This window comes from Spinacia oleracea, chromosome 2 (genome assembly GCF_020520425.1).
Source record: "Spinacia oleracea cultivar Varoflay chromosome 2, BTI_SOV_V1, whole genome shotgun sequence".
NCBI classification, from domain to species: Eukaryota; Viridiplantae; Streptophyta; class Magnoliopsida; order Caryophyllales; family Amaranthaceae; genus Spinacia; species Spinacia oleracea.
Genome location: NC_079488.1, coordinates 43,580,997 through 43,653,085, shown reverse-complemented (window position 1 = coordinate 43,653,085; position 72,089 = coordinate 43,580,997). Strand labels below are relative to the sequence as shown.

The 72,089-nt window shown below is 35.0% G+C and overlaps 5 protein-coding genes and 1 long non-coding RNA gene across 7 annotated transcripts; 1 reads left to right on the top strand and 5 right to left on the bottom strand.

The window, feature by feature from the left end:
• Positions 1–4,810: 4,810 nt before the first annotated feature.
• LOC110798770 (NADPH--cytochrome P450 reductase) lies at positions 4,811–12,093 on the bottom strand. Its single transcript, XM_022003966.2, has 18 exons — positions 11,466–12,093; positions 11,183–11,242; positions 10,937–11,013; positions 10,789–10,846; positions 10,292–10,375; positions 9,893–9,929; positions 9,029–9,098; positions 8,756–8,947; positions 8,575–8,667; positions 8,191–8,416; positions 8,021–8,104; positions 7,780–7,931; positions 7,398–7,494; positions 6,672–6,821; positions 6,501–6,578; positions 6,293–6,415; positions 6,065–6,178; positions 4,811–5,305 (listed from the first exon to the last, which is right to left on the bottom strand). Exons 1-18 carry the CDS (start codon positions 11,811–11,813, stop codon positions 5,225–5,227), a joined length of 2,124 nt encoding a protein of 707 aa, XP_021859658.1. The 5' UTR covers positions 11,814–12,093; the 3' UTR covers positions 4,811–5,224.
• A 9,859-nt stretch (positions 12,094–21,952) lies between these two features.
• LOC110798764 (leucine-rich repeat receptor protein kinase MSP1-like) lies at positions 21,953–26,616 on the bottom strand. The gene is made up of 2 exons (XM_022003962.2): positions 26,552–26,616; positions 21,953–25,932 (listed from the first exon to the last, which is right to left on the bottom strand). Exon 2 carries the CDS (start codon positions 25,904–25,906, stop codon positions 22,124–22,126), a length of 3,783 nt encoding a protein of 1,260 aa, XP_021859654.2. The 5' UTR covers positions 25,907–25,932; positions 26,552–26,616; the 3' UTR covers positions 21,953–22,123.
• Positions 26,617–29,486: 2,870 nt separating this feature from the next.
• On the top strand, positions 29,487–35,024 carry LOC110798769 (uncharacterized). The gene is made up of 12 exons (XM_022003965.2): positions 29,487–29,647; positions 30,135–30,209; positions 30,787–30,915; positions 31,160–31,460; positions 31,551–31,669; positions 31,853–31,985; positions 32,221–32,297; positions 32,919–33,116; positions 33,680–33,869; positions 34,003–34,178; positions 34,420–34,520; positions 34,629–35,024. The coding sequence occupies exons 1-12, from the start codon at positions 29,621–29,623 to the stop codon at positions 34,777–34,779; spliced, it is 1,677 nt and encodes a 558-aa protein (XP_021859657.2). The 5' UTR covers positions 29,487–29,620; the 3' UTR covers positions 34,780–35,024.
• A 9,011-nt stretch (positions 35,025–44,035) lies between these two features.
• On the bottom strand, positions 44,036–46,441 carry LOC110798767 (AAA-ATPase At4g25835). The gene has a single exon (XM_022003964.2). The coding sequence runs from the start codon at positions 45,931–45,933 to the stop codon at positions 44,344–44,346; it is 1,590 nt and encodes a 529-aa protein (XP_021859656.2). The 5' UTR covers positions 45,934–46,441; the 3' UTR covers positions 44,036–44,343.
• A 1,489-nt stretch (positions 46,442–47,930) lies between these two features.
• On the bottom strand, positions 47,931–49,796 carry LOC110798768 (uncharacterized). Its single transcript, XR_002536209.2, has 2 exons — positions 48,985–49,796; positions 47,931–48,391 (listed from the first exon to the last, which is right to left on the bottom strand). It is a non-coding gene; the product is annotated as an uncharacterized lncRNA (long non-coding RNA).
• Positions 49,797–55,568: 5,772 nt separating this feature from the next.
• Positions 55,569–68,733, bottom strand: LOC110798762 (mitochondrial outer membrane protein porin 4). 2 transcript variants are annotated; one of them, XM_022003960.2, is made up of 7 exons: positions 68,543–68,733; positions 68,222–68,299; positions 65,916–65,983; positions 59,936–60,046; positions 59,661–59,747; positions 57,837–58,045; positions 55,569–56,297 (listed from the first exon to the last, which is right to left on the bottom strand). In XM_022003960.2, exons 2-7 carry the CDS (start codon positions 68,262–68,264, stop codon positions 55,997–55,999), a joined length of 819 nt encoding a protein of 272 aa, XP_021859652.2. In that variant the 5' UTR covers positions 68,265–68,299; positions 68,543–68,733; the 3' UTR covers positions 55,569–55,996. The 2 variants fall into 2 exon arrangements, with proteins under 2 accessions (XP_021859652.2, XP_021859651.2); XM_022003959.2 differs by having other exon boundaries at positions 68,539–68,732.
• Between the last annotated feature and the right edge of the window lie 3,356 nt (positions 68,734–72,089).

Below are 72,089 nucleotides of genomic sequence, written 5' to 3'. Positions count from 1 at the left end.
AGATGGAGTATTTAATTCCATTAAGTACTTGATCCGTTTACGTACTATTTGTGTGACCCTACGGGTTTATTCAAGAGTAAGCTGTGGATTAATATAATTAATTCCACTTGAACTGAAGCGGCCTCTAGCTAGGCATTCAGCTCACTTGATCTTACTGAATTATTAACTTGTTAATTAATACTGAACCGCATTTATTAGACTTAACATTAAATGCATACTTGGACCCAGGGCATTATTTTCTTCACTTGAAAGGTTCAATATGGCAGACTCCAAGCGAGGCTACCTACCCATGTCTCATGGAATGACTCTAAGCAAGACTTAGTGCCCAAAAACACTAGATGAGCGTAGACGAATGAGTGGGATTCCATATGCATCATTGATTGGTTCAATAGTGTATGCCTTGATATGTACACGCCCGGATGTTTCGTACGCACTCAGTGCTACGAGCATATACCATTCAGACCCAGGAGAGGCACATAGGACTGCTAAGAATATTCTGAAGTACCTGAAAAGGCACAAAGATGATTTCCTGTTCTGTGGTGGAGATGATGAATTAATTGTTAAAGGCTATACGAACGCAAGTTTCTAAACCGACAAGGATGATTTCAGATCACAGTCTGGGTTTGTCTTCTGCCTCAACGGAGGTGCAGTAAGCTGGAAAAGTGCTAAACAGAGCACCATTGCGGATTCTACAACTGAAGCGGAGTACATTGCTGCACATGAAACAGCAAAGGAAGCTATTTGGCTAATGAAGTTCACAGGAGAACTTGGTGTAGTCCCCTCCATTAAAGGACCAATAGCTCTACATTGTGACAATAACGGAGCTATTGCACAAGCAAAGGAGCCTAGACACCACCAGAGAGTCAAGCATGTACTTCGTAGATTTCACCTTCTACGAGAGTTCGTTGAAAGAAAAGAAGTCGAGATAAGCAAGATTGGAACTGACGACAACATCTCAGATCCATTAACTAAACCTCTGCCGCAAGCGAAGCACAACTCGCACACTGCAGATATGGGAATCAAGCATGTTGGAGAATGGCTTTGTTGTCCTTAATTAATGTTTTAAAGTTTTAGAGTTTAATACTTTGTAAAACATTTTGGTTAACCATTCATATAAATGAATAGAATTCATTTTCCATTTAATTTGTGGTTTATTAAATGATGAGTCCCTTCAATTTGACAATATATTCAAGATAGACTGTCAGGACCAGTCCTGTGACTAAGAAATGACTATCAAGTGAACTTGAATATCAAAAGTTGAAAATGATCCCTGGTCGGAAGTTTTCTATAAAGGTGGACGCATAGAAAACGCTAGACGACTAGAATGCAAGATGACCAGTAGTTCTGTTTTTTGAACTATGTGGACATGGCAATGTCGCAATCATTTGCATAGATACTTACTTTGAGAAGACTAGTATCGGACAGACCTATGAAACTTTACTGTGAGAGATGAAAATCTGTCATAATAAATTTCATTACATTATTAGACACTAATCCTCAATACCTGAGTGATTAGAGATTACTTGTTTGAGAACTGGTTACTTTGACGTTGTCAACCGTCGCACCGTAAAAGGAGGCTATAACGGCAACGCTCAGGTAATCACCTATCAAACGAAGTCTAACCTCAAGATCACAAGATTGGGATTGTCCTCCCATAAATCGGGATGAGATGCTGAAAGTTGTACAAGGCCACTCGGAGAGCTAGAAACTGAAAAATGCATGGCCGTGCTCAGATGAATCATAGGCTATGATTATCTGTTTATTTGATCAGTTGAACTTTGAACCCGAGAAATACCTCTGGACATAATAAGGATGACTACACTTACCTTATGTTCATGAGCAAGCATCAAGCGACAAAGGAATTAGGCAATGCACACTTGTCCCTAGGATAAGTGGGAGACTGAAGGAAATAATGCCCTTGGTCCAAGTATGCATTCAATGCTAAATCTAATAAATGTGGTTCAGTATTAATTAATTATGCAAGTTAATAATTCAGTGAGATCAAGTGAGTTGTATGCCTAGCTAGAGGGCGCTTCAGTTCGAGTGGAATTAATAATATTAATCCACAGCTTACTCTTGACTGAACCCGTAGGGTCACACAAATAGTACGTGAACGGATCAAGTATTTAAGTGAATTAAATATTCAAATTATGAATATTCGGAATCAACGGATCTCGGGTCCAGTGGGAGCTGAAATCGTCAAAAGGCAAAATATGAATACTCCGGAAATGATGATATTGTCGGAAACGGAAATATAAATATTATCCAAGTCGTAGATGTTGCCGGAAACGGAAACATTGTACGTATCGGAAATTATTATTGGAAATAGAAATATTTTCTGAATCGGAAATATTGCCGGTATCGGAAATATTGTCGGAATGGGAAATAAATTCCGGAATCGGAAATATTAAATATTTGTTCGAATCGGAAATATTAAATATTGTTTGAATCGGAAATGAATTCCGAAATCGGAAAACGAATCGGAAGCGCGACGTACGAAACGATCGTCCGATGAGCTTGCTAGACGCAAGGCCAGCACGAAGCCAGGCCCGCGCCTAGCGAAGCCCGCGCAGCGAGCAGCAAGGCCAGCAAGGCCCGCGAGCAGCGAGCAAGGCAAAGCCAATTAATCCCGCAGCAAGCGAGCCAAGCAAAGGCCCAGCAGCAGCGCCCACGGATGGACCGCGTGCTGCCAGCACCTGCTTGGGTCGAGCCGCGCACAACGCCCCTCGTGGGTTGCGTGTGTGTGTTTGTGTGCAATGCTACGTACGACCGAATCCTTGGTCGTTTAGGATTGCTCGATTAATCGTTTTCCTAATTCCACAAGAATTAAATGTTTTTGTGTTTAACTAAACATTAAAATCTAATGGATTGATTTAACTAGAATTCTGATAGAATTAGTTATTTGAATCCTAGTGGATATCTAAGTCCGATATTTCCTCCCTATAAATAGGTGATTCCTAATCACAATTTATACACCACAATCAATAAGTATTCATATAGTTTAAGTTTAAGAACGAATTTAATAATTTGCCTAAAACTAATAATTATGCTTTCGAATAAACATATACCTTAGATAATATTCTAGTTAATTGAATCTAAGGAGGATCCGAACGTGATGTGGACTATCTACGGAGGGGCGACATTTGGAGTCCTAAACTTGTTCTTGTTCGGTTCGAGAGCAGCTAGGGAAGGCACGCATCACATGTATGTATCCTAAATTATGCTAATTGACTATGTGGCAATTAATTAGGATTATTGGCTTTATGGTTTTTCCGCATGAAATATATGTTTTATATTTGTCATAACCTAACAATTTGCACCTACTAAAAGAGAAAAAACAAAATATTCTACTCCCACTACTATATTATTTTGGATCTGCCACTGTAAACAACTATACCAGACAGCACGCGGACACGGATCCAATCTGAATTCAAAGAGAGTATGATTACCAAAAGCTACCGGTGGACAACACCAAAAGCAAACATCGATGAATCACTCTTTGAATTAGTGAAGATACCTTGTGGATGAAATAGAAGATGGTGGTGACTGGTGACCATAGTGGCATGCAAGTACACTTCAATTTAGTCGATCAAATAACAAAAGTATGTTCATAGTGGCAATATATTGCTCTTGTCTTGAATGTAGTCCGATCATATTAAAAAAGCATGGTTATAGTGGGCATGTACGCACTCTTCAATTTAACTACTTTATTTCAATCAATAAGATAAGAGATTTTACCTAACAATCAATTGTTTTTTGTTCTTTAGGTATGCAAGATGAAGCCACACACATTAAGGGTGATTAAGGGGAAATCGTCTTTAGTAGAATCGACCTCGTGCCACACGTACACGTTTGGAAGTCGAGAAGATTGGCCAACTACCTCGAGTCCGTTACTTACTTGACAAGTAGAATCAACCCTGGTCGTAATTACTTTAGTTCGGAGCAAGTATTAATACCATTTTCCCAAAATATATACATATGCATAAGGAAAACCAACCAAGATTTCTCGAATATGAAAAAGAGTAAGAAGAAATGGTTCAATCATTTTATTTTTCTTTCTGGAACCAGAGATTCATAATCGAGATCCTGGTGCATATAGATACAAATGGTTAAATGGGAGCAAGAATTTCCAGAAAACATTTGGTTTCTGTTCCGAAAAGTCGCTTTCCAGTAGTGTAGAAATTAGTTCTTGGACACCCGTTTATCGAATAGGATGAGTCTTGACTCGGACTGTTTTAAAATGATGATGAAGGATTAAGAAAATTTTCCCTCATGAGGCTAATATTCCCTTCTCTCTTCCTTCGAAGTTACACCACCATCCTCCACGACTCCATTTATCACCCGACTCCACCCTAGTCGCGCAACCACCCTCAACCCAATTGTCACCGAAGACCACATTAGACCTGATCATCTATAGTCCGACCAGAAAAAATACGGGTTTAGACAACCTCAAATATACTTTTTTAGACCAAAGCGCGAACTTGGCCCGAAAAGCCCGCACCAAATTTATGGATTTGGACATGAATTTTTTTTATTTTAACGCCAAGACCGAACCGAATTTTGATCACCTCTTATCCATGTACTACGTACATCCCAAGATAGCACAATAGCACGCTTGGCTACAATTTGAAGTCCTCCACTCTGTCTCGGTCACTAGTTAAGATTAGATGCAATTTCGTGCAAAGTTCGTTGTGATACCAATTCGACAAAAAAAAAAAAAAAAAAAAATCATGAATACCAAGCCTGATTTATGAGTTTGTCCTTTGAGAGTGCACCATTCAATCCTTCAAATTTGTGGATGAAAGTAAAATTTGATGCATAAATTTCATCTGTTGTATAATAAAGAACGTCTGTTGTCGTACAAATCGCTACTTTCTGTCTGGCAAAATTACAATTAATACAAATTACATTTCCTTCAATAATTCCTGGCTGACTAAAAATATACTTATAAATAGCAATTTATTATTATGGTACAAAATATGAATAATCACCACCCTCACTAGTCACTCCCCCGAGATAAAAGAAAAGAGAAAACAAAAAAGAATCATAATACAGATAAAGAATTCATTAATATAATTAATTAAGCTACAATAAGACATCCTTATCAATTTCAAGGGTGCTAATTGCAACAAATGTACGTTCCTTCCATTCTTTCATTTGGTAATAACAACTTTGTGTCTTTCTGCTGCTGTTTCTGAATGACTGAATGTTGGAAGTTGTGTCATTACCAAACATCGCGCAAGTATCTATTACTAGTTTGCAAGTTTTTCACCATTGCTTCTGCTTCTGTACTACCCATACCGCCCTGTAAACCAACGAATCAATCAGGAATTATTTTACCAACACAAATATATACTGGTTGTTTGCCTGTAGTTAACAGCATGGTCCATTGACGTTAACTAGTATGTACGCACTTTTGCAAGGAAAGAAATACCACGTCGAAGTTCAAGGTGTAATACGATTCATAATTTACAAGTGTTTTTTTCTTCATAAACTTTCTTTCTTACTCAACACCGCATCAAAGCTGGTAACAAGTGATAATGGAAAGAAGAATAACAGAAATTTGAGATTAGAATTGCATTAACATGGACATTCGTATGGGATTTGTCACACAAAATAAAAACAACCAGTTCCTGAACCGAAAACTTTCTTTTTTGGAATTTCGCAGTTTTACCTTTGGCAGTTTAAAATTGACGATTTTACTTAACAAATACCTTAAATATAATTAGCGTATCCCCAATCCGTTTACAGGTTCAATGGCAGAATGATCAGCTTAAGAGGGCCAACAGTCCAACAGTAGTAAATTTTAAGATAACGATTGTGAAAGGGTAGTTTGCTAAAAAGCAGATTAATCAAAAGTTGCTTGGGGGAGGGGAAAAAATATTTTTGACAGTAAATCATGAAAAACTCAAAATAGACAAATCGAGGCTGGAAAATTTGAACCATTTAGGAAATGCAAAGGACTATGAGAGAGGGGCCCTAAAAGAAAGCAACATGTATGTATATGAAGTACTATATGTGAAGAAAATCCTAGCCTCAAGTATTAATGCATGTGGACATATACCTGCTCCTGTACAATTGTGTGAAGGGCTCGGTGGACATCTCGTGCCATGCCTTTGGCATCCCCACATACATAAATGTACCCTCCTTGTGAGATTACGCTCCACGCATCTGAGGCCTAGATTTAGCAAAAAGAAAGAAAAAAAACGGGTTAAATTTTAATGTTTCACATTCTGCTGAGTATTCAACAAAACTTCTACACCGATGAAGAAGATTGAAGACGAAGTCATACCCTTTCCATCATTTTGTGCTGTACATATTCTTTCGTGGGGCCCTCTCGTGAGAAAGCAACTACTAGCTCCGTAAGTACGCCAGTTTCAACAAAACTCCGGAGCTCATCTTGGTAGATATAATCCTTCACAAAGAAAGTTCTTCCGTCAATAATTATTGAAAAAGATGCATAAATGTAGCAATGGGTGGAAAGCTAGAACATATCTCACCAGTTCACGGTTTCTGCATCCGAAAAACAAAATCGCTTGCCCGAGTTCCACTCCGTCTTCTTTCAGAGCAGATCTTTCCTGAAGTTGAGAACCAGATGATATATGGTGATTAACATATTCGATAAAAAAAAGGATGTTTGACAAAGAGAAATATTGGGTTATAAATTGAACCTGCAAGAATCCCCTGAAAGGTGCCAATCCAGTTCCTGGACCAATCATTATAATTGGGACAGATGTATCGGCTGGGAGTTTGAAGTTAGACTGCCTCACAAAAATTGGTGCCCAACTACAATTATGGTTCTCCTCTTCAGCCACGGAACTCTGAAAAGACAAATCTACTGTCAAAATGGTGGCTTACCATCATACTTATGTAGTTATGTCTTTCCCATATGCAGAACAAGTTTTCTAGCCAACATCAAAACCGAAACTTCATTTTTTATATCAGGAAATTTCGAACGCCACGTATCTTCCCCTTTTATTTCCATTTGCTTTTTTTTTATTCGGAAAAAATCATTCTTCTCCATCACCCCACCAAATTTTCAAAATCAAGAAAAAAAACTCATTTGTCTCACGGAATATAAAAAAATAATCTAGTTTTGGTATATATATGAAGTATCAAGTGTTAATGCAGATGGCTCATTTAGCTATTGTCCAAAGACATACGATAGGCAGGTATAAATGGATAATTTGTATTGCCATTGAATTATGAACTTCAGTATTTCACTATAAACCACCAGCAAAAACCCTCAATTGGTCGACTCACTAGCTGATATGGAGATGCAAAACTACCCGCTCTCACTCCCCCGAATTAAAAACTAGGCTCCGGAATCAAAGGCATAAACCTATTTTGACAAGAAATTGAATTAAAAAAACAAGAAATATTCAGCTATAACAAACCTTCATCCAAGTTGAACACACTCCTTTATGAATCCTTCCAGTGGGCATTTTGTCAAGAACTAATGCACTCGTAACATGAATCCTTGATGGGGCCACTCTGCATACAAAAGATATACAAAAAGGCAATGGTTAATACAGAGTATATATCACATCATCATCTGAGAGCCAATCACATTCGATAATACGGCAAACTTGTAAACAAACAAAGACCAAACAGGATTGCTTTTGAAAGAACTAGGAACAAATATATCCACACAATTTCACAGCATTCATTTCAACAAATTAGCACTATGCTTAAATGAGCTGGTTTAATGCAAACATGACAAGAATTTAACTTAATGTCAATAATAACATTCACCAAGAAAGGGGGAGATTATATTACCTTGGGGAGGATGAGATGGAGTAGAATCTTGGCTGCAAACGTGGTGCAACTGCTGCAAAGAAAACTCCGACTGATGGTTTTGCTGAAGGGAACTCGGCCATAACCTCAAGGAGACTCCTCTGACTCGCAACTACCCATTGCGAATATTCATCCTGCAGAACATAACTTATAATTTATTTACCAGTCACGAGATAAAGCTACAGGCATAACATTAATCAAATTGCATGAAAAGCTTTTTCACCTTTCCAGCAGGAGATGCAAGATATCTCAGCCGTTCAGCTTCATTTTCATCAGAAGCATGAGCCGCTAATGCTAGCAAAGCAGACTGGAAAAAAAAACCATTTGTCATAATAAAGTCATAAGAAAGATACGACTGATAAAGGTCTGACAAGTTGATAGGAAATGACATACCTTTTTAGGGGAGCTCAATAGATCTGCATAACGAGTGAGAGCTGCTCTTAAAGTACAAGGTGGGAATGGCGGTGGTAGAGAGGTTCCAGCAACAGGAGTGCCATCTTCATTATCAGTATGGATAGAGATGTAAGTATCAGGTTTCCAACCCAGTAACCTTTCAGCTTCCTCCACAGTCTCAACAAGATTTTCACAGTAGACACCAACATGATCCCCTGTCTCATACCTGGAAATGAAACAAACGCACATTAAAAATCAGAGAACGAGAACTAGATACCAAGACTTACGAAAAAGTCAAATGAAGAACAGAACATGTACAAAACTGAACTGAAGTGGGGAAGCATAACTGATGTTTGAGTCACACATACAAGGAGTAAAACTTACTTAAGTCCTGTGCCAGAAATGTCAAATTCCAAATGGGTGCAAGAACGATCTGAAGCAGGAGTATGTAGCTCCCTCCTCACGGCAACATTTGATCTTCACACACAGAGCAGACAAGTCAGATAGAAGAAAAAGATACAAGATTTTAAGGTCTTTACCCATGAAATTAATCTCTGCGCTATACCTGCATGGATGTTGGGCATCAAAAACAGCATGACCATTAGCATTAGCCCAGCTCTTGTCTTGCTGAGCTGCATTAGCTGCCTCGTGAATTACTACACGGTATTCCGGTATTGTAGCAGTATAAGGAGTAGAAACAGCTACATCATCCTCATCCCGAAGCAGCTGGTCTAATTCTGGCCAGACTAGTTCCTTCCTGAAATCAATTTGTTTTTAGCAAATATTCACCAAATTACAACCTCATTTATGCCAAAGAGAAATCAAATTCAGTATGTACCAAGCTGAAAAATCATCTTCAATGCACTGGTCATCATCACCGAGACCAACTGGAACAAGACGCTTTGCACCTGCAGTTAACATAAAATGCATTTCTTGCAAGTGAAAAAACCTCCCAAAATGTTATAACTACAAACCAACAACAGGTAGCACCACCCGTCCAAAAAAACAAGAAACCAAAAAGAAAACAGCACTGTTATAAACTCAATATCTTCATTCAGGTCATCCATAATCATCAAACTTACAACTCGTGCTCCTACAAGAGTATACATTAAACTTGATGGACCTTAAACATGGACATTGAGAATTAAGAATCTCTCCCCAAACAATCCCCACATATAATTACTAAATCTTCACTAAGCACTACATGATCATAACTTTTAACAACTATATCAAACACCAATGTTATTAGTATAATATTGACCAGACAAGTATATCATCTGCCTGAATTTGTCCTGACTAAAAGATCCATATGTTTGACAATTATCAGTTTCAAATAGATGTTTATGCTATACATGCAAATATATTCTTAATTCCTCCTGAAAGTAGCTTGAAAAGGCACGGCTTTAATTAGTTCAACTACTGCATTAATAAATGACCCAAGAAAGTTCCCAAATACTACAAAAGGCCAAAAGAAGCAAGTTAACTGCCTAACAGCAAAGAACCGGAACCACTAAAAGAATTCTCACGGACATTCTAACAGGTTCCCAACAAGGAACTCCTATCATCATAATTTAAGCCTAACAAGGAACATTTAAACAATTAAGCACTCATTAAAAATTAGAAGGGAACTGTCACTGACAGCTCAACAATCAGGTTGATGCAGACACCAAACTAGCAGAAAACTAATAGAAGTAAAGGGTACCTTGTTCAGCGAGGAGCTCGTCAATCTCGTTGCCAACCTGGAATTGAAATAACAATACCATTAACATCAAGAACAGATAAGAATTGCCAATTAATACTCACTTTATCCAGAATTAATAGTCATACATATTGTTTTAGAAAGTTCAAAGAAGTTGTCACTTTTCCTATTATAGTTATGGTTAAAAAATATTCCAATATGGCAATGTTTAAATCAAGTGATGAGCAGAGGTAAACATGGCTCAAGCCGCTCAACTATTACAAAGGGCCTTTCCGTAAAATCCTGTCATATTTTAACGAGGAGTTTGGACGATGTGATAATTGATTTCGGACAGAATGAGTACCATTTTTCGGAAACAACAATCCAGGGGGGAATAGAGATTTAGATAAACAAAGATAATACCTTGTTGAAATGCTCATACTGCCTATTGCCAAGCCCAAACACTCCATACTGGAGGTTTTGAAGCCACTCACCCCTGTCCTTGCCCTACAAAACAGAAGACAGAACATCCACCTTCAATAAACAAGTAATTTAGACTTATTACGCAATTTTAGGATCCAAAGTATCTTTCTATGACAACATCACAACTCATATAAAAACATGTTAAGTTTCAATCAATGATTTGCTGACAGTTTATTATTTAATTTTCTTTCTTCCATCATGCAATCAACTCATAAGATTTATAAATTCAAGTCAAACTTCAAAGTCATACAAGAAAAGAAACCAGATGATGCAATGAAAACAAAAAATAAAGCGAAATGATCATAACAATTAACAAACAACAAGGATTCACTAGACAGGGTTCAATTCAACCCCAAGACTTTACCAACTAAGTTAACCGGCATCAACACAAGCCTTGGGAACTTATAATGCATAAAAATGTACACTTAATTAAATACCTCCAAGAACCACTTATAAAACCTTGCTGCATTGTCTGTTGGCTCGCCGTCTCCATACCTGAATCAAGCATTTCATTCATCCTTTAAATCACATATCATCATCAACTGAAAAAAGGGAAATGAGCAAAAAGAGGAAGAAGATACATACGTAGCTAAAAAGAAGAAAGCCAACGATTCCTTCTTTAGTTTTCTTTCATATTCTTCATCATCAGCAGCATAATCATCCTACTCACAATTCAAAGAATCAGAATAAATTCCAAAACCCCAAATTTAAATTCAAACTTTTCCCTCTTATTGCATATCATTCAAACTTGGAAAATTAAAAGGCAAAAGAAGAAAAAATCATCATAAAATTTCAGGACAAAAAAATAAGTGAAAAAAAGGGTAAACTTACCAAATCAACAATTTTAAAAGTCGCTTTCTCATATCGTGCCTTGGCCTCCTCCACTAACGCCTACCAACCACAAAAATCAGCAAAATTATTAATCAATCAAACCAAAAATAAAATGAAATAAAATAAAATTCATACATTTGCAATAAATCCCATAAAGAAAAATCACTAAATTTATCAAATATTTTAGACACCAATAAAATTTAGTTGTTAGAGGCCTAGGCTATAAAATCAAGCGTTGATTAGTGTAATTCGATAAGTTATTGAATAAGGGGTTAAAAGAAACCTTAGCGAATCCTTCGGCAGTTCCAGTTTGAGTACCAAAAAAGACTGTAACTTTTTTCTTGCCATCATCAACATCAATATCATCTTCCTCCTTAAGAATCAACGGCTTAGGAGCATCAGAAACAACTCTAGAAGATTTCCCACCGTTTGATTTCCTCCAAATGAGCAAGAAAGCAACACCAATTAGCACAGCAATGGATGTTGTAACAAACATGACAATTTCACGGTTCTCAACTATGATCGCAGCTGCAGAAGAGTCTTCAAACGACGCGTTTAGCTGCTCGAAATTACCCTTTATTATAGCACTCATTAGATCTAATGGGGACACTTTGATTGGGTTGGAATCCATTTTTTTATTGAAAACCCAGATCAATTTTTTGATGAAAAGAAGATGGGATTTTTTTTTTTACAGAAATTGGAAGGGTTTTAAAATTTTAATTGGTACCCAGAAATTTAAATTGGAAGCAAAATGGTGGGTACAGATTATTATAAAAGGAAAAGAATGGAGTCTCTCGATGTATGAGTTTCTCTCTCTTCTGGTATGTGGTTGGAAGTGAGGTGGGGGTAGGAGAGACTCCTGGGGAAGAAGAGAGAGTTAGAGAAGAGGAGATGGAGGTTGGGGAGGGGTATTAATAATGTATGACTTTTTTGTTTGGTTATTTTAATCATTAATCGGAAATAACCGCGATTAGTCTCGTACACAACGGGTGTATTTTAGGAAATACTAATACAAGTCGTTGTGTATTTTAGGAAATACTAATACAAGTATACAACTACTCTTTTGTAAGGTACGGAGTATCACCCTAAGTTTTCAGTTTTTTACTTTTAAATTTATACGGAGTATGATTTATATTGAATCATGAAACAAAAAAATTAGTTATATCTATAGTAACCATGTTAATATTGAAAGCTGACAACAAAAAACTGTGAACTATTTTTTGTTTTATTTTTCGTATTTTTGTTTTATTTTTCATATTTTGATTTTAATTTGGTAAAAAACAAAAAAACTAGAAGAAAAAATGATATTAAACGGGCCCTATTAACTGAGGTCATATCGTACTTGAAATAAAGATCATTAGTCCTGTGATTTTTGTTTCTCTGAATTTTATTATATTTTATATACGTGTATGAAGTAAGTCTGTACACCTGGTGTATACAATATATATATTCAGATAGAATATTTACGAGTATATTTGGTGATGCTAGGACTTTGTAGGTTTTTAATTAGTTTAAAATGCTACCAATAAGGTGATGGTCTAATGGGAAAGACTGATGGTTTGTGCAATTGATTATAGGTCTGAATTCCATCATCCTTCGTAATTTGTAATGCGTATGTAATTCAATAGGAAAAAAAAGGTTCAAATTGTTTCTTAACTTGTCTTATACTACGAAGTACTCTATATGACATGTCCATGTGTATTTTAAACGATTTAATCAACTAAAGTTATATCTTGTCCTAATTAAGAATCCCTAGTTTACTACTTCAATTTTTATTTTATATTTTTGTCATTTGTCGTGATTAATAAAAAAATTATGTTACTCCGTACATGCTAGGGGTATACGATACGTGTAGCCGTGTACACCCCTCAATTTTGATACATTAAAATTTAAAAGAAATGTAAAATAAATTGTGAAGTTAATAAATTGTGAAGTTAATAAATTGTGAAGTTAGATTGTGCCTTTGTCGGCTTTGTAGGGTAGGTTTTGACATTTTTGGTGTTGTAAAGAAGGTGAAGGGGAAGGAAGAAGGAAGAGTGAAATAGGGCGCCAACGTTCACCAACCCCCCACCACAAATCTTTAGAAGAAAAAAAAAAGTGACAAGTCAACCTACCTAACACAATCTATATAATAATATACTAAAAGAGAGGAAATCAATGTGGTGATGACATTTGTCACTCATTGATTGGCCTCTCTTTTAATATAAATAATTAAGTTTTAAAAAAATTAACCAACAAATAATACAAAATCTACTAATATCACGTCAAATATGTTCCAACTTCCAAAAAATAATCACCATATAACGCATAATATCACCGTGTTGCGCCTATATGTCAGCTTTTTAGGAAAACAAGTTTAAAATCCTCTCCTAATATCACACAATATCACATAATTTATGCACAACTTCCAAAAAAAGTTGGACTGAGCAAATATCCTTCTTTTACCATGTATTTGGTTTTATATTCACTATAATAAAATATATCACTCCTCTAAAATAATCATTGAGATTGAAGGTGAGGATTGTGAAGTTTTGGGAATAACTGGATTTCAATTGTAATCGACACTCATGAATTAATTTTGGTGGACGAGAAGGTAAATAATTATGAATTACGATTTTGTTTGTTTTCTTATTGTTGTCGATTTTTTTTTTTTTTTGTAAGTGCACGTAGTCTAATATAAGATTATCTTTTTATAAATCTAAGCAATATAAGATTATCTTTTTATAAAAAATTAATCCATTATAAAAATTTAAGTGCATGTAGTCTAATAATTTGTACTTACATAAGTAAAATACAAATAACTTAGAAAATCGATCAAACATGATAGTGTATAATTTTTTTTTTTACAATAACTCTATACTAATTTAACAACTAAACTAGTGTGTGGCCCGGGCGTTGCTCCGAGTTTTACTTTTAGTCGGGTTTACGTTTTCAAAAAATGTGCCCAATTTTAAAACATTGTATTTTACATTTATATGTGAAACTATGACAAACATTGTAGCTAGTTGAGATGGTAGGAAGTGAAACTTTTAATCCATGAGGTTTGATGTTCGATCCTTGCTACATGCTTTTTTGGTTGTCAATAACGTACCATGATGCTTATTAGTGGTGACATGGCGTAATACGGAGGGAGTCTACGTGACACATATACATTTTCACAAACGCCTTTTAATATATTAGTATAGATTCGATAATTATAACAACCATTAATTGTACTATTTTATGTGTAGTATATTTAGAAACTGAATGTGATAATTATCACCGTCATTGAAAGTAATATTTTACCTTTTATCTATAATCTATCTATCTAATCTTCTATCTATCTATATCTATTACTATATACTAAAAGAGACACCAGGAATGACACGTGTCATTTCCTGGTGAAAAATTTTCCCGCCAAAAACTCTTTCCTAAAAAGACATATTTATTTTATTCTTTTTTTATTTTCTCTCCTTTTGTATAAATGTTTATATATGGAAAAAAATATAGGATTATGGAATATGCCATTATTAAAATTTTGGTAAAATTTTAGTCAAAATGTCATATCAATAATAGAAAAATATTCTTACTCGATATTTTGGTCAAATTAGCATATTAAATATATATATCAAATATTTTAGTCAGATCATCATATTAAACATATAAAATATAAAATACGTAATAAGTTAGAATATGATAAAATGAATACATTCGAGATTATTAATTACACAATAGATTTAGGAAAATTTGGTAATATTAATCCAACCTTTGGCCGATTTTCTTTTATTAATCCCACCTACGACATATTTTTTAATAATCCCACCTTTACTACCCGACGACTTTTATTGGGCTTAAGTGGCCGGTAATCGGTGAAAAAGTCAACGAGATGGTGATGAATTGATGATGATGACTGAATATATCGAGAGAGAGTACTGCCATGTAGAGAAATAATGCCGCTTACAATAGTTTTATGACCTGTTGGGCCCAATAAAAGTTGTTGGGTAATAAAGGTGGGATTATTAAAAAATATGTCTTAGGCGGGCTTAATAAAAGAAAATCGGTCAAAGGTTGGATTAATATTACCAAATTTTCCATAGATTTAAGGGATAAATAGTTCAATTAAAATTTTTATAAAAAACTTGGTCAAATAATAATTTTTAAATATCCGTGCGTGCACGGGACCTAATCTAGTATTATACTAAAAGAGAGGGTACCTCGATGTGGTGCTAACACGTGGCAATTTTTTTACTCTATTTTTAATGTCTAAATGCATATCATTTCTATTACTTGCTAAGTATACACAATCTATAATATTGAATATATGGTATAACATATTCTCTATTTACTAAATTAAAGAAACTATTTATTTTAAAGATACTATTGAATTCTATTTTTATCACAAATATATTATGGATAATATTTTTGACATAATATATGTACAATACCAGAATAATATACTCATATGACATCTTTTATACGGTAACTAACAAGATATTTAACAAAAACTTATGACTAAATTAATTTATGAAATACATATGATCTATATAAATGAGGGTGTATGTTTATTTGATTGTTCAAAAATTATATTCTTTTTTTTTCTTAACACAAAGTTATGACCAAAATAAATATACTAGAATGTATGTTTATTCCAAATGGGTGTGCATGCGTACTACGGGGTATATACAATGCGTAGTAAATTTTATCTCTTTTTGCTAATATATAATTAGAGATATAAATGATACAAAATGTGCATTGGAAAATATGAAAACTAAAAATTGAAATCATTATGGTATGGAGGGAGTATAATATAAGAATTTCAACTATTATTTACAAAAATGTATAAAATAGAAATTTATCTGTTTCTTTTTATTTGCAATAGTTCCCTAAAACAGAAAAATCACAATACTTGCAACACTATAAATAGAAAACTAATTTGTATGATTTGACATTTCACCCTCATTTTACTTTTCTTTATTATCTACTAACCTCTCATACACTAAATAAAATAATATAACCACTTTCCATTTTCACTCTTGTACATATTTAAGAATATTGATTCATTTTTTCTTAAAGCGTGAAAAAAGAGTGTGTTTCAACTATATAGAAAAGGAGGAAGTATATCTCCAAAAAAATCACTTCAGCACAAGGTCTTGAAAATACATTCCTACTCATTCACAATTCTTTGATTCAATACTCAATCTGTCCCTTTATTTTATTCATCTTTTGGAGTGTTCCTTTTAAATTACTTCATACATTATATTAAACGGAAAGTTTTTCCACTTGCTCTCTCTTCATGTGACAGCTTTATTAACTCAAGTGCACATTTTAAACTCAACTTTTAATAAAGTGAATTTTGGATATGGATCAATCAAAGGAATCGGAGGCCAGGGTTATATTCGAAAGTTAACTGAAGGTAAGGTAGATTATTTACCATATATAGAAATTTCAGTTTATCAGTGGGAGGATTTTCGGGAGACTCCTACTCAACCGCCGCAAGTGTGGGTGGGGGTGGGGGGTGGAGGAATGTTTAATTAGTTGCGGAAATGAATTATGTTTTGTAGATGCGCCTCGGGTGACACGGCAAACATAGATTTTTTATTGAACCCTCCCGCCTCACATATCCTTCATCTCATTGATTATGGATATCAACTAGCCTACATATTGTAACATTTTGTTTATTTATCCAGTTACCCTAATAAGCCAACCAAATTGTCAAATATCTAAAACAGAGTTTAAAAATTATAAACTCGGGTATAGGATAGGTTTGAGGCATAAATGAATTTTGTTTTGTAGATGCGCCTCACATATCCTTCATTGAATTGATTATACATATTATAACATTTTATTTATTTATTCAACTACTCCAATAAGACGAATTTCCAATTATCTAAAAAGGAGTTTAAAAACTAAAAACTCTCCCAAAAAAAAACAAAAAAAACTTGGGTATAAGGTGTGTTAATTTGAACTTTGAGTCGAGTTAGGATAAACGGGTGGGTGTTTGAGCGGAAATGAACTTTGTTTTGTAGATGCGTAACGTACATATTGTGGGTGGCGGGGATGAGGATGAGGTTTGTAGGTGGTAACGAGTGTGGAGGGACAATCTCGATCATGATTTTCTACCCCTAAAGGGGAAAAGTCTATCCCTTTGGGGTCGATTGTGGGCAAGGAGGGATTCGAACCTCCGACAACGTGGTTCGTAGTCACATGCTCTAATCCTTTGAGCTACAGGCCCCACCCCGTTTCCACTAGATCTATTTTCGGGAGTACCCTAAAAAAAGAACATTTCTTCTCCTCGACCATTTTGGGTTAAGAAGATGTAAAAGTGCGTAAAACTAAAAACTCATCTATAGTTGAATAAAGTACATGATGTGCGATGGAGTAACGTGGTAAATGGTGGGGCAAGTAATAGGTGAGTATGACTATCAAAATAAAGGGTATACGAGAATAACTTTATGTTTGACACATGTGATGAGCGGAAATAAAAATAATTTTATCTACGTAGCCTTATTTGTTTTATTTTTATTTTTTCAATAAAGTAAGATACGTAATGGGGCAATAACAAATATCCATCATAAATTTTAATTAGAAGGATGTGTACAAGCTCTATTTTGGTTATTGTCTATAAATATAGTTTAGATTTAATGAAAATTATATATAATTTTATATTGTAAATCGTGCATCGCACGGGTATTATACTAGTTCCCTAACTTAACCATGGTTAAGAGGCCATGGTGGATATAAAATTGTACACGTGGACAAATGGGTTAATTTTTGGCAAATTTGCCAAAAAGGACCTTTTATAACTCAAATTTTGCGAGAAAGGACCTTATATAATTTTTTTTGTGAAAACACACCTTAAAGTAATTTTTTTTGCGAGAAAGGACCTAAGGAATGTTTCCGGCATTGACTGAGATTTTCCGGCCATTAACTTGCACGTGAGCAGCACGTGTGGCTTACGTTGGCTAAAGACAATGATTTTCCTGACTCTTGAATTTTCAAACTTGATTTTATTTCGGTTTTTCTTTTCAACTTTAGGTTTTAAAGCTTAGAATTTTGGAGGAAAATTGGGTGTGATTAGCAAAATAATGCCACACGTGCTTCTCACGTGCAAGTCAATGGCCGGAAAAAACTCAGTCAATGCCGGAAATTTACTCTTGGTTGTCTTTCGCAAAAAAAATTACATTAATGTGTGATTTCACAAAAAAAAATTTATATAAGGTCCTTTCTCGCAAAAAAATTTACATTAAGGTGTTATTTCACAAAAAAAAATATATAAGGTCCTTTCTCGCAAAATTTGGATTATAAAAGGTCCTTTTTAACAAATTTGCCTTAATTTTTTAATCTTGAAAATTTGTGTTGCTAATGAATGCTTATTTCATTTTCATGTCATCATTTTGAGTGTTGTTGGATAGAGTGGTTCTCCCTCGATTTCATATGGGTTATTATGAGATTATGACTTCAATTCTTTGAGAATTCATACTTCACATAAAAAACATAATGAGAAAAAATAATAATAATTTAAGAGGTCTAAGTCTTTAATTTGCTAATCAAAACAAGTGGGAACATGAATATGGGTGGCCACTACTTTAGTAGTTACGACTTCCATGGTTGGTTGTACATAAAGTATATTGCATGAATAATTAAATAAAGTTCTATCAACCTTTTAATTTGTACTGCTAAATATAGAGATGGGACACATCATTCATTAAGAGAGAGTTTACTTCACAAGTCATAGGAGGTTCTACATTAAAATCATATGTCAATCCGGGTAGTAACTTTGTAGCATACAAGTGACTAAAAACACTTTCATCGTTTATCTACACGGGGACACTCACATGTGTAATTTTGGAAGTTTATGCTTCAACATGTATATTAACAAAAGGGAGTATAACTAGTAAGGGTTGGTGTGGCCGGTGAGTGGTGAACTTTAGTGATCGATATGCATGTACGAAATGACTTGCAGAGACATAGTCGACGTAAATTTCATGTGAACTTGCACGAGAGCGAGATAAAGATGAGTCATGATTTAGCTGTGTGTTTTGTGACCGTATTAACATGAGTGAGAGAGCCTAATAGTAGAATAGGATGGAGAAGAGAAAGCTAAAGTCATAGAGAGGAAGCCTAAAATAGCCTAAGTTTCATTAATTCACTTGACTAAAGGAGTTAGCAGTAAGTTTTTTTTTTTTTTTTGACAAGAGAAAGAATTTAGAAGTTGGTGATAGCTAGTAGTATTTACGTTTCATATTTACCTCCCCGTTTTACATTTTGTACTATATCAATTTGCTTATTTTGTTTAAAAAATATTAAAACGAAAAGATGGTTATACTAAATAAAGTGGACCAACAAGGAAAAATGATGGATCTAATTGTTTGTTTTCTTTTAAATTACAAGATAATGTAAAATAAGAGTACAAATTGGAAAACTAGTATAACCAAGATTAATTTTGGATGTAAAAGCTAAAAGCTTCAAAAAAAATTTAAAAAAAATTCAATCCACTTCAAGTCTTGATGACTAATTAAGCAAATTTAGAAGATCTTATGTATATTTTCATTTAGATACTTAATGTTATATTAGTGCTTAAACAACCACATTGGTAATATATCAAAACGGAGGGAGTATTTCACACTTCAACTTTATTCTATTTTTGATAACTTATCCAAATTTACCTCTTACACAACCCAATTTATCGTCTCACTTAAATTGATAAATTTCGTGCTTTTGTGACCTATTCAACTTTTTTATTCTTTCACTTTGTCCAAATAGTAAGTTTAAAGATCGTTTATAATTTATAGTATTACCAATTTAGGAAAATATATTTATATCTATGCTTTGTAATGCTTGCAACAAAGCTACCTATCACGCCCTGAGAACAAGAATTGCGACTTGTGAGGGTAAAATGGATGACCGGTCAATTTTTTGAACACTTACAAGATTCAAGAGGAGTATGATGAGTTTCTACGATTATACTCTATTCTATTTCTCAAATATACGACCAAGACATGAATTTCTTCTTCGTAACTTTCTAACTTTATGTAAGCATAAGAATACAATAATGTAGTTATACAGTTATACTCCACACTACACACACCCTAGACCCTAAACCCTAAATCTAATTCCCTATGAAAAGTTAAAAACCTAATATATAGTAGACAAAATATAAATCACGTTCATATCTAAATTAAGAAATAAAAAAAATGGCATAAATAATTTTCCAAAATATTGTCTACTTTTTTTTCTTTTTTTTTTTAGGGAAAAATATTGTCCACTTAGTTATGTTTTGACTCAAATATTGAGTATTTACTTGGTTCGATTTGGAAGGCCTCACAATCACACATGTATCTTTGGAGATCTCCTAGATCTGTGCACGCGTTTCTCGTGTGTGCGAAATTGACCACGTTTTTTAGCCTTGACTACGCGCCACAAGTTTCAGCCCTTCCACCGACCTCTTCTTCTTTCTCTGATTCTCCCCTCTCTTCCCCTTTCCTCCGCGCCAATCCCCGCCTTTCGGCTCACCTCTGCCACCTAACCCGCCGCCTACACACTTCCGACTGCCACGGAGTTCTCCTTAATTTTTAGTATAAGTAGCCGGTCACTGCCAGGTTAGTAGCCCCGCCGCTCAACTGAAGTTTCATCATTTTCGTTAATCTGATATTTTTGTTAGGGTTACGTGATTTTTGGGGGAAAAAAGGAGTTATTCTGAAATTAAATTAGAGACTTGACTTTAGTTTGAACTTAATTTCAATTGATCAATGTGTAATTCAATCAATTTATCGATAAGGTTTACAGTTCTTGCGAAATATCAATATCCAATTTACCTGTTTGTTGTAGCAAACACTTCAGTATATCTTAGCAGTGCCTCGTGTCTGCAATGTACTATTATTGTCGATAATGTTCTCGATTTCGAAGCTAGTTTTTGAATTTAATCGCCAAGCTCGAAGCAAATGTGGTGGTGATTGTTGGATGGTCAGGCTCACAGCTGGTGATGCTACTCTTCAGTTTGGCCTAATTAAGCTGTGATAATATGTTATTAGGTACGGAGTATTATAAAGCCTATTAGCTCAACCGGTAGAGCACTATGCACCTGCATAGAGGATGTAGGTTCGAATCCTATGTAGGCTGTCAATGGTACGGCTATTAAATATGGAAACTGTTTCATTGTAATGAGATAATACTTGCATGTTAGGTATTGTAAAGCCTATTAGCTCAACCAATAGAGCACTAGCTCGGTCTTTTTGCAAGAAATTGCTCTGGTCTAGGTCACTGGAAAGTGAACTATTTCACATAAATGCATAATGCATTTAGGAAAAGTATGCTGTATCCTACTTTAGGATGTTTATGATTAAGAATGGAGATAAGACATCTTGAAACATTGCAGTCCATCTGTGGTAGTCTTTCTATTGTTTTGGTGTTGTTTGCCTGCTGTATTGTTATACGCTGCACTGTTATTTTACATTTATCTTCTACGCGGTGTCTTTCTGTTTTAAGCCTCTTTATATCCTTCGCTCTCTGTACTTTGAAATGATAATTTTATGAATGGAGCATTACTGAGTATTGAGATTTCTATTCAGTCAATTAGGAATTTAGGATTGATTTCTTTTGGCGATGGTTATATAGTGATAGGCCTGATAGCAGATTAAACTAATATACCATCTAATTTTTTGACCTCGATCTCCACCATCCAAGCTTCTCAGGGAAGCCAAGTTTATCAGCCACAATAAACCTTTTCAGCTAGTAACCATATAAGAAATGAGGTTTTAATGAGCAGCAATGTTGAGCAGGTGCAGAAAGCAGTGATCTAGAAAGTCATTGCTAAGTCGCAATCAAAGCTACTCAGGTGAGAAATATGTACATTCCATCATCGGTTACAATTTTCTACCGTAGGCATAAAGGTTAGTGATACCAAAGCCTATATGACTGATAACAAAATAAGTTCCAAAATCACAAACAATTGAAACTTAATGATCATTCTAATTCTCCTATCTCATTCAAGAGCTGTATAACTTCATGCATCTCGGGCCTTGTTGCAGGGCTATCATTGGTGCACAGTTGAGCTATGCTGATGACCTTCAACATCTGATGCCTCCACATTGGTGGAACATATGAATCAAGCAGCTCATCTTCTCTCTCATTGGCCACCATCAAACGCACCCAACCCACCAAATTACCACCCTCAATGTCAGCCTGCCCAGTTGGTGCCCTGCCAGTCACCAGCTCCAGCATCACCACTCCGAAGCTGTAAATATCTCCTTTTGTTGTCGCAATCATAGACTGTCCATACTCAGGAGGAATGTAACCTAATGTGCCAGCGAGAATAGTGCTGAAATGGCTCTCATAATCACTGATAATTCTGGCCAGTCCAAAGTCCGAGACTTTTGGTTCAAAGTTGTGGTCCAGTAGTATGTTGCTGGACTTAATGTCCCTGTGAATGATGTGAGGCACAAACCCGTGATGCAGAAAGGAAATTCCCTGAGCAGCCCCCAAACAGATCTTAAAACGGGTAGGCCAATTGAGGGCTTCCACTATAGGAGCTCGGTTCCACAACCACTCATCAAGACTCCCGTTCTCCATGTATTCATACACTAAATACCTCTCCTTAGAAAAGACACAATACCCAAGTAATGGTACCAGGTTTTTGTGTTGAACCTTTCCAATAGTCTCCAACTCAGCTAGAAACTGTCGATCATCATGAAAGTGTCCCCTATTTAGCCGCTTGACAGCCATCGTTCGCCGGGTTTGCCCCTGTGGAAGGGATGCCTTATAAACTGTACCGACTCCACCAGCACCGATAATTTGTGTATCGCTGAAGTTGTCAGTGCCTGATAATATATCTGAATGGCGAAAGCGGGTGAGAGAAAGCCCGAATGTACCAAGGTTTATGCTTAATGTCTCATTACTGCCCCGGTCAACTGTCATTACTAGCTCAACCCTTTTACTGCTGTGCTTCAATTTTGACTGTTTACCCAGGTAGATGACTAGAACAAGAAGGACAAAGGCTGTGAGCCCAATCATGGCACCCCAAACATGGGTCTTAGTTGGTGGACGGGAAGAGGCTAAGCATGGTCCATTTTGCTCAGTGCAGGACTCGGGCACAAATCCCAAGAATTTGTTGGCAGAGAGGTTGATGAAGGAGAGGCCTTCAATATCACAGATGTTACATGGAACGTAATTTTCAAAATTGTTACCAGAAAGATCTAAGTAAGTCAAGGAAGCTAGGTTTGTTATAGAGGGTGGAATGCTTCCTGTCAAAGCATTGCTGTGCAGGTCAAGATAGGAGAGGATGGTTAGATTTGAAAGGGAGTCACAAAGGGGACCAGAAAATTGGTTGTTGCTAGCATTTAGATGAACAAGCGAACTGGGAGATGCAAAGTGACAAGAGATTGTTCCTGAAAGGGAATTTGCACTGATATCCAGGTAGAACAAGCTTTCAATGCTGAGCACAGATGGCGGCAATGAACCACTGAAAAAGTTCCATGAAATATCCAGTTCAGTTAAGCGAGGCATTAAAGAGACCATGTCATCAGGAATAGTACCGGTAAGCTTATTGTGGGAAAGGATAAGGCCCTGCAGATTCTTCAACGTAAAATTTTTAGGTATGGCTGGACCAGTTAAATGATTTGTAGACAAATTCAGCAATCTCATGTAAGGAAGACCGAATAATTCAGAAGGAATGCTGCCATTCATCTCATTGTTGTGTAATAACAGTTCCCTGATTATAAAACACTGACCCATTGATGCAGGAATTGGACCCATGAACTTATTGTGGGAGAGATCAAGCATACCATAATGCTGAGTGTACTCAGAATCTGGCAAGGGCACCTCTTGGAATCCAGAACATATCTCTTCAGGTATGAGGCCAGAGAAGTTATTCCAGGATAATACCAAATTATCTAGCAATTTCAACCTTGAAATTGACTTTGGAATATGACCGGTAAAGCTGTTTGAACCAAGATCCAATGATACAAGGTTTGTGCAGTTGAAAAGATCCACAGGGATCTCTCCTGTCAACTGGTTTCCACGTAGAGAGAGGTTAGTTAAGTTCCTCAATCTTCCAATGGAAGCCGGGATTGTTCCTTGAAAGAAATTATCACCTAATTCCAGTCTCTGTAATGTCTGAACCATGGCAAGAGATGGATGAATCTTTCCAGAAAGCAAATTATTCCCCATAGATATCGCCTTAAGAGACTTTGACTCCCACAGCTGATCAGGAATCTTTCCATGAAATCTGTTTTTTGACAATACCAGGGTGCTCAGAGGGAGTTTACCTAAGTAATCAGGTAACTCACCAGAAAGATTGTTTCCAGACAATATCAAAGTATTCAAACCAGTACAGTTTCTAAAGGTATTCTCAATGATTCCAATGAATTTATTGTTTGACAATGACAACATATTTATTGACTTGGCATTGCATATTTCTGAAGACAACTCACCAGAAAGCATGTTAGAATTCATGTCGAGCAACTTGAGCTTCTGCAGATTGAGTGGCGGCATAGACCCTGTGAAGAGGTTATATGCCATCATTATAGATTCTATGTGTTTCCAGTTGGAAATCCAACTAGGGATCATGCCTGATAAGTGGTTGGAAGTAAGCATAAGATCTTGAATTGATTCCATACCAGCAAGACCATCTGATAAAGGACCAGAGAATGAGTTGAAGGAAAGGTCTAAAACCTTCAGATTCTTGCAGTTACCCAGTTGTCCAGGGATGCTCCCACTCAACCCAGCATATGCAGCTAGAAAGTACCTTAAACTGGTCATTTTCCCTACACTTTCTGGCAATCCCCCCACAAAAGAGTTCTGTCCAATGTTGAGGTAACCCAAGTTAGATAGCTCAGTCAATTCGTTGGGTAAGGCACCTGTAAGTCTGCAGTTCTGGATTTTGAACTCCTGAAGTGCCCTAAGATTGCCAATAGATGATGGAATTACTCCACTAATGCTGTTATCTGCCAAAATTATTGAAGTTAGATTCCTCAGTTTCCCGATATCTTCCGGTATGGGCCCACTTATGGAGTTTAAAGAGAGATCTATCTTCTCAAGACTCCTTAGCTTTCCAAACCCAGCAAAAATTGGACCACTAAAGTTATTGCTACTAGCATCAAAGAACAAGAGGCTAGCAAGGTCACCCAAACTTGAAGGAAGCGCACCAGAGAAAGAGTTAGCACTAAGATCTAGAGACTCCAATTTTGAGAGTTTTCCAAGTTCCGGTGGAAGCTTCCCAGAGAAAACATTGTCACGAACTGAAAGCTCGATAAGACCAGTTAGAAGGCCAATTGTATAAGGCAAGTGACCAGACAAGCTATTACCATCAAGTACTAGTTGCCTCAGATTTTTCAGGTTTGATACTGATGTAGGTAAATTTCCAGACAGTTCATTACCACTCAGGTCTAGAATCTGAAGCTCCTTAAGACTCCATACATTTGGAGGAACGGCGCCCATGAATCCACACTGACTCAGATTCAGAAACTTCAGCTGTTTAAGCTCTCCTATGCTACTAGGAATAGGAAAGTCTAGCGGCGTGCTGCAAGGTAGATGAAGCCCAAGAACGACTTCCGAGTTTCTACATACCACACCTGTTAGGTTACAGACAGGTGTGTTTGGGTAAAACCAGCTAGGAATCATGTGTTTTCTTTGGATTAGAGTCTTTCTTAGAGAAGAGACTATCTCTATGTCACTCGAAGCAGTGGCAGCACAGAGCATGCCCAATACTAAAAGAACTAGACTCGGATTCGCCATTCTATTTAAGATCATGACTCATGAGTATATATTCTTCAACCCTGCATATGCAAATATGAAAGAAGTATTAACAGTTGGTTGATATGGAATGCAGCACCAGAAAAGAAGAACCATTTTTACTTTTCTTCAGCGAAATTCAAACAAATATTAATTACAAAAGAGAAACAATCAAGGATTGTCATTATAAAATAAAGATAAAAACAGAGATTGAGATACAAATACTAAAGGTAGTGCAAGAATAATAGAAGTAACCAAAAGCCCTTTTGTCAAAAATTAAAAAAAAGCATGAAACTTTCAGGAGAATGAGAGATGGTGACATGAAATAGCAGCAGAAGCAGAACAACAGCAATAAAACGTCCGGATAACACAGACAACAACAACACGGTCGAACAACGCAGATGATAACAACAACAACAGTAGCAGCAACATGGACAACAAGGAAGCAGATTTTGGTGATTTTGGCACACCACCTTGTGTATAGAACACGGAAACTGTATCTCACAATGGGTGTGCCAAAATCACTTCCCATAGAACAAAATCAACAACAACAACAACAACAACAACATCACCGCCGGACAACACAGGCAACAACAACAACACGGCAGGACAACACAGAAGACGACGACGACAACAACAACTGTTAAAAGTCTAAAAGAGAACCTTATGTGAGAGTGTTAATAGTGTGGGGGGTTGAAGCTGTTGAAGGCTGCATTTATTGTATGCAACACTTTCTCACTCTAGAATGGAGTAATTTCTACAATTTCTCTGACTAAAACTTGGGTCATAATAATAATAATAGGGAGGGAGCACAGCAGGACTGCAGGAGTAGGAACTAGGAACTAGGAACTAGGAACTAGAAGTACTGCCTACTCGATCAACATTGTTTGCTATTGGTTAAGGGGGTTGGGTGGCCCACTCAGAAAGTTGTTTTTCTGGTCAGAGAATCAACATTGAAGTCACGGAATATTTGACTCCCTTTTCTCTATCTCCTCCCTTTTTTTTCTTTTTTTCTACTTTTAATTTTTTTATTTCAGAACAAAAATTAGGTTATTTTTATATTTTTAATATTGGAAATAGGAAAAAAATTAATGACTGCATTATTTATCTTTCTAAATTTGACATAAACATAATTTTTTAATTAGCTCTTGATTTTTAGCTTTTGGAATATGGTCAAATTATATAATCTCTATTATATAAGTGAAGAGCTGATATTATTTTAGTAAATCCATTTTTGGTGTCCCTTTGGATTGCTAAAATACCATCCACACTTATATAATAGAGAATGTAATGACAATCTACCCAACAGGAAAAGTCCAATAGAACATTTTAATCAACCTGTCTCCTTAAATAAATTTTTACCATTTTAATCAATCTGTTTATAGGTGTTCGGTTCTATCTAACTTATATGTTTCTTATAATCGCACACATCGCATTTATATTATATATGTTTCTTATAATCGCACGCATCGCATTTATATTATATTTTTTACATGTTATGTCAGGTTTAAATGTAATAACACGAATCTATTTTATATATTTGCACGCATCACGTGTATATAAAACTAGTAATATACTTCGTATGTGTCAATAATTAAGATTAGACCAAGGGGAATTGTGTAAAAAAAAAGAGATTAGACTGAGGAGCAACGACAATCGTGAATTCGTGATTGATTTTCATGGCTCACAAAGTTATAAAATGTTAATTCACTAAATGCATGGCAAAAATTATCTATATGAACAATTGGAATATTATTATTCATTCTCAATAAATCAAATAAAGTTAACTAAAACTAACTGCTATTTCTTAATTATTAAGTAAAATCAAAGTTCCGCCAAAGTGTTGTAAACACAAATTTACGAGTCTGCAAAATAAGAAACTCAAAACATGTGAACAAAATATATTTATTAATTTTCTGTATTTTTGGGTACAATCTCTAATATTTTCTCCTTTGATTCGATCTCCACGTTGAATTTGACTTGGCTCACAAACTGATTTGGTTTGATTCTTGAATAAAGGCCTTCGGGCTTGATCTCGTTCAAGAATGTTGATGCAGAATAGAACGGCACGTCATTTTGTATGCTTGTTGTTCTTCTTCCACCAGGATAATTTGATGTCGATTTGATGTTGCTCGCAAACGGGTTTGATCTTCTTGAATAAGGGCTTTCGGGCTTGATCTCGTCCAAGGTTGATCTTCTAGAATGGAACGGCACGTTGATTTGAATGCTTGTTGTTCTTCTTCTAGGGAGAGAGTTTTATATAACTTGACAGGCAGAGAGAGATTTGAGAATTTTAGGTTTGGCCGTCTGTTTCTCCTCTCTGACAAATGAATTGGAGCACTCTTTTTATAGAGTTAGGGGACCTCTAGGGTTTTCAATATGCTTTGGGCTTTAAAGTTGAACTTAAAAATCATGACCCGTTAAATAGTTTTAACCCGTTTTGTTGGGTTTTAACCATTATAATAAACGGGTTTGATTAAAAATAATTACAATGGGATAAATTAATTTATACACCCAAATTAATTAATTCTATTGACCGTCAAACAACTAATGAGTCAATATTTTGACTTTTGACCCGAATAATATCCAGCGTGGCACGTTAACGAATTTTCCGTGCCTACAAGTGTTTGAACTTTGGGGGAGATAATCCATACAAACAGAGCGATTTCCATTAATATTGATTAAAGAACGTTAAATTTCCAAAATACACCACTTTATAACATATTTCCCACCATACCGTCCACGTTTGCATGAAAGAAAGAAAAGTATTTTTTTTTTGCGGTTCAGCACAAAACCGCCAACTCATGTAAACCGCCAACTCAAACGGCGGTTTGCTTTAAAACAAAATCGCCATTTGAGTTGGCGGTTTTGTATGCATCATATCTCAGCGGAATTGGGTCTGGAATAAGTGGAAGAAGTGAACCGTCAAATGAAACGACGGTTCATTTAACCTAAGCCGCTAATTGAAATAGCGGTTTAGTTGGTTCAACCGCTATTTCAGTTGGCGGTTTAGTATCGATTGATATAAAAAATTAGACCGATTTTGATGCTGACGTGGACGATATGGTGGAAAATATGTTATAAAGTGACGTATTAATTTAACGTTCTTTAAGCAATATTGAAGGAAATCGCTCATATAAACAAGTTTGTTTCCTTAAAAAAAAAAAAAACTAACCACTATTCGTCAATTGTCACATTATTTTGATTAGAGTATAACTTTCTTGTAACACCCTTGGGTTACTCTTATGCTCTAAATTCTAAGCTCTGCTAGAGTAAATCAGATCATGTAAATATATATGTTGGTCAATATTTAAACTTATTACACTATTTAACTTGATGAATTTTGACTACCAACTATATTTGCATGATAAAATTTACCTACCAAGTATTCAATTTTGATTTAAAAATAACGCTCAGGGACAATTTACAATATTTCTTTATACAACACATTTCAATAAAAAATTGTGTTTCGAAAAACCCACACACCACCTTTCTAATTTTGACCATCAAGGTCAATTCGAGTTAAAAATATAATCCATTTTAATTTTTAATTTCATTATCAATAAATAATGATACGAGTATATAAAGACAAAGTTGACTCCAATTTGCTACAGACATTTATTTCTTGGTCCATTTTCAATTGTTGAGCGTCATTTCATACAAACTTCAAAACACACTCTCTCTTTTCTTCTTCCCTTCAAACTCTACTCAGCGCATCGCAAGTTCGCAACAATGGTGGTTCCCGGTCAAGATAATCAAGTAAATTCGCCATCCCTATTACTAATTTCAGCTCGTTTCTTGCACTTTCCATTGTTCTACTATTTTTCTTAGTTTTTTATTTTGTTTCTTGACCAATAATCTGCTAAATCAAATTGTTATTGGGTACACTTATATGAATTGATTACCTCTCTATCGGATTTTGAAGAACTGGCCCTTTTGATAATGATTATATGAGAGAGAGTTCACAAAGATTCAAGAAATCTTTTGTCCTCTGTTTTATTGCTCTTTTTATTACTATAATCGCAATTGAAAAACGAAGTTGGTGAATTAGAATTACAATTAATTAGGCCCCCCTTCTCATTCTTAATCTTTTTCTTTGAATTTGTTAATTTATATTGCGTGTAGTTTTATCAAACAGTTGGCGGGCATTACGTAAGTTGTATTTTGAATGTGGGTATTTTTGGGTGTTTGAAGTTTGTATTGATTAATGGGGTGGATTGCTAACTTTGGTTTTGTTTAATTGCAGCCGTCTACTTCGAATAATGATCGTTTCTTGGTTCTCAAATTGTCTGAAGATGACCCTTTGTTTCAAAAGAAAATTGTGAGTAATGTTTTTCAATTATAAGAAGTTGAAAGAATATGTGATTCATTTCTCTACTTGAGTGCTGTAGTGTTCACCTTTTCGGCTGTTGGGTATTCACCCTAATTGATAACTTGTTGTAGTTGATTGATTATCCGGTTGTTAAGTTGTTTGGTAGAAATTATAGCATGGAGGCACTGTGATAGTGTCTTTTGGGTGCTCGAATAGTTTGATCAATGACTATGCAATCAGTTACCAATTCGACTTTAAATGGAATGCTAAGACTTGATCATAAAATGGTACTGTTCATCGACATGCTATAAAATATGAACAGTCGATGGTATTGTGTATCCATTTAATATTAATCACGCAAAATAGGGCGTTTTAGGGTCTTAAACCAAGTGAGAATTCATCTTTTCATTGTTTATTCAATAACGTTTGTGTTAGCTCATGTTATGTTCTATGTCGTGGTTCACTGTTTTACGGTTTACAATATGCCTAAAGAACAGTTCCGTGTGTTTATTCATGAACAACCACGTGTTATGTGGAATCTGGATTGTGCTAACTGCTAAGTTATGGGGTCACTTTCTTATTGCAGAAGTTGCTTAGAGATAAGGGCTTTGGACAAGCAGACCTTGTACGCTTTGATGACACTTTAGTTCCTGATAGTGTGAATGCCAATTTGGATGCCTTGCTTCAGCGAGCCCGAATCATTCACTTGAATGAAGTAAGTGGTGTTTTAATAGTATATTCACGTCTATGCATTGCAGTGTAATCAGTTGGAGAAATCAGAACAGGCTCTGGCAATGGTTCGACTCATTTCAGCATGGTTGCTGATGTACCTAATCTATGTTATATTCATATTGTCCATCCAGTACTTTGTATGATAAGCTCATCTGAATGCTTAAATAATCTAGAACACTTGTGGTATTGATAGTGCTGGGAAGCTGACTTTTTTTTTCCTGGTACAGACGGAGCTTTATTTTGGCGTTGGTGTTATGAATATGAATTTAGAAGAAGAAGTGTACAGTCCTCGGAATGAGTTAGAGGCTCTCAATTTTATCCTGTCTCGTCTTGATCGCTGCAGAGAGAAGAGTGTTGAGGAAAATGTTTCACTGAAAGCTGTACGAGATGCAATTATCACACGAATTTACAGTTTTGGAGACACATATAAAATGGAAACAAATATAATAAAGGATACATGTGACAGTGAGAAGCATCTTATGGAGTGGGCTGAAACCCATGGTCTCAAATCTAAGCTGAATATAGCTTGTAAGTCAGGAATGCTTAATTTTACTTCCATAGTGAAATTTGCTTAGGATGATTTCCTGCGCTAATGTTTAAGTTTTGTGCACAATCTAGATATTGAAGGCGCGGGGAGAGGAGTTCTGGCTGCTGAAGACCTTGAGGTTGGAGACATAGCTCTGGAGATACCTATTTCTGTTATTATCTCAGAAGACCTTGTCTATAAATCTGACATGGTATGTTTCATATGGCAAAAGGGTTATGTATGCATACTGATTTTATTTACTCTAACTTAAAGTAACATACTGATTTAAGGACTACTTTTGAAATTCCTCATGCAACTTGAATGCAGGGTACATTATAATGTTACTGTTAGATGGGGGGGAGTTCTAATTTTTTTTTTTTACTCTTCATTTCAGATTCCAGTGTTAGAAAAGATAGAAGGCATTTCTGCTGAAACTATGTTGTTGTTGTGGAGTATGAGGGAGAGGCACAACGTTGACTCGAAGTACAAAATCTACTTTGATACACTGCCTGAACAATTTAACACTGGTTTGTCCTGCTGGCTAATGTATTTCTTGAAATTATGCAGCATTACATAGAACTGTCTCTATCACCAAGCAACTATGTGATTATTGATAAGCATCTAGAAAAATCACTTTTTAACAACTTACCGCCTTTGTTCCAACTGTTTTATCTTGCTTGACTGATCTCCAAAACCTTATAGTCAAGCTTCTGACATTATTGACCACTTGCTCATTAAACTCATGTGGATTCTGTGAAATAGGATTGAGCTTTGGTCTGGACGCAATGGTGGCTTTGGATGAGACCCTGGCCTTAGACGAAATATTCCAAGCTAAGGAGGTTGTCAAAATGTTTATGTGCTGTTCATCAAATTTTAACAATAGTATTTATGCTTCTTTGTGGTTGAAGGAATTCTTGGTACTGAGTATATAGCAACTCTTAATGTTTTTCATATATTGGACATAAAGTTTCCTTACTGGTCGTACATATAACAAGGATTCTATAATTTTATCAAAAAAGCCCTAGGTCAGTAAAATACAATGGTTTCTTGTATCTTCATTTCTTCATCACAATTTGGCATTACATGACTGCTGTGCCATGCTACTTCACCATTGTTGACATTTCTTTTTTGGAGTTTAGACAATGACCGTAGTACCATACCACACTTAATCATCCCTTTCTCCCAAAGATAATGTCCTTGGAGAATCTTCACAAATATCAACGACAAACATATTGAGTAGGATTGGTCGAATTGTGTGCTTATTTAGATTAGAAATTGGAATAAGAAAGGATTATTGGTTGAATATGCATCTATCAAAGAAAGAGGAAATGAATTGGGGATAAACCAAAATAAAAGAATGAGGGCACGGGGCACTATCTGTGATTTGAAGACAGTATTGTGAAATTTTACTTCAATACTTTTATTGGTTGCTTATATATCTGCTTATTTGCATGTTGCAGCATTTGCGGTCTGAATATGATGAGTTGTTTCCTGCACTCTTCGACAAGTTTCCTGATTTATTCTCACGGGAGTTATACACATGGGAACAATATCTATGGGCATGTGAGCTGTTTTACTCTAATTCCATGAAAATTATGTTTCCTGATGGAAAGCTGAAGACATGTTTGATCCCTGTGGCAGGCTTTCTAAACCACTCTGTATGTTCACTTCACTTCTCTTCTCTTCTCATTCTCTTGTTTTGTTGTTAATAAATAAAAATGATTAAGAAGGATATCAACTTGGGTTGCCAGCTTTTCGTGTGGCTAAATCTTGATCTTAATTGTTAACCTAGTTACATCCTCAAACTGTAAAATACCAATCACTCATGCATTCACGTAGCAAGATATCCTTTCTTTAATTTATCTCATTCTTCTGCACAAGGTCTCCCGTATTTGCAGTCCTCTGTACTTCACTTAGCGGAGTGGAAATGTTTAACTCTTCACTTAGCCAGAGTGAAAATGTTCGTATTTTTTTATTCAGATTTTCAAATCCACACCTTCAGTAATCTATCATATATGCTCCAAATTAAGGATGTTGAAAATCCATATCCATCTAGAATTAGTTTTTGGATTGACCATATAATTATCTCATATGAATTAGAGGTTTTCTTCAATAAACTCCCTAAATAGCCATTAAGCAAAGCCTCTTTATCTCTTCCATGCGAGTTACGACAGCCAATCTTTTCTTGAATACTAGTTGATAAGATCTTGTCTGTCTACAGGTTTGCCCTCATATTCTACATTATGGCAAAGTAGACACGGTGACAAACACACTCAAATTCCCTCTGTCAAGACCTTGCAGTAGAGGCGAACAATGCTATCTGAGCTATGGGAATCTACCTAGTTCTCATTTGCTGACCTTCTATGGGTTTCTACCACAAGAAATGAACCCTTTTGATATCATCCCTCTAGGTGAGTTTCATTTATTTTCTTAGATACCCTACAATAAGGGTAATCATTTTCTTACATGGTTATTATTATTCTCTGATTTTGGAATAATCTCATAGTTTTTTAGAGTAATTTATTGGTACTGATTGTATTGTAGATATTGAAGCAGCCCCCGAATGCACTTCCGAGGAAGGCCATCTAGATAGTACCACACACATGGTTCGGGGTACTTGGCTTTCAACCAATCAAGGCATCTTTAACTATGGACTGCCTTCACCACTGTTGGAGCATCTACGGCATGTTGGCAAACCTGACTTGCAGACCATGACACTGGTACAACTTGTTTTTGTATGATTTTGGTAATCAAAAGGTCATAAAATTAACTAACATGAACTAATGCCACAATTTTGGACAAAAGGGATGTTTAGAGGATATTGAGGAATTATTTTGGGGCACTTTTTGGTTGATTGGGGTTGTGAATTTCTGATTACCAGAATTTGTTTCTGTTGTTTAAGGCTGCCCTTATATCACAGTTGTAAGCTTATACCCATTTTCTGGTTGTTATTGGTATCAGTTTCAAGAAAACTTGGAAAATGAGATTAAAGTTCTTGACGAACTTCGCGTGATATTTGAAAACATGATGGATAAGCTTGGTGACTCAGAGATGGATGACTGGTAAGTTCCATGATAAACACTGTTAATTAATTAATGCACATGTTTAAACACAAAGATGTTAAAACTAAAGCTGATGTCTGATGGTCTTTCATTCTGACATTGTTCAAGGAACAATATCAAGTGGGATGTACAATTAGCAGTAAGGTACAAAGATCTGCAGAGAAACATTGTGTCTTCTATACTGACTGCCTGTCATTCTGGACGAAAAATGGTGGAACGTGAACTCGAGAAATGCCTGGATGAGGACAAGCTTGGTTAGCTGCAGCTTCATTAGTGTGACTGTCAACCATAACTCGCTTTGTATGTCTTCTTTGTTGGTGATATTACCATAAAATTCAAGACTGTATAAAGTCATTGTTAGCTTGTAACCCATGGGGCAAGATTAGCTTGTTTAGCATATTTTAGATGAACTCTTTACCATTCATATAAAGTACCACATATTTTTGGACAAGATTATGTTTTTCTCCTTAATATTCTAACTTTTGACTTCTATTTCTTGATTCACTTTTAAATGTACTCTTTATTGTACCAAATAGATTAAAATAAAAACTACTTGCACTTAAAATTCTGTTACACTGGCTATGGACTATGGTTGGTACCTTGGTAGCCATTCTTTTTCTAGTACTCAATATGTGCATCACGTGTATAACTCCGAACTCCGATATCACCTGCCCTGGTACTATCAAAACAATATTAGGATTCTTTTCATCCATTTTCTATCTTAAGATAATGACACCTAAAGTAGTAAAAACATCTCAAAAAACTCTATGTCGGAATTCCATGCTCATACGTTCTCAATTGATGACCTACGAAATTGTTCATCAATTTTCTTAGGAAAGTGAAAGGTTTATTCAAAACTTTCGCAAATAGAGGGATCAAATCTATCTAAATCTTTTCACTTCATATATCTCCGAATCTGATTTTTTTTTTTTGGAGAGAAATCCCTAATGAGACCTTATTGCATATTGAAGTCATCATATTCTTAGTTTATTAATACGTAGTATTAACTTTCGAATAGCACATTATTAAAAAGGTTAGTTGACATTTATATGATACAATTTCCTTGTAAATGTTTAACCAATTGTATATATGAAAGGTCAATACATACAAATCAATTTAAATCCTTGTGTATTAAAGTTGAGAAATCATGATTGGAAGAATTTCATTGTCATTAATAAAAGCTTCCATGAGCTTCCAACACCAACAACTTGGAAGAATTTTTCTCTCCGGAAAGGTCACGTCCTCTTCAACCTGAGAAAATCAATTTTCATAAAATAAAAGTACGTTAATAAACAAATTATTGTAGTTGAGTTTAGCCTTTAAGTCTTTTGATGGCTGTGTTTACTAAAGTGATTTTGCAACTAATTAATGTAAAACAGAAACAAAGATTTTTTTTTTTTAGTGATTTATGAAGTAATTTATTCCAGAAGAATCTGTAACCAATGTAAGTTTGACATTTCAGATATCAAACATTCGAAAGTAGACAAACAATAATAAGAAATTTCAAGATACCTAAATTTTTCTGATCATTTAAGGGACCAATATCCAATATATATTCCTTGTAAAAGTTGATTCTAGTTATAAATTATGGAATTTTGATAGACGAATATGTTTGATCAGCTTTGAACTTTCAGCTTTCAAGTTTAAAGTAACTCTTTGAACACACATTCAATCAAGAACTTCCATTTAACCACAATTAATTAATTTAATTTTTAATCATGTATACATGCTTTGTTATGTCATCATAATTACAACTTCACTTTTTGTATAATTTATTACGGAATATTGATGAATGTATATATATGTAGCGGATAATTTGATTATTTAAAGAAAAACCGAAACATAAATTCCGATTTATAACGTATTAGAAGTAGAAATGAAAATTTCTAATCCATGTCCAAATTAAATTAACTAAAACTTGATACAACCATTTTAGTATAACTAGTAGCTGCTGCGCGTGGCGGGAAATTTCAAATTTGGCACCGATAGGTTCTAGCACCCTAATTTTTTTTTAAAAAAATTGTATTCGGATTGATTTCACATTTTCTGGTATCCGATACGAAAATTTCGGATAACCTAAACTTTCGGATTGGATTCGGATCACATTTTTCCGATAAGGAAATTTTGGACCAGTTCAGATCCTATATTCGAAAATTGAACACCCTAATACGTAGTATATGTTCTACATTTTATTACCTTAGATAAATTAGGGTACAATATTGACATAAGGCTATCCTAATTTCAATGTATTTTTCCTTTAAAAAAAAAGGAGTTGACAAGTTGGATACTCGAAACTCGATACTATACACAGTACATGTTCTACATTTCATTTGAATAAAAATAACATGCAAACGTATATGAGAACTTTTATCTTGTTCCTAATTATATGTATAGTTAGGTGTACTCTGAATCGGTTCTTTTCTTATTGATCGGTTGTACTAAATCGTAAATAAACAAAACCGGCAAGGTTAGTACCAAAAAAAAAAAAGATATTTGGTACATGTACTCAGCTCTAATTATACTTCGTACTTAGGAGTAAGATTATTAGATTAAGAAATATGAGTTAAGGGAGTGCCTAAGAAATATGCAGTGAAATGTTTAGATTAAGGTCTCAATAAAATTATTGCCCTTAATAAAGGTAGTTGATAAATTAGTTACAAAAGAAATTAGGATATAATTAGTTAAAAAGAAGTAAAATAATTTATTGGTATATATAGTTACTATTCATAAGAAAGTAATTGATCTCCCACTTTTTAAAGTGTAGAGAAGATTAGATCAAAATGTGAATTCAGCCTAACGTGAACTTAAAAGAACTTACATTCGACCCTTTGTTTTATCATACTTATAACCTGGTATTATATCCGAAACGAACCCACTAAAATAAAATAAAATTAAATCAACTACTTCGTAAACTTGATGATGCAATCACTTCGATAAAAGTAGAGGTGATCATCTGTGGGCTTAGATAAGTAGCGGGTCAGGTCTAAGCTTATTTTTTGTCCGACGGACCTAGAATGAAAAACCAACCCTTTTTTGCGGGCTTAACTTTTTGTCCGAACCCGATTATTAAACGGGTCGGGATTGCACTCGGGCTAACGGGCCTAAAAATATTTTAATTTTTTGTACTAATAATACTCCATATTAACTTATTTTATGCATGTCCATGGTTAAAATTTTTGTTTTGCTTAAATTATCTCTAAACTAGAGTTGAAGCCCGTGCAATGCACGGTTTATAGCAAATACGTTTTTTTATAAATAAAGTAAATTCAAACTATATAGAAAGATAAAACTTAATAACTGAACATCTTGTGACCATGTCAATAATTTTGTGACTATTATCTGGAAGTCTTGAACTAACTTATTGTAATTGTATATATGTACTATTACCTTGTAATTAACTTGGGAGTTTTTAGATGTATAACACTTTGGATTATGAAGAAATCCATATGTACTCGTAGTATTTACGATCAAATATAAAATAGCACAAACATTTGATAATGTGACATGCAATATATGTCTCATATCATGGAAAATGAATTTATTTGAATTAAAGCCCACAAGTTCTAACATGATAAATTTTTTAACTCTCTTTTCATGGTTACTTTTTCATGCAACCATTGTGAAAACCATCTATTTTCCAACTAAATGATAAAGTTGATGTGAGTTGCTTTCTAGCTTATTTCAAATCTTACTTCCTCCGATTTTTAATACTTGCAACGTTTGTGATTTTTACACTATTCACCTATTATAATTTGACCATTGTTGGTGAATTTATACGTAAGATAAAACATAGTCATGTGGGATCTTGTTAGATTCGTTCTAATGTGTATTTTCAAAATTTGAACTAATTAAAGATATTAATGATCAAAGTTGTGCATTGGCATGCGTGAAAGTGACAAAGTTGCGAGTAGAAATGATCGGAGAAAGTATTTTACACTGCAAGGTAAAAAAAATAATTGTACTTATATAAAATATATGTATATTTTCTAGGTTTATTAAACACCAAAATCTATACTCCGTATTTCATATCTTAAACTCGATCCGTTTAATTTGACTATTATGGGGTATATATTGTATAAAATTTGATTATATAATAATTTATTCACAATCTTTTTAATGGGTGACATAATTTCCTTATTATATCATGACTACAACCGTTAAAGATTAAAAAGTAGTACTCCGTATGAATTTACAGAAAATCTTACACTAAATCATCTAATTATCCTATTATGTACATTAGATCATATTAAAAGGGATGATAAATTCACCGGGCAAGATGAAGTTAAAAGCTAGAAATATTGATCACAATAAGAAAACTAACCAAAATTCAGATGAAAGTACTGATTTATTTTTCTCTTTCTGGAAACTTAATATACAAAGAATAACTAAAATATTGATCATAATAAAAAAAAACTAACCAAAATTCATAGGAAAGCACTGATTTATTTTTCTCTTCTGAAAACTTAATATACAAAGAATAACGAAAATATTGATCACAATAAGAAAACTAACCAAAATTCAGAAGAAAGTACTGATTTATTTTTCTCTTCTAAAAACTTAATATACAAATAATAACTATCACATCGGCTCAAGTTGATATATGAGGCCACCACCGTATCGATCAGGGATGACACTTGTAGATCCGAATGTATGGAAGAATTATAAGCTTATTAATCTGTTACTAAATAAAAACTTGGTTTTATGGAGAATCATGCCTGCACATAATTAATCTACTTCATATTAAAAAGCGATGAACTAAATAATAATTCCTCCAATAAAGGCTCTAAGTATTTTCGTGAGACTCCTTTACATGCTTGTGAAACTCTTGTTTACACTTGAGTTAACATTGTATTATTTAGATAAGAATTTAGGAATAATTAAAATATATACGTGATATCTAATATCCACGTGGCACCTAATTAATTATCAACGTGGCACTTGATTTTTTTAATTCAAAAATAAAATAGAAATCTTATTTTTCATTGGCTGAAAGAATTAGTAATCCAACGTGGCGCTCTAATATTTTAGTAAAAGTGCCTCCTTTATATATATATATTAGATTTTCGTGTTTGATCTTATAAACTAACGTGAAAAATTAAAATCGTGAGATATTCTTGTAAGAATGTGAGATAGAATCAAGTTATTTATCTTAAATAGATAAGTTCATAGGCAAATTTGCCAAAAAGGACCTTTATTAACCCAAATTTTGCGAGAAAGGACCTTTTATACTTTTTTTTGCGAAGATACACCTTAACGTTAATTTTTTTGCGAAGACACACCTTAACATTTTTTTTTTTGCGAAAGACAAACAAATGGTAGTTTCCGGCATTGACTTAGTGTTTCCGGCATTGACTTGCACGTGATGTGCACGTGTGCCTTATGTTTTTGCTATCCACACCCCATTTGGCCATTTCCCTCTAAAATTGGAAGCTTTAAAGAAGAGTAAGGATGATGAGAATGTTTACTTCAATGGCGGTAACCTCATGCTTTGTGACTACCGGTGAGCTTGCTTCTTTCATTTTATTTTTCTACACACTGTTTTAGGGTTTTACTTTCTCCATTTTTAATTCAATTTTGTTTAAGTTGGTGTGGTAACATGGATAGCCCTAAGGCCTAAGGCGTACCATCCAACTTGTGTTAAACGAGACGAGTCGTTCTTTCACTAAATCATACGATGGAACTGTGGTATGTTTTTGTGTTGGTTAATTGAGAGGGATAAAAGCCCCCGAAGATCAACAAAATTTTCAAAGATTTTACCAAGATTGGTAATTATGTACAATATATTTTTCTGGAAACTTCAACTTTTTGACAAATTTGTAGAAACCCAGAAATTTAAAGCTAATTAAAAATCGAATCTTTGTGAAATGAAAATTTCAGAAATTTTAGACTAATGTTGAAGATTTTGGATCTGTAAATAGAGAGAATTAGAAAGATAAAGATTGAGGAGAGAGAAAGAAAGGAGGAGGTAAATAGATTGGGAGGCAAAGGGAAATACCTGATTCTTTGTTCAATTTAATTGCAGAGGAAATCAATTTTTTTTCAACTGTTCCTAGGGTTGGGGAGGAAGAACTTAGTTCTCTGGGTTTTTTTTTTTGTTTTTTTAAGCTTTAGGTTCTAAAGCTTCCAATTTTAGAGGGAAATGTGGTGTGGGTAGCAAAAATAAGGCACACGTGCAAGTCAATGCCGGAAACTCTAAGTTAATGCCGGAAACTACCGTTTGTTTGTCTTTTGCAAAAAAAAATAACGTCAAGGTGTGTCTTCGTAATTTTTTTTATAGAAGGTCCCTTCTCGCAAAATTTGGGTTATAAAATGTCATTTTTAGCAAATTTGCCAAGTTAATAATGAAAGTGAAAATTTTACGCACCTAAAAAGTCAAAAGTCCAATGTTTTTCTATTACTTACAAAATTGAAAAAAAAAACAAAAATACATGTATAATCGACTAACTAAAATAAAGTTATTTTTTTAAAATACACGGGTTGGGCGGGCTTGCCCGCAACAAATATTATCTCGCCAATTTCCACCCCTTTAACATTAACGGGCCGGATTTAGCCCGCCCAATTTTATTTTTTTTCTTCTAAAATCGTTGTTCAAACCCGTTATTTAAACAGTTCGGATGGACCGGGCTTAACAAGTCGTCCCGCCCATAATCAACTCTAAATAAAATATCAAAATGTGAATCCGACCCAACACAAACTTAAAGTACTTAAATTCAACCGTTTTATTTTATTATACGCACAACTCGATATAAAAATTCCGAACCCAATCCATTAACACGGCCTACATGTTCTTAGAAGATTAGTGTTGAGTAAAGGGGAGAAAGGAGTGAAAGTAAACAGAAATTCATGTGCAAATGTAAGATGTACAATATTGTAATAACAGTACCAAACCCACTAAAGATGTGGCAAATTGTAAATGAAAGAAAGTAATGGATGTCCTACCTCTATAGTTTATGTCACCCAAATAGGTCTATTTTGGATTAAGGCCACCACATGCAAACTTGATATATATATATAGTTAACTTTTAACTTATCCAATTATAATCCATCCAGCTCAATTTCAGATTTAATCTTATGCTCAAATTAAAATATGTTCTCATTTGGCATTATGTACATTTTTTATGTCGACAATGGACAAATACTATAAGTCCATTTCATTCCTAATTAACAATTAAATTCTTTTAACGTGAATGAGTACGCGGACATTAGAATTTAGGACGATGATAAAGGTCGCAAGTTGCGACAACATTTAGTTCTCGCAATCTTATTTGTCGGAGTTTAATTGGTACATATAGGCGCCACGTAGATTACACATCATCAATTTATTTTTACTATCAATGCTATATTTTTACTATGAAAATATGTAAATAAGGTAATCAATACAAAGAAGGAAACAAATATTTATTAAATTTATAGTAAGTATCTATTTCCTTTAATCTTGTAAATTACCAATTAAAAAAATAAAAACTACGGAATATAATCTAATAATACATTTTGGTCTAATTTTAAAAATAAATCAATTTAATTTTTAAAAAAACATCAATTTAATTAAAAAAAATACATAGTACTCCCTCCGTTCCATAATGTTCCTCACTTTTCCATTATGCGCGGTCTCCAATACACTACTTTGACCGTTAATAATTTTAATTACGTATTAGTAAAAAAAAATAAAAAATTGATATTTAGAAAATTTATATTGAAACGAATCAATGATATTTCACAAGTTAACATTTATACTCTTAATCATACTATTAATTACGGTCAAAGTTTTTAAACTTTGACCATATGAATTGTAAACATGAGGAACATTATGGAACAGAGGGAGTATGCATTTACAATACTAACAACGTTAACCATCAGCTTCTAAGTAATGATGAAAGTATTATATTGATGATACTAATTCTTAGGCTATTATGAATGTCCGAGGAAGATCTGAAAAGGGTAACTATGGGCAAAATTTAATTTGCAAAACCCACCATGTGCTAACCTAAATGCACCTACCAATTAGAGAAGTTTAAGTTTGAGTTTAAGTCGTTTGACAGACAGATTAGCAACACAGTATAAAGGGAAAAAAGGGCACCCAACAACAACATCAGTAGTACTGATTTGTGTAGCCGATTACCAATTAGGAGTACTAATTTGTTGATTTCTTTGACAAACTAGCAGATTACCATAGCGGAATGACGATTTCTATCACCCAAATTGTCAGATTTTTTTTGAAAGCGCGCTTTTTCTGGCTCTAGATTAATTATGTCATTTTGTATGCTCTAAATGATAATTGCTCACTCAAATCGTTGGAAAAAATTTATGCAACATTTATAGACTAATTGATCAACAATTAATTCCTCCACAAATTTCTAATTCCCAATTTTTTATTTTTTTAAATGGTTAGCTTGATGATAAGAGAAGACCAAAACCAATAAACAGGAAATAAAAAGGTAATTGATGGAAACAAATACCTTTTCCTAATCTTTTATTTTCAAAAGTATAAATAAGTAAATGTAATTTTTATTTTAATTTTCCATATCATATAAATAATGTAAAAGTATTATTTCCTATATAAATTATAAATATTTTTCTGAAATAAAAAATTACATTATTCAATTTCTAAATTAGAATATTAAGATTTTCCTACATTTTTTGTAACAGGTATAATAGGTTGTAAAATCTATATATTTTAGTTTTCAATTACGTTCATGACACATAAGCATGTCATGTCACCATTGTGACACGGCTTAAAGGTCGCATGTTGCGACCTTTATCATTTTCGTAGAATTTAAAAGTGAAAAAAACTGATTTGAAACCATAACCAATATAAATTCTTGTAAAATATAGTTTAACAGTATACTACATACCATGTCATCGATCTCCTATACATATGTTATACTATTTACGCATCTTCTGACAGTTAAGTAAGTGTTAGACGATGTGGTAAGAAACTAGTCGGAAGTATTTATTTAATGGATTAATTAACCAAACTGATGATAAAATGACGAGGGAATAGTTTATAATGAATATGCCAAGCTTAAATTTAGAGTAATTAGCAATGGTGGCATCATACTTCCAACAATAGTGGTGCCATGACACATATTATTCCATTGGAATAAAGGTTGTTATTGTTAATTATGTGAGGTCAGATTATGCCTAATGCCTCCCATCAAATTAAACATCCTTTGTTTTTGGTTTTCTGGGAAAAAGATTGAAAATGGTGAAATTATATCAGAGCATTTAGCTTGCACGTTCATATCATGTCATCATACAAATATATAATGTATACATTTTGAATTATTTTAATAGGTAAAGCTCGGCAATAGATCATTAGACCATAAAACATTCGAAAGAGACAAGTGTTGAATATTTAGTAACGAAGTGAGTAACTTACTTTATAAATGAAGATAATGTGCTAATTTCAAAATAGATATGGATTAACAATCGTTTTATAAAAGGGTAAAATGCATTTTGCTGGCTATGCATGTAATCGACTTACTTTCATAACATAATAATGAAAATACTCCTACTACACAATAACTTAATTATTAGCATTAATAATAATCATGAACTCAATAATAATAACAACATTAAACATATGATATGGATGAACATCATCTACTAATCCCTACAGTTTCACTTTTTTGTTCCAAAATCACCAATTTTCACTCATTTCATCATTAGTTCATTACCATTGCCAATACCTTGTTCCCTCTTTCCTAATCCCTCAAATCTACTTTTTCTTTTTTTATACTGTATTTTTAAAGAACCTAAACTTAAAGAAAAATTAAACGATAAATAAAAAAACTTATCACTCATATAGTTTTTTTTTTGGATTCTAATTAGACTTCTTATCATTTTCATTGGAATAAAACTCATCATGCAGCAGCACCACATTGCCCTCTTTCTCTTTCTCCTCATTCTTTTGTTGATCATCACCATTTGCAATATTGTTATTAATATGCATCATCTCAAGCTCCCTCTTCTCCTCCTCTTCTTGATCCTCAAAACTCGAAACCCGACCGCCGCCACGTCTTCCGCCCTTACCACCCTCCGCCCTCCTTTTAAGCTCTAAGAGTAACTCCATCACCGCCTTTATTCTATCCCTCCTATGCCTGATCAACACCTCGCTCACGTCCGCCGGAGTCATCCCCGCCTTCTCCACCACCGTCTCGAACTCCGCCACCGTCTCCAAATCCAAATCCTCCTCCTCTAATCCCACATAGTTCCTGAGCAGAATCTTCAACGCTTCAAAAGAGCATTCCCTCAAGTGTATGTGCATGTCCATCCTCCCACACCTCAACAATGCAGGATCAAGCCTCTCCACATGATTGGTCGTGAACACGAATATCCTCTCGCTCCCGCAGCACGACCACAGCCCGTCTGTGAAGTTCAGCAGACCCGATAGGGTCACTGACCCGGGTCCTGATGGCCCGTCGTCTGAGCTAGGGAGACTGTGGTGGAGGCCAGGGCGGTGCTTGTGTCTGTCCTTCTGCCGGTCCGAAAGGTCGATTGAGCAATCGATATCCTCGATCACGATGATCGATTTCGACGTCGTCTTCATTAGAAGCTTTCGGAGTTCGGAGTTCGACGACACCTCCGTAATCTCGAGGTCGTAGATGTCGTAATTGAGGTAGTTTGCCATGGCAGCAATCATGCTTGACTTCCCAGTCCCCGGCGGGCCGTATAAAAGATATCCCCGCTTCCAAGCCCGGCCGGTGGCCCGGTAAAATGATTCCCCGTTGGAAAACTCTTTAAGGTCCGCCATGATCTCCGCCTTTCTCCACGGGTCGATGGCGAGGGTCTCAAACGTTGAGGGGTGCTTAAACGGCACCGCCTCCCATGGGTGACCGGGTCGGGACGAGTCCATGGACCCGCCCCGGGAGTTGGTGTATAAATACCTGTCCTGATTCAGTCTACGGATTTCTCCGGCCCGGTCCATGATATGATCCAAGTACGGACCCAACACCAAATCTTTTGCCGATTTCTTGACCCGGAGACTGAACCCACGCTTCTCGTCGGGTACTGGCCGCCAGGAAAACGACTGTGACGGACGCTCTGTGACAATGTGCTCCCACTGGATCGCCACACCCTTAAAGGTGTCAAAAAGAGTGTCATTGTGTGCCAGCCCAAACGTCACGGCGGAGGAGTTGAGAGACCGAGTAAGGCTCAACCTCCCCGCGGAGGCTGCTGTGGCGGCGGCAGTAGAGCTTAGATAAAGTTGGACAGCGTTGTAAAGCTCGTTGGTGTTAACGCCGTCGATTTCGGTGATGTCAAAGTAACAGTAAGATGAGAAGTAATTTGAGAAACGGTTGAAAATTTTGAAAAAGGTGTAACGGAATGAAGGTGGGAAAATTGTTGTTAGAAGACCTTGGCAAAATGCTAGTACCCCCATAAGTGAAGCCAATGATGTCCAAAATTCCCTCATTTTTTTAATATTTTTTTGGTGCTTCAATTCTTAGAACGCAAAAGATGAAAATTTTGTATTTCTCTCGTGTTTTTTTATTTTTAGAACGCGAAAGATGAAAAGGATAAGAGAGTTTTTTGTTTGGGTTTTGTTAGATTAAAATTTGTGGGTGTTTGGAGTAATTTATATAGACATTTTTTTAGAAAAGTTGAGGAATAAAATAATAGAGAAAGGGGAGAGAGAAAGTTGGCTACGGTGGTAGTGAGTACTAGTAGTGTAGGGAGTGAATGAAAACAAAGAAAAAGTTTGGAAATTTTGGAATGATTTTATAAGTAGTCAAGTGAGAGAGACATGGGATATCATCATAATAAGGGACAGAAAGAGAGGCATCTTTTTAGGCTGTATTTTGTGTAGGATGAGTAGGTTCACCATTTATTCTTGTTTTTTTTGTTACATTTATATGGTTATAAATCAGATCAAACCCCATGTGTCATATCGTGTCGGGTTCTTGTTCATATTAAAGATAATTAAATCTAGAAAAATTTATAGTAATCTGACTCGTTTGATTAAATCGTAAGTTTCATTTGCCAACCTAATTTTTCTACATATTTTAAACAGTATCGCTAGTCCCGTACTAGATGATCATTTCATAATTACTTAAATGTCAAATCAATGGAGTGATGTGGCATGAGATTTCACAATTTACCAATTGTCACGTATTTTACAAGAACTTGTTTAACCGGTGACTTGGTGTGTATATGGTGCAACCCTGTAATGATATAGATGAAATATTATCCGTAATTTTATTTCATTTTAAATATTAACAACTACACATATAGGTAAACTACTAATTTTTTTTAGGAATATAATTGTATAAAGCATAGAAAGTAATAACAGGATTTGATTTATTGGCTTTTTGGTCCTTCGAGCCAATAGTTTTTTTTTTTTTTGGGAACCAATAGTAATTCTAATAGTTGGCAAACATGTAGAAGACCCCCAAAAAAGAACAATAATCTTGCTTGATATGGGAGAAAATCTTGATTCTTGAAGGCAATCAATAGTAGCAATAAATTTGAGATTATATCACGAAAAGAAGGAAAAGATACCAGGCATGATGATTCTTTTCCTCTTGGACCTTTTCTTGTTAATTGTTATAATTATTACTACTTCGTATAATTATTATATATCTTTGAAACAAGGTAATTTATACTTCGTATTATTTGCCAAAAAAATAAAAAGGTAATATATATTATTGTATTAGAGTGTATTAACATTTGTACAGGTTGATGATCAGGGCAAGATTGCGTTTTATGTAATCGATTCTCCTTAGATAAACTTATCGAAATTTGATTGAATTCATCTGAAGTTCATTTGAACTTATTCGAATTTATCTGTATTCGTTCTTAATTACCAGAAATTGTGTATTTATATAAATTTGACTCGATTTATTAAGCTTACATTGTCTTTCATTATGTGACTAAATTAAGTTGCAAACAATTATGTACTACATATATCATATTGTTCAATAGTCACACCAAAGTTTGTGTAAAGAATACAAGTATACAAATAAACTATGGAATATTTGATTTTCCATACATAGAAAGTCCCCTCTGATAATAAAAATAGACGCCAATTTGTAGTTGTTATCCTCTTACTATTTGAAGAAAATTACTTTAATTAATTTGGAAGGTAACTTTAACGGTTTTTTCATGAAATGCCCCCGAGGTTTCACGAAATTCACCAAATACCCCTGCGCGTTTCAAAATACATAATATACCCCTATTTTTTTCGTATTGTTCACCAAATACCCCTATTTTGACTTTCCGTTAGTCCTCCGTTAAGTCATGTTTATAATTCACCAAATGCACATGTCTATAAACTTTTTGCACAATATACACCTATTTGTAAACTTGTTTGCACCAAATACCCAAACTGCTTTTAAACTGCATAATTTAAATCTAACGGCTAATTTGCAGTTCTAAATTTCCTAGCAATGAAGTAGAGCAGTTTGTAACAAATTTCCAGCAATAAACAGGGATTATATTCCATAAAAAGCTGATTAATTTGCATAGTAGCTTTACAAATACTCTGAATAATAATACCCTTGCAATGAACATTTACAATCACTCTTGTACTACAAGGCATTGCCCTGCTTACATAAGATATGACCTTCGTGGGCTTCGTCACAATAAAAATAATCATTCTTACAAATTTAGTGTTCTCGTTGAACCAACTGTGTATGCTATCAGTAATTTTGTGTTTACACTTTACATCAAAATCTAAAAATGCATGAAAAATGTCAGTTGCTTAGCTTGCCTTAGGCCCAAGAGACAAAGAGCAGCAAATTGAACTGGTGTGACATGAGCTTGTGGAGACAGCAGTTGGTTGGCACCAAGAAGTTCATTAGCAGCACCAAGATCAGATGGCCATAATAAAATGACAAAACCAGAGATCATCAGATTGGGTGCTGCCCTGCCAACTGCAAACAATATCTTGGAACTCAGATACAATGGCAAACCAATGACTATTAAAGAGAATAGGCAAGAAGCTTTTGAGACATGATTTTGGAGGTACCAACCCCAACACTTAATCAAACAGACAAGATTCTCCTTAGATATACTTGAAAGCAAAATACACAATAGGTGAAAATTCGAGGTTGAGCAGAATTCTGTTTGGGCCATAACTAAATGTTTTTATCACAAACCATGATATCTTATCATCATTCTCTGGAGTGTTTAACTTTAAAGTAGGACCCTTAATGGTAATGCTCTCCGTAGTCATCATTTATCAAAGGTTTATCAAAAGTTTAAGACCTTCAATACTCATGAAGTCATGAAGCATATACAATCATACACATTTACACCATTCACCTGTTTCACAACAATGATTATCTCTCTAATTTCACAAAGGCCCGCTTTGTTCAAGTGAAACTTTTTTCCAAATTAACCAAGACTACAATCATAATGCACCACAATCAAAATCTATCATGCCAGATGCCATCAAATTCCACAAATTAAATTTCACAAATTCCACAAATTTTACATAATAAACAGGAGGGGGGTTGTAGGTAACCTGGACTTGTGATTTTCCAAATTGATTAGAGTTGAACACGAGATTAGGTTTTCCGTGATCGTCAACCCAATCTTCGCAAGCTTGCCAATCGTCCATTAAACAAGCTTCCTCGCTGAAAGCATTCGGGTCAGGGTCCATATATTGCGGGTCAATCACAAAAATTGGGTACACAAAATTCGATTCTGTAGCAGCTTGTTCAAGAGTCGGGTTACCGTGGATTCAGAATCCCTTTCGGAACCACATTAGAGAAGAATTGGATGAAGCCGCCATTTTTGTGATAATTGAAGAAGTTTTAGCGTCTGGAGTTTGGTAGGGAGAAGGAGGTGGTTCGAGGAGAGAGAATTGAGAAGGCGCCGTCGTCTTCTCCTTCCTTAGCTGCCGCCGCGCCGTCTTCTCTTTCCTTCCTCGATCTCCTCTCGCCGCCAGCCTTCAACCTTCGTCGGCGGCAATGGTGGATTCTTCGGACTTCCTACCACCTGCACTACCAAATCACCGGAAGAAGAGACTTGTATTTCTGGGTAATTTGAGGTGAATCAATGGCTATTGATGAATTGGGGGTGAGATTGAAGATGGGTAAGAAAGAACAGAGGAGATGAGAGGAGAGAGAAGAAAATAGTTTTTTTTTTAAAGTTAAAATGTAGAATATAGGTAAATAAGGGTATAAACGTAAATAAATACTAACGGAGCACTAACGGCCGTTAAATCCAAGGGTATTTGATGCACTTTATGTTTACATAGGGGTATATTATGTATTTTGAAACGCGCAGGGGTATTTGGTGAATTTCGTGAAACCTCGGGGGCATTTCATGAAAAAACCGTAACTTTAATTCTTTTTATTTTCTAAGAGCCTTATAAATCAAAATTTATCAAACATAATGCCCTTAGTTTCATATCAAGTTCACAAACTAGAATTTTTTTTTTTTTTTTTGACATACTCGAACAAGTACACACTTGATCATGCACTTAAACATATATACTTATACAAAGCTAGTTATGTTAAAATTATAAATTGGTTATTGTCGACGCTCTTCTCCAGCCAATGTCTCCATGGGCGGATAGGAGCGACAAATGAGTACACTTTTGGAGTACACTTGGGTGGCCATCGAGCTGGACGGCAGTGACAAGTTTCCTCATAATATTAATGAATAAAATATTGAAGTACTTACACTATGCAATATTTTTGCATTCGTATAAAGTCGAGCAGGTAAGATTTGGGCTTAACTCTTGAATAACAATATAACGACATGTGAAACACCTTGACCCAGTTTGCCGCACCTTTATGTAAATGTCCGTATAACATTATAAGTTTTCTGATGTTCGAATGTCATGACTCGCTTATTAAGCAAAGTTTGACCTGATGGTAAGGTTTTTACAAAATTATTTTCTCTTACCTTTTCCACCACTACTTCTCCTAAAGAATCTAGCGAGCTTGCTAACTTGCGTCAGGTTTATCCATACAAGGTTCCGATCTGATAGGACAATTCTTACTGGTTATCTAAAAAATTTGTGAATGAATGTCGTCTATTTATTAACTACTGGTGATTCAATGCAAGCTATCCAATATTCAGATTTCACTCGGTTATCAAGTAAAGCTACAAAATGGTAAATATTTCGGAGTTTTAATCTCAAATAACGAAATTTTAGAGGTGGAGATCAGATCTCTTACCCCTTTTTACCACTTTAAAGAGTATGATTTCACAAATTCTTATTATAATGGGTGTACAATAAATATTGTACACCGGAGTAAAAGTTGACTCAAAATGCTTAAAAGTTACATTTATATATGTAAAAGTTATCTATTTTTTAATAATAAATTTTTTCATTTGAATACAAAATATTTTTTCAAAATTACTAATAATGTATAAATTAATCATTTAACCCTCTAAAATGTTTATCTATCAACTTTTTAATTTTATAATACTAGATTAGATCCCGTGCACGCACGGATTATGATAATTATTTTTTACAAAATATTTAACTAAATATCCCCAAACTACTGAATAATTATAAAAAAATTCAACATACTCATTTAAATTTATTCATCTAATTAATATCATTTTATTATGTCAATTTTTCCTTTTATATATGTGTAATATGCTAATTTGATCGACATATCGAGTGAATATATTTTTCATTACTATAGTAGCGATTTGATTAAAATATTATCAAAAAATATTTAGCAAAAGTATTATTACGTGATACCATTATTTTCATAATTTTTTAACTTTTTTTCCATACAAAGATAGTTTACAATAAGGTAGAGAATAAAAATAAAATTAAAAGATATATATATTTTTGGAAAATATTTTAGGCGGGAAAATTTTACACCAGGAAGTGACATGTGTCATTCCTGGTGTCTGTTTTCGTATATAGTAATAGATAAAGTTACAGAAAAATAGGTTAAAGTTACAAAAAACTGCAGAAAAGTTATCTTAGTGTACAATAAATTTATTGTACACCTTATACGAGACCTTTTGATATGATTTTCTAATTCAGATCACGTTCATTCGGATCCGGTAGGACAATTATTCTTGTTTTTCTTAAAAAATATATGAATGTCCTCACTTTATTAAAGGCTTTTTATTTTAAAAAGATAACTATATTATAATCTTCCCTAATTATTAAGAAGGAATAAGAAACTACTCGTATTGTGTTCTGATACGTACACTAGTTCATCCATAACTTTTGTTATTTAAGCTTTGGATAATACGGAGAATATGATTACACCATAATCACTTTCAAATAAGAATTAAGTTTAAGCACGTACATTCTTTATTTGGAACATTGTACCACCCTTAAATTGATATTTTATTACTCTCTCCGTCCCAAAATTATAGTCTTGTATTCTAAATTGGGCGTCTTATCATTATAGTCATATTTTCTTATTTGAACATAAAATACTTCTCATATTACCTTCATTTGGGACCACAGAAAAAATGCATTAAAAATCTCCCCATGAACTGTATTCCCCATGTACTTTATTCATTTTTATACTTATATATTCTATTTTCTGAAACAAATTAATCATCAATGTGCTATATTTCAATTTCCCACACATTATATTCTATTTTTCTTAAAGTACGTGTTTTAAGTCAAACATGACAATAATTTTGGGACGGAGAGAGTATTAGCTAGTCTAATCTCTACCATGTAACCCATATGCCTTATGTCTTACATGTGACCAGTTGAGGGTGTGGCGTATTCACACTTATAAATAAACCAAATGCATAGGTTAATAGAATAAAAGTTACCCCAGCATAGAAAATAAATTGACACCAGCATAGAAAATAAAGTAACACCATTCTATACAAGGAACTTCTAACATGTATGTAACTGCAATAAAATAAGAAAAGTAATGGCGAATACAATGTATGAGTAACATTAACATAGAAACTCAAGTAACACCGGTCTATACAAGGAATCTCTAACATGAAATTGAATACACTGCATGCAATAAAACAAGAAAAAGTAACAGTGAACACAATGTATAAGTAACACCAGCATAGAAAATCTAGTAACACCAGTCTATACAAGGAACCTCTAACATGAAACTGCAATAAAACAAGAAAAGTAACAACGAATACAATGTATAAGTAACACCAGCATAGAAAGTCAAGTAACACCATTCTATACAAGGAACCTCTAACATGAAATTGAAGAAACTGCAGTAAAACAAGAAAAGTAACAGCGAATACAATGTATATGTAACACCAGCGTAGAAAGCCAAGTAACACCAATCAATATAACCTTCTCCATAATATATGTGTGCAAGGGAGTTGTGCACACACGTCACACCATCAAGTTGATGGCGTGGCTGATCACACAGGAGACACGTTAATCTGTAGGATACAACCCACAATATTTAAAATACTCTCAATATTATAGAAATGAATGTTGTACAGTGTACATATTTTTTGAAAATTTTAACATGACACGTCGCATGCATGTAAAACTATAGGTACACCGTAGTATTGTCAAGTTGTCAACGTTCAAGGATTGTGGTCTGCAAACTAAAATTAATATGTCAATATTATTCAAGATTTAATTACACGTTAATTTTCATCTAAAAAAAGATTTACATGTTAAAAAGTTTTTTAAATTATGGATTAAAACTTTTTCTAAACAAAGTTTGACTTGTTTTTGTGTGTCAAATGAGTCGCAAATTCAACACATAATATAGATCTGGCCTATCTGAGAGGACAATTTAAATTTACAGCCTTATGTGTTAACTGTTAGGACAAGACCTGAGCTCAGGTTTATATATCTCTATTAACATTACTTTGTGTAAATTTTAGTTAAGTTGTGTGATTATAAGAAACTTCAAATTTTAAATCAAAAATCCAATGTATGACTCCTGTCATTGTTCAAACTAATCACTTCAATAAAAGAGTATTTCGTGGATGTATTAACTTAAGAGTTTAAATTAATAGCCAAGCAATCAGATTTTGTGGGAAATGTGTAGTCCTATGACACATATTGCGCTTTGTTCAACCCTAGCTTCCTTTTTTGATAAAGCAAAACATTACTTTTTATTCATTCCAAATTGGTTGTCCTACAAAATATTTTAAGATTCTAGCTCCCACCAACCAATCTATTCCCAGATAGATAAACATAAACCTCTCCTTGTATTATACTATAAAATCTTATATGAGACAATCTCACTACTGATATATGTCGTTGCGTCAAAAAACTAGTAAAAAATAAAAAAAGAGTATATAACATTAGTAAACCAATGCATATTTCATTATAACATCTCCCACTCTTTGTTCTCTTTCCTCTTTGTTAAATACCGACGAAAAAACTATAAACGAACTGACAAACGTAGTAAAAATTTGATATGAAGTAGTAATCAAATTCGAACCTTTTGCCTTCAATTGTGCTCAAAGAAATTTTGTAAACTCAAAAGTTGACGAGGGTAAGCTCATAAATTAAATAAACCAAGTAAATATTTGTTAAATGTTTCATAACATAATTTATTGATAGACCGACACGACCCAACAATTTATTCGTTGGTAGGTAACTAGGGATAGGATTTAACATTTTTATCTCGAGGTTATAAGTTAGATATCTCACAAATAGTGATTTTTTCGATGTAACTTTCCTTATTTTGTTCTCACCATTTTCAAGAGTCTGACCTGCATAGATGAGCATGGTTTACGTAACAATAGAATCAATTTCGATTAAATGGGTATATGATTCGCTGATAAACTTAGATTTCATGAAAAAGGTCAAAGGAAATTAATGGTTGTTAATTAAGGAGTACTCAATGATAGGAGTACACTTACAACTTTTTACAAGTAAAAACTCACACACAAAGCAGCCTCTTTGTCTTATGTCTAGGCCAGTAGTAGCCTCTGTAAAACAAGAACCTGACAGAAACAGTGGTCAGTGGGTCACGTTCAAGTAAATAATCAGCAACCAATGAATGAATGAAACAGAATCTTCTTCTGATTTTACCACTTAACGGATCAAATCTGGTTTGTTATTCTGATTTCTGACCATCATATTATATGCAGTGATTCCCATTTTCCTTTTCCTTTGTTTGCTTCTTCGACGTATTTGTTCTTTCTCAACGAAGATCGTAAATCTTGCCACTGTTTTTTTACTGATTAGAATTTACTTGTGTGGATGGTTATCCATGTTTTCGTAGATTGTTTACAAACTGTTTAAGCGATCGGTAAATTAACAACTGTCTAAATGATTGGTGTTTAAGCATCTGATAAATAACCAACTGTAAATTTTACCGACCGTTTAACACACAATATTTGCCCGAATGTCAAGACATTTAATAACGTCGATCACTTGCGACAGTAAATGGTTTACCGACAACTTTTACCAAGTAATAAGGCGTTTTCTTATAGCGTCAAACCTTGTACTCTATATACGCATTACTAAGGGTCCGATAATTACACCTTTCGTCCCATAGTTTGTACTCGTGATTTTATGATTAGCTTCCTAAAGTGATTAAAGGGCGAGAATAAGGAAACTCGATCACATAGAGGTTATACAAGAATTGTATCATGTTTTTGATATGATGTTGAGAGTTGAGACAACTATACCAACAAAGGAGAGACTGCATTTTTCACTTCAAAAGTTAGAGCAACAATAAGGGGAGACTCTTATTTAGGGGGCTCTTACTCTCTTTCTTATGCCACCTAAGCATCAACTCCAAATAAGAGCCTCCTCCTAAAAATTGTAGAAATTGGCCAACTCTTAACACTACCTCTTATTCTCTCTTACCCTATTATTTTATTTTATTTTCATGCAAAAATGTTGACATGGCACTAGCTCTTATTTATTGGAGCTAGCTCTTATTTCAGAATTTTTACTTACAAACTCTAATTAAGAGTCTTCCATTTCTCACCTAAGAGCTAGCTCTTAATTTTTCTCTCTCCTTAAGAGATACTTAAAAGCCTCCCCTTATTCATGCTCTTACGTACTCCATATTTGATAAGAAAACTCTCTATGTGCACTACTAATCAGAAAGAAGACTACAAAAGACTCGACCTTCTCACAAGATGACAAGATCATACTGCCAACACTAGTAATAATGATCATAAATTAACAAGCTAATACTGCCAAACTAAGCTGAGAATGCAAAACTACATTTATTTTCCGAGTGTTACAGAAATCACAGTAACAATTTCTGTAAAAAAAATACTTCAATTACATAAGAATTCTGGTGTGGTAATTGGCAAGAAGATATTATAGGTTTCAGGAGAAAAATAACAGAAAAAAAATCTCAGGAGGAGATTCATTATGAAGCAGCACAAAATCTCTTGTAAACGAAAGCACTGAGATGCTGATTTTTGTAGTAGCATCTGCAAACTATCCAAAAATGGATCTAAATCCCATCAATGCTTTAGAATGGTCTACTTTGTGAATACATTTTCAGTCTCTAGTTTTGACATTTGGGTAAACAACACCCATTTGGGGTCATAAAATTGTATGATCAGAAACAAAAATTCATCAATGCAGGGTATATCAACCAGAGTTGCTCGGCGGTAGCATCTCAAGGTTTAAGTGCCAATGCAATGCCGAATTTAGAGGCTGAATGAATGGCCTTCGTGTCATACTCAGCTGAAAATGTTAACAGTGACTTCGGCCTCCATTCACGCTGGCACAACATCCCGACCTTTCCATTGTCAGAGAAACGAGTTTTCACCAGTGTAGTGGGATCAACTACATGTGAGCTACCAATCGTAAATCCGTTCTCATAATTAGAAAATCTGTGAACCATTTCGGCTGCAACAGCTGTTGATGGCTTCACAGTGTGAAAATACGAAGCTTTAAGAGTCTGTCCTTTATCCATCCTGCATTTTCAGAACATGAATCATAATATAATAAGCAGCAGAGTTTGGATGTTAAGCAACAGTTATTGCCACAAAAAGAAATAATTTCAAGACCAGAGAAGGAAAGCAATAAACACGAACAATGATTAAAAGAAACCGGTTTGCAGCCAAAGGTTTCTTATGAAAAAAGCAAAAGGCTGGCATTTTCTTCAAATACAATAGATAACAAAGAATGCATATGAGCTTAGATTGATGCATCAGACCTAATATGTGAATACCGTAAAGTCCAAACTAGTCTCAGAATATATAGACTTGTATTCATGATTTGTACTTGTATTTTCAAAGCCATGCATAACAACCATGCTTCTCTTCATCTCCAGGACCGCCCTTTGGGAAAAGGGAGGTTGTGAGACAGAAGAAAGAGGTGAAAACTTGGGCCAATGATAAATGTCCAGAAAAAAAGTAAAAGTTTTCTGTCAATGCTCATCCCATAGTCTGATTCGTGCTTACAATTCACAGCATTCACATGTTAACCCAGCAGCTCATCCGTTTAGTCCACTTAGAAACAATTTTAACCTATTTAAACAAGAGTCAGTTAATCATTCAGACTCAACCCCAAACTCCAGACTCGGCTATATCAACTTTCCACTAACTTTTACCCACTGTTTCATTATTCAGACTCACACAAGGCTATCCCTGTTTTCTCACCTCAGACTCACCTAAACTCCTAAAAAAAGATATTTAGTAGGATAAAGTGTGATGATATGGCTTGATTTGATTTGGTTGGAGGAAAAAAGTGGAGTCATGAGTGAGTCTTAGATTTCAAACCCACCTCCAGACTTGTAGCCTTTTACCGCATAATCCCAAAAGTCCGGCTACAGAGTCCCTTTCATACTCCCCTCCAGACTAGGGATAAACTCACCCTAATATCTATCAAGCAACTCCAAATTGCTAAACCTTCTCTCAGACGATACGACCAATCAAGTAAACTGATTATCATTTGTCTCACCAGCTGGCATGAAACAACTTTCTATTGAATTAAATAGCAACTCACCCCTAACCCCTGACATCTATCCGGAAAACAGCAAATGATATCTGAGAAACAAATAGTGGCTACACAGAGTTTGGTGCAGTAAATGTGGTCATTTGAGACATATGGAGACCAAATCATCTCTTACACCTGACTAAAAGATGAGCGCTTGAGAAGAGTAGATGATTAGCTGGATAAGTGGTTCAGCAAGAAGTATATCAGCAAGGTTCTGAGTGCTGACACAGAGGACTTGGTATAACAACCCACCAATTTTAGGAGGAATTACATAGTTTCCTGGCTATTCTAACTACAAATCACTCATTTTACCAGTCCCAGAGAATTGAAAGAAGAGCACATAGAGCAAGTTAATTTTATTTTATTCTCATAACAAATAGGAAGTGAGGAACTTACAAAACTATATATTCATGAATCTCAATTAATCCAGAAGCTAAATCAATTAATTGCACATTAATCACGGAGACAGGTAAATCTTTATACACAAAGGAAAATAGAAATGACATTATACATACAGTATAAGGGCCGCAGAAAAATCTGGTTTGTTGAAGGTAATCCCAGCATTGTATTTGGTGAATGAACCAGATGCAGAATCAAACGCCATCTCCCCACCCAAACTGATGTCCTCATTGCCAATGGCAGCATTGAAGTCCAGGGTAGGACTAGGATTCAAGCTAACACTTGAGTTCACTGCAGCATGATAATTCCGGTAGTGCACATCTAGCTGTATCAATACATACAATATCAGGCATTAGGCATACATCTAAAATAAAACTATATATTCCACACAGCGATATAAAACACAAATATATAATTTTTAAAAAGTTGAACCATTAGCTCTCAAATCTTGAAATGTCGCGAAGTTGGCTGGCAAACAGGTACAGAAAAAGATGAATTCTAACAATCAAATTAGGAAAGAACCTAAAACCGAATGTTTAAGTGTTTAGTTACCCCCTGAATTTACATGTCATTCCCTTTCTTTATGTTTACAAAGTGTTAAATAAGATAATAAAATGAATGTATCCATGTCTCTTTTAAAATCAAAGTTCTATGTAACAGAATGGACAGATAAACAAGGGCCAAGCCCGCCTTCACAAGTTCACAGCACCGAGGACAGTATCAGATTGATTGAATACCTTTAATACATAAAGTACCCCAATCATGCTACTAAGAGCCACTGAAGTCTGAAGGTATGGGGGAAACAAAATCTGATTCTGGTTACAAACACTTGCAAATATGGGATGGATAATGAGCGCTCAATTCAAACTCAGTTACAGCCCACTAGAGTTCACAATTCTGAATGATTTCATATCTGATCAACTTAAAACAGGCAAGAATTAGTAGACCCCAAATATAGATGCTTGTGATATATAGGCTCCTGACCCGAACCCTCTGGAGGAATGAAAGAGTTTGAACAAGACCGATTCAATCTAGAGTAGTAATTCAGACAAGGTACGTAAATTAGAGCTGAATGGCAGTAATCCATGATAGAGAACACTCAACAACACTAGAGCTGAGAATACATGACAGGCTCTGACCTCTGTAGAGCCCTCATAGGATCCCACTTCTTGAAATGTCAACATTTTGACACGAGAAAGGAAGTTCTGGCGCCTTAACCAGTTAACCCAGCTATAAAAGCTTCCAGCAGAGCTGAAGTTGGGTCATGTAGAAGCTTTCCTCAAAGAACCAACTCAACCAACTGACCAACAGACCAAGTCAAGAAGTGGCAACGGATTAAGAGAAGTGTAGAACAATGGATGCTAGAAGTTAAGAACAAGAGTGAAACCCCAAAAGAGTAACATTTTTTAAGGAATGCACAGATTATGGTTTTATGAGGAAATAGAATTGGGGAACATGGATGGAAGGGATGCACACTTTTGCAACAGGTGTGTGTTATTTTCTTCATGGTCCTCCGCTTCTGTCACTTATTAGTCCCTTTCTTCTCCTTTTAGGAGGAATGGTGGAAGAGGCAATTTTACTTTCTAAGTCTGGAAAAAAGTTCATGCCTTAAGTGAGTTAAAGTAAATGTTCAAGTAGAACAAAAACATCAAACAATGAAAGGCTGCTAACAAAAAAAGAGAGACAAAACCCCCTGGCTCTTGCGCCTATTTCGTCTGCAATTAACTATAGTATAAAATGGAAATTTTAATGCATAGTTTCCTTCTTCTGCACAGATAACTTGCATTTTAGAACATGTACATGCACAGTCCGCAGGACGACAATCATCTTTTCAGTTCAAAGTTCTCAATGCCAATTTTCCACTTATAATTTGAAATGTATGGATATGTCAAATAAACAAGGATAAGCAAACAAAAAGCTAAAAGGAAAAACATGTAGACCTTCCCAGATTTCTGATCAGGAATGTTGAAGCTAAGAGCTGTTTTGATGCCAGGCAAAGCTTCATCGTAAGTTATTTTTGTGGCAACCTACAGAACGAAGAAGACCAAAATTTGTCAGTGCGGTCATATATGGAGCATCAGCAACATCCTACTCTAGGTCCAGGATTACCGGATAAATGTGAGCTTCACATGCATGTACATGAATATAGTCAAGGGGTTAAAACAAATAATAGAACAGAAAAGAAATGGATGCTTGAATAACACAACATACTTACATATGAATAGGTATCAACTTTCACATCAACTGTAGTTTTCCCACTCCTATACTGTGTACTTATATCACCAACAAAGATTTGGTCCTTCTTGACACCTGTGGCTGTCAAACCCTGCTTACAAAACAATTACAAGTTTAGAATACCATAAGAATTAACAAGCACTATTCATCCATACGTAAGACCATTTCAAGTAAAGAGACGGTGCTTGATATGAACTTATGAAGTACACCAGAAATCTCACAAAAGACAGCATGCAATCTATTGTTCCATTCACAACCTGGTTTGGTTGATATACAATCTCATGGAAAAGCGAATCCGTGAAGAAGAAGCACAAGATGATAGCCAAACCAATTGCTTTAACGGCCCACTAACAATTCATCCATCTAACTTCTCCTTTATATCCTTATAAAATATTCCCCCAATCCCAATTTGTTTAACCCCTTGCAGCTTGCATGCCATAAAGATATTATAGAGCTCACATCATTCAACAAACTCAGTTGAATATTGCCAACATCAACCAAACTTTAACTTCAGCACTGTGTTGGGAGCACACACTTTTTTTTTTTTCGGGGGGTGGGTAGAAATATAGAATCATAGAAGAAACGTAGGAGATCCAAGTTTAACTCTGAAGAGGAAGGTTGTCAGTGACAACTTATTGTCGGAAAACAATGGAGAGGGAAAACCAAATTCGTGTTTGTGACTCGTGAATAAAATCTCCAATGACCAAGTTGGAGCGTGGATGCTAATCATCCAGGCCAGCTGAGTACATGGTATGCTTAAAATATTGTTAATCCTCATAAAAAAATATTTTCAAGGTGGTAAGTCATTGTTAATTCTAATTTGCTGATAAGTAACAAACAAAGAAAATAATTCAAATGTCAACATCTCAAGTTCTCTTCATGTTATGTGACTTATGTCCTACCGGCAAGCATTCCCTCCTCGACCATGATTGATCATCCTTCCTGAAATCCGATGCATCCCACCAACACATAGAACATGTTCCTCCTTCTTCGCCGTTTTCATGGTTAATGCCACATTGTATAACTGCTGACCAAGCCTCATATCACTCCACTTCACGCTCAGTGAGAAGTCATGTATTCCTTTGGACAGGGCAAGATGTACAACGAACGTTCCGGTTTTAAAGTAATTGATTTGGGTAATTGGATGAAGAACAAAATGATATTAACTTAATATATTGACCAAAAAGATAAATCAGAATTTGAAAAGATTGTCAATAAATCGTTGAAAAGGTTAATTGTGAATGGGGTTGGGAATTAATTTAATGAACTTGCATTGATTACTACTCCATACCAATGTCTTGTTTTAATCGATACATTCCCCCTTATGTAATCAATAGGGCAGTGAATAGATTTCTAATTTTTTTTTGAATATGATGATGTTTTTAATTATGGAATGATCCTTCGTAATAAATAAAGAGTGCAATGAATCCACCCTCCTTTTTTTTTGACAAAAGGCCTTGCACGCACAAGGATAACTTTTACCCAGTTTTTTTTGTAACTTTTACCTAATTTTTTGCAACCTTTTTTGATCAACTTTTATATATTTTTTAAAAAAGTTGATAGATAAACATTTTAAAGGGTTAAATGAATAATTTTATACATTATTAGCGATTCTGAAGAAATAATTTTTATTAATATGAAAAATTTCATCACTAAAAAATTGATAACTTCTAGACATACAAGGGTAACTTTTACACATTTTGAGTAAACTTTTACTCTGGTACACCACTTGTAAACAAGAATTTCTGTTTTTTTAATATAAGCCTTTTCGTATCATTTCAAACGTTTGGTTGTGATGTTTTTTTTCCAATAAGATACGTTTAAGGTGTACATGATTCTCGAAAATTAATATAGTAAGTTTATAAAAAAGAAAAAATTACTTTAAATAATCCAACCTTTTGTCGATTTTCCGTTAATAACCCAACCTTCATATTATTATATAATAATCCAACCTTTGTACCCCATTAATTTTTATTGCACCCAACAGGTCACCAACCCAATATAACAGGTAACCGATACACGTGTCATTCAATCATTCGTTATGATTTATTTTATTTTTTAACTTTATTAACTTTTCCCTTTTTCATCTTCCTTCTGGTTTTGGTCTTCATTCCTCGCTATCCCTCATGCCTCCAGTAGCAGCGACATCTCCCCCCTCTTTTTCCTCCACCGCTCTACATTCCCTCTACTTCTCCTTCACCCTCCGCCACCCTTACTCAAATCCAACAACTATTATCATCATCATCAATTGATCATCAAAATCATTAAATTCATCAATTGATCAAAATCAACAAATTCATCAAAGTCCACCGCAGCTATTAGCTTGAATCATCTCATCTAGTATAACCAAACCCAGTAACTGAATCCCTGAAATCGCTTTCTAAAGGTCCGAGTGATAGTCAAGTCGACTCGAGAGCAGTTATGTTCCTTGCCATATCTGATCTTATGAACTCTTTTCTCTCTCCTTAACTTTTGGCTCCATCCATCACTGATGGATATAGGATAACGCTAATTATTTATTTTGTTGTTGAATTGTTTGAGCTATTTTGTTTTGTTTTAATTAGATACAATTTGAATGGTATTACCGTGGGTTTTTTTAATAAATAAATTGGTTTGGATAATTGGATGTTTCATTGACATGTATATTTGTTTATGTTATTCAAAAGTTAATCTGGATTTATGGAGGTTGATAGACATTTTATGAATTATACAAGGGAGCGGCAAATAATTGGTGGTTTGGGCAGTCTTAGTTTTAAAAAGCGCGCTTTTTTGCGCTTAAAGCTCGGAAGCTCAGAAGCTCACAGCAAAACGCTTCTGCCAGCTGAAGCCTAGCGACATACAAGAAGCGCGCGCTTCCTAGCGCTTCGTTGCTTCTGCGCTTCCTAGCGCTTTTGCGCTTCTTGTAGTCTGGGCACATCTGACCCTTCTTTTTTATAAAAAATGCCACGTGACTCTAATCTTCTTTTTAAAGTATCACGTGATTTATTTATTTTTTTAAAAGCGAATATTTGGGAAGTTTTTGAAAATCCTAAGTGCAATTTTCTCCCGTAGCCCGATTTTTCTAGCCTTCTCGCCGGATTTCTCCCGTCGGATTCTAAACTTTTCATTCATCGTTTTGATCTTTTTTTTTTCATCTTTTCTTTCCATATTTTCTCCATATTTTCTGAACTTTTGAAATTTTATTATTCCTTTCTGGGTGCGCTTCGCCTACGAAAAGCGTGTGCTTTCGCTTTGCGCTTAAGCTTCAGGGCCCTTTTGCACTTCAGTGCGCTTCGCGCTTTTTAAAACTAAGTGGGCAGTGATGGCGTTGTGCTCTAGACCTTGTAGTTTGGGCATTATTACGGTGGTATCAATTTATGATATTTTGTGTGGGTTATTTGTCTATGGTTAGTTACTGAAGGGCGGCGGCTATGTTACTCCGACACTCCGGTGGGAGGTGGGTGTCGGTGTCGACACGACCCGATCCGCGACACGACACTCGACACATGTCCGGGGAGGTGTGGACACCGGTGTCGGAAAAGAGTCTGAATTGCATTGCAGTGTCGAAATCGGCGATCCGGTAGAGTATTAAACCCTAGATCTGAAAATTGAAGGGTTATACGTTCGATTATTTGTTGGAATGATAGGTCTTTTGTTCGCGAGGATGAGGCGAGTACAAAGGTGAAATTTTTGTCGTCTCCGGCGACCATCTTGCCGGTCAATTTGCCGATAGCCGTAGAAAAGAGGAATGAAAACTGTGCTGGTGGTGGTTTGTCGGTCTCCTGTTCTTTTCCTCTTTCAATAAAATAAAAATAAATAATTAATGGTAAAGGATAGGGAATCTGAAAAAGGTAGGTATCCTATGTGGTAGGTATCCACATCTGCCACATCAATATGGGCACATGGCTACTTTTCTCAGTGTTTGTTTTTGTTTTTCTTCATTTCTTACCATTTTTTTTTTAGTAACCCACGTGCCTGACTATTTGGTTTCTTTCCTTTCATTTTTTTTTCTTCTGTTTTTCATTTCTTTTTTTTTTTTCAATTTTTTTAATTTTAACAACTATTTTTGTATTTTTAGATAAAGTGTCGCTTTTTTATCCGACACTTTGTACCGGAGCCGTGTCTAAAAAATAAGTCAAGACACTCCTTTGACCGTGTCGGAGTGTCTGCAAATATTTGGATCGAAGTGTCAGATACTCCGACACCCGTTTCCGACACGACACCCGTGTCTGAGTAACATAGGGCGGCGGTGATTGTGGTCTTCCATGATCAAAATGCAGAAGAGCAAAGAAAGAAGAAAGGTCAATAAAATGCAATGCAGAGAAAAATAAAAATAAAAATAAAAAGTTGACCTTCATAACCGGTTTCCAGTCATTTGGGTTTAATAAAAGTTAATGGGGTGCAAAGATTGGATTATTAGATAATAATCCAAAAGTTAGATTATTAACGAAAAATCGTGAAAATGTTGGATTATTTAAAGTAATTTTTCCTTAAAAAAAGTAGAACCCAACATTAAATATTTGACGCCATGAATATAAAACTTTCCATTTCCCTTATATATACCTAAAATATTCCTAATACCCTCCCTATCAAAATATTTTAAACAAATAAATCAATTGCCAATGAATATTCAATCTAATGTGGAAGCTATTGTTGAAGGCTTGAAGTTAATGCTCCACTGATGATCAAAATGGTGTAATAAATGATCAAACTTACTACCCTAATCATGAAAAATGGTCAAATGGGAGATGATATTCGAAGAACACATCTTTCACAATAACATCTTTCGTGTGTTCTTCGAACATCATCTCTCATTGACCAAATTCATCATGACTTGGGTAGTAAGTTTAATCATTGACTACAACATTGTGATCGGCATTTGATGCAATATCCATCAGCAATTGATTTTATTTGTTTAAAATATTTTGATGGGGAAGATACTCGGAATGTTGTATAAGGGACATGGTAAGATGTATATCCATGATGTCGGATATTTAACGTCAAATATTAAATATTGCTTCTAGTTGAGTTCGACTTTTGAAAAACTTACTATTATTCCAAGAAATGTACAGTTTAAACGTATATTATTAATTTTTTTTTTAAAATAATACAACCAAACATTTGAAAAAATACGAAAAGGCTTGTATTTAAAAAAAATGAGGGTGGATTCACTGCACTCTTCATTAAAAAGGATTATTCTATAATTAAATACATTATGTTCAAAAAAAAGTTAAAGAAATTGATTCACTGCACTATTGATTACATAAGGGGGAATGTATCGATTAAAGCAAGACATTGGTATGGAGGAGTAATTAATGCAAATGCATTAAAAAAAAAATCCCAACAATCAACAATTAACTTTTTCCACGGTTTGCTAACAATCTTTTCGAATTCTGATTTAACAATTTATTTTTTTGTTCGATAAATTAAGCCAACATCATTTTCTTCTTCATCCACATGCCAAAATCAAGTACTTTAAAAATGAAACGTTTCGTTATGCACTCAGACCCAGACTCCTGTCGGTACGACATGACTCTGACACTAAGCATGAAGTAAAGTGATATGGGGCATGACCAGTGAGTTATACAATATGACATTAACCATGAAACATTGAAGAAGCGGGAACATGTTCCATGTGTCGGTGGGATGGACACACGTTGCGTAGTGCAACAACCATGGTGTGAATATAATACATTTTATTTCAAGAAGGACGAACAATCATGGCCGTGGAGGGAATGTTTGTCCGTGGGGCGTAAAATGAAGAGAACTTGAGATGTTCACAGTTCATATTTGAATTATTTTCGTTCTTTGTCATTTATCAGCAACTTAGAATTAACAACTTAGAATCGGCAACTTGAAACGCTTAAAACAAGGTATGCTAAGTCATTTACAACATCTCAAAAGCAGATACTAAGCGGGGAAGTCATGCAGAACTTCATTTTCATGGTAAGAGACCAATTTAAGCTAGAAACAACACATACCATTCCGTTGGCACTAGGCACTGATAAGGTAAATTTGTGATCGAAGTTGTAATCTTTGGTTAAGACATCTGCAAACAAGAAAATGCCATATCATTAACAAAGGGGGTTTCTGAATTAGATGTACCAAAAATTTAATGTAGTATGTTCGATATTTTTCTTCACTTAATATTGATTGCCACTGAAGACCGAAACATCAAAAATACCCAGTAGGGGAGACGATGCATTATCTGATAACTAGTAGGTTTTTACGGCTAAAGAATAATTTAAACATCCAGCATTTTCACACAACCAAAAATTAAATTTCAGACGTAATACAATGTCAGAATAAGCATACTACAAACTAGGCTTCTAGCAGGTATGGTAATTCCAAAAACTTATCCGTCTTATCTTTTCCTTCTTATTCTTATCTGAAAAATTATACTTTATTTTCCAGAAAATTTCAGATCTAGAGTATCAGACAATTGCTTCATATCAAAATAAACAAGGAAAGTAGTTAAGCATATCATTCCCAGTTTCCCCACACCAAAGGTGCATCCGTGTATATAATCCAATCAAACAAATTTACTAGAAATAAGCCATGTAAGAAAACGTAAATTTAAAGCACGAGTTCATGAAAAAGTACATGTTCCAACTCGGAGCACACCAACTCACCACCATCTCCAAGAAAATAATACTCCCTCCGCTCTTTCCTGAGTACTCACAAGACTTGCCTTTTTCGGCTGTTTGTGAACATTTACAACACTTCCCATTTTGGCATGGGAACACTAATTATGCATTGTTTCTCTCTCCTACTAACCTCACTAGTATCAATAATTTATTGTTTCTCTCTCTCACTAACCCCACTTACACTAATTCTTTATTATTTCACTCTTCCACAATCAATTAAAATATTTTCATTAACTCTATTTGCCTAGTATTTCATTCATTTTCATGTACTGTCTTTACAGTTTCCTAAAACTACACGGAAACACAAGGGTTGCGAGTATTTAGAAACGAAGGGAGTAAAGAAAAATGCAAGCTACAATCGGGATCCAGGAGAATGTGCAACGCTAAAGCTAGTGTTAGATTTGTAACCATCTAACACTAGCTTTATCCAGGAGAAAGTTGCACATTCTAAAAAACCAAAAACAAGGAGAGATAACACTACGCACTACAACAACTCTATATTGAAGCTGGACTAAGTGTTAGATTTGTAACCATCTTACTACATGCATCCTCAAGAAATTCAAGGTAATCTAAGTCTCAATTGTTTCAGTATTGATCAACCCTGTGTCTAACTGTCCACCTAAGAGAGGGGATGAAAGAAGAAAAATCTTTAACCCACACCATTCTTTTTTCATTATAGATTTGTGGGACTTAAATTCCATCTTAGTGTTCTTGATTGCAAAAATGACTTATCTAACAGACTAGTTTGCAGAGATAGTGGCTCAAATAATAATTCCTATTCCCATGACTCAAAGCCCAAAATGATTCCGGTGACAAATACACAACAGGACCTCATACATTTGATGGTTCAATAGCCTGTTGTGTTCATGGTATCCAGTAAGTCATTCAGAGCAGATGAATACATGATAAAAATTTCAAGGTAAGTTTTCAATTAGCAATTTACTTTTGTTTCAAAAAAAAGATAACCTATCAATATCAACACACATGCGCTGGCGGTGAAGGGACTAAATCCGAATATGGTCATGATGGTGATTGCTTATGCACTAGAATTATCATACTGTAATAACTATGAAGTATGAAGTAACCTCACGCGAAAACTCCGATCTCAAAGTTTTATAACCAAAACATCCCAAATGTAAATCATCAATTTTCATATTACCACGGTAACTGATATACCCAAAGAGCATCAGACAATGACAAGTCGTGATCGAACTTTTAATCCCTATAACTAATAATCGTATTCTGCTTCAACTAGGAGTCATAACAAGTACTTTAAGTGGGTAATCTCAAAACAAATTGGGCAACATTTTGTTCAAAAAGATCTCACAATATTTTTTGTGCAACCATTATATCTCAAAATGGTAAACAGTTTCACCTAAGACTTGCTACTCGAATTCATTCACTCACCGAGAAGACTAAAAAAATATTAACTAAGCATCAAACTCATTTTTCCTAATGTATCATTCCAAACACATAATAATTGGAATATGTCCAGAAAATCAACTACTCCCGCTCTAATAAAATGACACTAAACCAATTAGAATCACACTATTATAATATACACAAAATCTAAACTAATCAACACAAATGTCAAAAAACCAATTGCAATTACAATTAAAATAATAATAATTCCAATTTACCTCTGGCTTTCTTGCCAATATCAATAAATGGAGCAGGAGCCATCTCTTCTGCTGAAACTATGATTAATCAGCTAGTTCCTACAAAAAAGAACGCGTAAAATTTAGCTTAAAATCAAAGCATTTATCAAAAACAGAATAGTTCAACTTCGAATTTGAAATGAATCAATAGATTGCGGCATTTTCCGAAAATAAGCTGATTCATTTGCTCATCAAATTGAAAAAAATCCACTAGTAAATCTCATATATAATCACACAAAAATTACACTAAAACTAAGAGAGACAACCAAAATGAGAGAGAAGGAAATCAATGGAGATACCTACGAGATAGACGCCGCCGACGGTGACGGCTGAGAGTGAAGTGCGGCGGGGTTGTTCAGTCGAGCGCCGCCCTGAGGAAGTCGGACGTCCTTTATTCCCTCGTGTTTCTTTGGGTTGAGGTTTCACAATCGAGCAAGGGCCTTTGAGGTTTCTATTGGGGTTTTTCTTTATTTGTGGGTCGTTGTTTTAAAAGACAACTTCACTTGTAATGGACTCATTTATAATGGGAGAGTATAGTGTAGGCCCAAGACATGAAGACATTCGAAACCTTCCACGCCATATTATTCCTACTTTTTTTTTTTTTTTTTTTGATCTCAACGAGTCACTGCCTATTTATATATTTCTTCCCCGTTTTTTTTTTTTTTTTTGAATAACCCATGCAGGAGAGATTAATTAACTAAATAACTACGTATTCAAAAGGTCTTGTGCGCACAAGGTGTACAATAAATTTATTGTACACCAAGATAACTTTTACTCATTTTTGTGTAACTTTAACCTAGTTTTGATTAACTTTTATATTAGTAAAAAAAATTTGATAGATAAATATTTTAAAGTGTTAAATGATTATTTTTATACATTATTAGTGATTTAGAAGAAATAAGTTTTATTAAAATGAAAAAAAAAATTACTTAAAAATAGATAACTTTTACATATATAAGCTTAACTTTTAAGCATTTTGAGTTAACTTTTACTCTGGTGTACAATATTTATTGTACAACCTTTGTAAATAAGAATTTGTGCTACGTATTAGCCCTCCTCTCCCTCTCTCAAACCCTAGCCTCCATTAGTGAATTCTCTCAAACCCTAGCCTCCATTAGTGAATTTTGAAGGGGCTTCCATCGATTTTATCGGTGGAAAGCCCCGATCTTTTTATTTTGTTTGTTCTTTTTCTAATTTTGTTTGAGTTTTAGGGTTTTAATAATACTTCCTCCTTGTGCGAGGAATTGTTCTCCCTCGAAAGATAGGGTTTTTCTTCTCCTTTTAGGGAAAATTTTCTTAGGTTAGAGGATCCTAAATTTCTGGTGTACGAGGGAGAATATTATTTAATTTCGCAGGAGAAATTGATTCAGCGATGAAGATTTGTGCGGTGTCGCAGCAGATGTCGGTTCTACATCTACAATCAATTGAATCAGATTTAATTCAATATCAAAATTACAACAGATCAAAAGACCCCCTCGTTGAAGGTTGTATCAAACAACGATGTGTTAGAGGGTATACAAGATGTTCGATGCGCGATGATCGTAGTTTTGCAGAAAACGAGTTTTATTTGATTCGATTTGTTATGTATTTGATAGATTCAGATTTCTTTTGTAGATGTCGTATGACTTTTTATTAATGAATTAATTTTATTTCAAAAAAAAAAGATTAATTAACTAAATCAGCAAAAGCAATATTAGCGACATTAGCCGGGAACTCCTCTTCCCAAACCCGTAACCCAACATCCCAAGGGTAAAGATGGGTTAGGGAGTGGGCGACTTTGTTCCCTCCACGCTTTATAAAAGACCACTTAACTCTCTCGAAGTAACAACTAAAAACAAAGATATCATCTAAGATCAGCCCCAGACTATTAGAGCTCGACTTCCTCTCCCGGAGTGCCGTGATGAGAGCCAAACAATCACTCTCAATTACCACCATCATCCAGCCCCGGTCCTTACAGACTTGCAGGCCTAGCAAGACCGCCTTCGCTTCAGCCACAATCGGTTCCCATTTCTCCGAATGTTGGCTCACTGCACACAGCTCCACAATCCCATCCGCATCTCGCACTACTGTCCCCAGGCCAGACCCAACTTCGCCCAGCAGACCCGCATCTACGTTCACCTTCTTCCACCCCTCGTCAGGTGGCTTCCACACAAGTTGGTGACAGACCCCTCCACCCTACGACCCTGTGACCGCATGGTTGTGAGCCTCCAACACCTCTGAGCTACACCGCATTGCATACTTAACCTTGCTGTCCGGATCAAAGCCTTCATTTGCAATAACCAGCTTGTTTCGAGCCCCCCAGATTGCCCAACAACATGTTAAGAATTTGCTCATTTCTTCCCCATTCTTATTCAGTCGATATATTTCTTTAGGCATGTTTATCAATGCAAAAAATTTATATCATTAGTATTTTTAATTATGCAAAAGAAAAAATAATAAAAGTTGATATTTTGAAAATATTTATCAAGACGAATTTAACAAGATTGTACATGACTATATTTTACCTTACGTATAACAAAATCCTGCCAGAGGAGGGTGTGTGAATTAGGGATGTTAGTGGGGCGGGTTTTATAGGAGACCCGCCCCGCATCCGCCCCAAGTAGGCGGGGATGGAGGGAGGTTTGACGGGTAATGGGGCGGGGATGGGTATAAAAATCATACCCGCCATGGGTGATGGGGCGGGTGTGGATTTTGTGTTGGACCCGCCATATCCCTTCCCGCCCCGCCCCATCCCCACCCACCCCGGTTGATACTCGTCAACCCTATCCGAATATCATTCCTTACGTGAATTGAAAAATTTAAAGAACATAAAAAGTTGAACAATTTTTTTATGCGTTTGGATTGGTTTTTAGTATGTGATATTATGAATTAAGGCAAGACTTTTAATTTTATCTGTTTGATTTTTTTTGTTATGAAAGTTACTTTTTTCCATTATGTTGGCGAAATAAGAAAAACAAGGTGGGTATTGACGCGGATATGGGGCGGGGATGAGACGGGGATGGATACCCAGGCGGGTGGTGAGGCGGGGATGGGTTTTAGTTTGTACCCGTTGGGGCGGGGATGGGGATGAATTTTGTACCCGCCATGGGTGATGGGGCGGGGATAGGGATGAAAATTTTAGGTGGGGATGGGGATGGAGGGACATACATGCGCATCCGCCCCGCCCCAATGACATCCCTAGTGTGAATAATGCTAAAGTCAAATTGTGCCAACTAAATAAGAATGGGGAAGTAGCTTTAATCCGTACGATGCACTGATTTTTAAAATAAAATTTTGGTTGTATTGTCTATAAGTATAGGAAATTATACAAATTTTTGACGTAATAGAAGATGACGAATATGGAGTGATTAAACTGAAATGAACGTGAAATGAATAAAATTAATTGTATTGAGAAAATACATTAAGGAGAAGAAGAAATGACAGGTAAAGAGGAAAGTAAAAGATGGAATGAGACGTAGCGTCATTGTGTTCAAATTTTTCTGTTTTAAAAAATTAGTATATACTTCATTACTTCGTATGTTATTACATTTCTAGCTTCAACATGTTGGATGCTTACTTATCTATCAACCCATACTTATTACAATACTAGGTATAGATAGGTTAATGCAGAGTAGAATGTTACCAAGTAGTTGGTTAGGAGCCTAGTATAGGAAGGGATATTTGACAATTTACCAATGGTCATTCGATCTTTTATAAGAATTTGTGTTACATAGTACGATTTTCTTGTTAAATATCTGATGAGCTAATATAACATTATACTTGTGGTATACAAAAAGAAAACCCATAGACACACATATCTATTTAGGCTTTGTTTCCTTTATCTGGTATGGTATGATTCTTTTAGTTTTTG

Bases quoted from the DNA above. Each gene is read 5' to 3' on its own strand.
- LOC110798770 (XM_022003966.2), bottom strand. From the start codon at position 11,813: ATGGATTCCAACCCAATCAAAGTGTCCCCATTAGATCTAATGAGTGCT. The intron at 8,668-8,755 runs GTATAGCGCAGA...CTGTGTGTGAAG, and splicing joins GATGCCCAACATCCATGCAG to ATCAAATGTTGCCGTGAGGA. The intron at 6,822-7,397 runs GTTTGTTATAGC...TTGTCTTTTCAG, and splicing joins TGTGTTCAACTTGGATGAAG to AGTTCCGTGGCTGAAGAGGA.
- LOC110798764 (XM_022003962.2), bottom strand. From the start codon at position 25,906: ATGATCTTAAATAGAATGGCGAATCCGAGTCTAGTTCTTTTAGTATTG.
- LOC110798769 (XM_022003965.2), top strand. From the start codon at position 29,621: ATGGTGGTTCCCGGTCAAGATAATCAA. The intron at 30,210-30,786 runs GTGAGTAATGTT...TTCTTATTGCAG, and splicing joins CTTTGTTTCAAAAGAAAATT to AAGTTGCTTAGAGATAAGGG. The intron at 30,916-31,159 runs GTAAGTGGTGTT...TTCCTGGTACAG, and splicing joins GAATCATTCACTTGAATGAA to ACGGAGCTTTATTTTGGCGT.
- LOC110798767 (XM_022003964.2), bottom strand. From the start codon at position 45,933: ATGAGGGAATTTTGGACATCATTGGCTTCACTTATGGGGGTACTAGCA.
- LOC110798762 (XM_022003960.2), bottom strand. From the start codon at position 68,264: ATGGCTCCTGCTCCATTTATTGATATTGGCAAGAAAGCCAGAG. The intron at 65,984-68,221 runs GTAAATTGGAAT...TCTTGTTTGCAG, and splicing joins TATTGGCAAGAAAGCCAGAG to ATGTCTTAACCAAAGATTAC. The intron at 59,748-59,935 runs GTAAGTATGTTG...TTCGTTCTGTAG, and splicing joins AAGTTGATACCTATTCATAT to GTTGCCACAAAAATAACTTA.